At 35.8% G+C, this 72,089-nt stretch overlaps 3 protein-coding genes across 3 annotated transcripts; 2 read left to right on the plus strand and 1 right to left on the minus strand.

Annotated features, from left to right (window-relative positions):
- The first annotated feature begins 2,469 nt into the window (after positions 1 to 2,469).
- LOC136806649 (fibronectin type III domain-containing protein-like) lies at positions 2,470 to 22,106 on the plus strand. Its single transcript, XM_067063235.1, has 23 exons — positions 2,470 to 2,581; positions 2,880 to 3,167; positions 3,766 to 4,107; positions 4,837 to 4,954; positions 5,561 to 5,763; positions 6,691 to 6,835; positions 7,241 to 7,371; positions 7,724 to 7,981; positions 11,557 to 11,660; positions 12,657 to 12,873; positions 13,309 to 13,479; positions 14,222 to 14,386; positions 14,941 to 15,014; positions 15,678 to 15,897; positions 16,307 to 16,398; positions 16,929 to 17,139; positions 17,719 to 17,814; positions 18,277 to 18,390; positions 18,806 to 18,883; positions 19,246 to 19,377; positions 19,962 to 20,276; positions 21,118 to 21,211; positions 21,819 to 22,106. Exons 1-23 carry the CDS (start codon positions 2,509 to 2,511, stop codon positions 22,021 to 22,023), a joined length of 3,846 nt encoding a protein of 1,281 aa, XP_066919336.1. The 5' UTR covers positions 2,470 to 2,508; the 3' UTR covers positions 22,024 to 22,106.
- Positions 22,107 to 29,874: 7,768 nt separating this feature from the next.
- Positions 29,875 to 45,025, plus strand: LOC136806651 (uncharacterized). Its single transcript, XM_067063238.1, has 17 exons — positions 29,875 to 29,964; positions 31,347 to 31,660; positions 31,999 to 32,149; positions 33,562 to 33,849; positions 34,643 to 34,930; positions 35,286 to 35,447; positions 35,659 to 35,739; positions 37,981 to 38,136; positions 38,498 to 38,608; positions 39,165 to 39,746; positions 40,254 to 40,307; positions 40,872 to 41,002; positions 41,543 to 41,604; positions 42,033 to 42,202; positions 42,854 to 43,030; positions 43,482 to 43,584; positions 44,329 to 45,025. The coding sequence occupies exons 2-17, from the start codon at positions 31,349 to 31,351 to the stop codon at positions 44,483 to 44,485; spliced, it is 2,985 nt and encodes a 994-aa protein (XP_066919339.1). The 5' UTR covers positions 29,875 to 29,964; positions 31,347 to 31,348; the 3' UTR covers positions 44,486 to 45,025.
- Positions 45,026 to 54,802: 9,777 nt separating this feature from the next.
- Positions 54,803 to 68,584, minus strand: LOC136806652 (uncharacterized). The gene is made up of 14 exons (XM_067063239.1): positions 68,233 to 68,584; positions 66,734 to 66,893; positions 65,211 to 65,468; positions 64,485 to 64,769; positions 61,453 to 61,617; positions 61,102 to 61,278; positions 59,977 to 60,606; positions 59,393 to 59,449; positions 57,688 to 57,818; positions 57,145 to 57,206; positions 56,740 to 56,909; positions 55,838 to 56,005; positions 55,357 to 55,447; positions 54,803 to 55,073 (listed from the first exon to the last, which is right to left on the minus strand). Exons 1-14 carry the CDS (start codon positions 68,545 to 68,547, stop codon positions 54,878 to 54,880), a joined length of 2,865 nt encoding a protein of 954 aa, XP_066919340.1. The 5' UTR covers positions 68,548 to 68,584; the 3' UTR covers positions 54,803 to 54,877.
- Between the last annotated feature and the right edge of the window lie 3,505 nt (positions 68,585 to 72,089).

Genomic DNA, 72,089 nt, shown 5'->3' on the forward strand with positions numbered 1-72,089 from the left:
TTATGATTGTTTCTTTACTAAAGGTTGTCATATAAATGAAGGTATCAATCATTAACTAAATATTTATCTTTTTAAAAAAGAGATATAGGACAATGATACTTGTCTATCACATTATGTCGGGATCTTGATATCTGACACCGTTGTTGCTTGCTTATAGCATTTGTAACGGATTTACATGATTTTGTTTTTGTTGCTAATGGCAAGATATTATTTGTTTCCTGTTTAAATCTCTTTTTGATCATTTTGTTTAAAGCACGTTCCAAACTTCATTCATTCTTCTTTCTTTTATTGTCATTAACGTCATTTCATTAATTAGGGTCGGGTTGGCACTTTTACTACATCCATATTATAATGGTATTTTGTGATTAATAAAAATTGTTTTTGTTGTAGTGGTAGTTTTTCATTTTTGAATTGACATTGAAGTTCATGCATAATGGATGAGAGGAAACTTTGATTTGGAATCTTTTATTAACAGTATATGGTATTTTTAATGTGATTTATATGTCTAAATTTTATTTTTATAGATACTGATCATGTTACCAGATCTGAAAATGACAGTGCAGACATTAAAATTGATTCTGGTTGACTGTATTTTTATTATTATCATCGTTTCCCACTGTCAATTTGTCAGACATGTTTTCCATTGTTTCATGATTCATTCCACCTCTACAACTCTATTCTACAACTTTAGACTGATCTGTGCTCTCCAATTTTCTATTTTCTATTTTCTATTTTTTGTCATTGTTTAGTAAAACAAATAAAGATTGTCAACATTTTACAATTTTTTTTATCAGAACAAAGTATTGAGAACATCAGATCGAAAAAAAATCAAGAACACATTAAAAGATAATTTCAAGGCTTTGAAAACTCGAAAATATGCAATTTCTTTAGAAATTACACTAAAATACACTCAAAAATTTTAGGCTTAAAAGATCCAAACAGCTTAAGATTAGATTTCACAAAACATTGGGTATACTGAAAATTATTCCAGCACGAATCACAGTGACATGTAACTTAATATTTAATTATGTTTAATAATGTTAAGAAGTGACCGCTAACTCAAAAAATTCAGAACTTTGGACATTTGACAACCTCCTGAAACCAAGTTTTAGTTAGGCTAATATTACTAGATAGATGATGGCTTAACTTAAATTTTGAGGTTTAACTTTCTCAAGTTCCTGTAGAATTATTAATTTTTAAAGTCACTTTTTTGGGTCATGAGTCACATGTGGTTAATGAGATCGAAAAAATCTGCATCGTGATTGTATGAATTTAGGAACTTACATGAAGGTTTGAATCAATAATATAACTGTAAAGAGCTTTAAAATGTTTGTTTTCAGATCAAAATTAACTTGAGTTTGTGTGGATTAGCATGTCTAATGACTGAATCTGATGCTTTCTCCAACTTTTTCAACAAAAATCCACTTGATAATAAGCATATCTAGTCTTTTGTGTTGTAATGAGTAAAGAACAAGACCAATTTTATTTGTCTGTTTTACACCTGTATGAAAGTATTAAGTAATGTACATGTTTCTTTTATAAGAACATCCAAAATTTTTGAAGCCTTCAGATTTTCTGTTTCTGGTTTCAAGCCTAAAAATTTTCTTAACATGTTCTTATTTTCAGAATTTTAGTATTTTTGTCCATTAAAACAGGTGTTTTAGAGCCCACGAAGCCTTAAAATGTTCTTAACTTGTTCTTAAGATTTTGGTAACCGAAGCCTTATGTTCTTATATAGTTCGTTCTTATAAAGAAAACGTGTACAATTTATGTTTGTGCGTGTTATTTCGACAAGGCAGACAAAATGTTGGTCTTACAATATATTCTACTTTGAAAATTTATCAAAACTATAAAAAATATGTGCCTCTTTTTATTATAATAGTAGATCTGTGATTTTCTAACATCAGAGATCTTACACCTTGCTGTATGTTATGTTAACATGTCAGGATGGCATTTTAAAGGTACAAATATTGACATATGGTGAGGCTTAAAAGCTTTTAATATACTATGATGTTGTCGGAAAAACCTTTTAGTGAAAGCTTGTTTTTTTAAATCGAAAGTGACGGTTGCCATAATTAATCATGTCCATCCTTTTTGTTGAATTCAATTAGCGATAAAAAGACGAGACGAGTTTATTGGCCAATTAATAGATGTTAATTACCGCACTTATGGTAAACAAAGCATTTCCATAGGGATTGATTTTTTATTAAATCTCATTGCTATGTTGTCAAATTAAGACAGGGTATGGCTTGAGTTAAAGTGATAGATATTTCGTTTTTGTTGTTTTTTATACACGTATTTTTTTTGTATGTGGTTCACCCATACTTTGAGAGTATATTTTCCTTGAATGTTAACCATTGGTATTGATCAAAAAAGTTTCATCAGCTTCGGAAACTGATTACAAGTGATATCTGTTATGTAAATTTATGGTTTTTATTAATGGCTACTCTTTCTTTGTTATTCAGTAGATAGAAAAAAAAAACAAATAATTCAAATTGATAAAATATTATGATTTACAAAATGCTGATTTTAAAATTATTACTTATTGTGTCATGTTGGATTGACCATGCTGCACTATTAGGTAAGAGATTTTTAATTTTCTTTTTTTTTACCTTTACTTATTTTGAACCTTACTTTCTGCTCAGGTACAGTCGGTAAATATACTTTTGCTTGGATAGGGCCAGGGGCTGATTAACAACAACATTATTACCTAAAACTAGACTTAAATCAGAGCTTCGAATGTTAATTTCATGTTAACATATTTGACTGAATTTCTAAACAAAATCATTTTTATGAACCTGATGATTGTATAAACACCGAATAATTATTTTCATAAATTTTTTAAGTTTTGGTTTAATCCAATGTTAATTCTGTTTCAGGTATTCCAAAAATTACTGAAATGTCTATAGTAAAGCCGCCAGCAATTGTTGGAAATTCAGTCTTGACCTTGCTGTGTAAGGCAACCGGGGAAGGCCCTATAAAAGTACGATGGATGTTCAAAGGAAAAACGGCCACCGAAAATAATTTCTTTGAATCAGCTAAAGATGCTGAGGGAACGAGCACTCTTCGAGTATTTGATGTTTCTTTGGAACATTCTGGTATTTATACCTGCACTGCAGAAAATCGATTTGGAAAAGTTTTCAATGAAAAAGAAGTGGTAGTATATAGTAAGAATTTATTTTAAATTTTTTATGACGAGAATTTCTCAAAACATGTTTTGTTGTTTTTCATCACCATAGCTATAGAATCAATAAGCAGATTAACTAATATCGTTTTACACGAGTACTTATAATGTACGTGGCATGAATATCTGTATAGCTCAGCTCCTCGTTGTAACTACTGTTTTTTAGCGGAAAGTCATTTCTAGATATAAATATGTTTCCTCAACATACCCTTCACCAAGTCTTCCTATTGTATTTCATCATTCGTTGTCTTATTAAATTAATTTCACAAACATTTTTGTACTGAGTTGATCGTAATAGTACCAAGTTTTTGCATTCGAGATAAATCGAAGGAGACGGTATAAAGCAACATTGAAATGTAGCCAAAATCGCCATCCACTTTGCTCGACGAAGGTAAAAACACGAAAATACCGTCGTCTGTTTGGGTGAGCAAAGGCGATATAGAGCCGTACATCAACTATAGACTTTGTTTTGCGTCAGCTTAACTTACCGTCGCCCTCAATATCCTCCGATACATAAACTCGCTAGTATCCGGATAGACTCAGTAAGTTCACTGATATCACTGCGTTATTTCTTTCTACAGAAAAGGGCAAATTTTCGCCACCACATAGCAGAGAAGATCCTGTCAAAACTATCCAAGCAACAGTTGGAGTACCTTTGACAATCGAATGTCCACCTCACGAAGAAGGTATTGGTTACAAGATTGTGTGGGGTAGTCTACCACTTGGTGGAAACCCACTCCTATGGCTCACGGGTGTCACTCCCTTGAAGAATGCTTACTTTGGCAACCATGGTGAATTTCATGTCCAAGCATTAACGGCTGATCTCATCAAGCTGATACAGGATCTTGGTGGTGTTAGTTGTATCCTGTATTTGGACAATGCTGTTGTCAGTAATCAGATCAATATAGACATTGGCTCTCAAGGTAATTTTGTCTGTCCTAGTGTGATTCATTGCTCCTGGAGTTACAGATTGTGGCGTGTAGTTCTACTGAATATAATGATTGTGTAGAAAACATTTAATTCTAGTATTATTAAAAAAACTTTTTTCAGAAGGATTATGTGCTCAAAGCTTCTCACGCTCCTTCCGGAGATGGAATGTTGCTTGATTACTCCATCCAATCCTTGATCTCCAAAAATATTGGTTCTTCTTACAAGAAGTGTTATATAATGTATATGCTGTGTGTATAAAATATATAATTAACTATAACAACTCGAACAGATACGGGAAGAAGGACTCATCAGAAGGAATAAGGAAAACTAAATGACGCTTGGAATCAGAATACTGAGATATGGCGTTTGGAAGTTTTGTTCGATTAGTAATAATTAGACTGGATAACGTTTGTTTGCAAGATAGTCGTCCTAGATAAATTATGGCAGACAGTAAGAAATGAATAAACTATTCTTAGATAAAAAGCATCTCATAAATATATTAGGATTTTATATAGGCTGAGGACTAGGCATAATAGAAACAAGATTGTAAGAAGAAAATTCTTGGGATATTTAGCTAATATTCAGCCTCTAAAAACTAAAGCCACTAAAAACTAAAGCCACTTAAAACTATCTTTCCAACGTGGTCTTACTCTTTTAAAACGGTCAAAAAAATTCTACTTTTTCATTATTTTCAATTCCGTTTTGTTTTTGTTTTTTCCAAGATATCAACAAAGCACCAGTGGACAATCCTCCAAAGATGGGGCGTAAATTACCCGCCAACACCAATGCAACAGTCGGTAAAGATCGACAAGTTGACTTGACTTGTGGTGCTGATGGATAGTAAGTTTTCGTGATATTCATGTTAATAGTTTTTGCAACTAAAGGCGACTAAGAGGCTCTCTTTTTGACAATTTTGGGTATTTTAACTTTTTTTCAGAATTTAAAACTCGGACGAGGATTGGGTTTTCAGTACTTTCATTTTGCTTCATTGGATTTTTCGATCTGAGAGGAGTTAGTGGCTTCCAGGCTGTATTTTCAGCTTTATTGGAACATTTTAAAGCTTTAATTCCTGAGATCCTGAGGGGTCTTAAGTCTCATGTTAAAACTCTACTTTCCATATGTACTTTAAGACACTTAAAATCACTTGCCGTTTCAAACTTTCTAGTTAATTCCTCTTTTGTGTCAAAAATGACGGCGAGGACTGTAGATTCTAAAATAGGAGAATACGCAACTTGTGGTTGAAGCAAGTTGAAGCACGATAAGAAATTTTAGAAGATTCATCTCGTTATGATCGAACAGGAATTGTAAATTTTTCGAAACCAATCATTTGCTCTTTGGTCTGGCTTTGTTCTTTAAACAAAAAAAACCCCCTTTTAGGCTTCGGTCCGGAGTCTGGTATGCTTGTACTATGACATGAACTCTACTTCTATATTTATCTTTTAATAGTCCTTACCCAAAGATTACATGGTATAAAGATGGTGTTAGCATTGAAGTTTTGAACGAGAAGAAAGATTCCAATTTCACTGTGACAGGAAACGGTATGATTCTACGTATCAATCCAGTCACATCCAGAGCTGCCGGCAAGTACAAATGTGTTGCTGAGAATTTCCTTGGTAAAGAAGAAAACGAAGGAACCCTGACAGTCAATTGTGAGTGAATTATTTTTCCGTGTTTTTAATTTCTATCTCACTTTTCACAAGCAAAATGAGCCTCACCTTAGATCATTTGCCACCGCTTCCATCTTCTACCTTTTCCACCAAATTCATTTACCCCCCCCCCGTTTTAGCGGTGGCATTATGCTTTGTACCAAAGGAACAGGACTACTGCTGATATAATACTTGTAGATTTTGGAATGTATCAAACGAAAAAAACTTATAGTGCTTTTGCTGTAGAGTAGACTAATAACGAATAGGTGTGTTATCGGAAATATTGATGTCTTGTTTTTAATACCGCGACAAGTCTTAAATCTCCTATAAGCGATTTTCAAATGAGTTTGGTTTTGCTTTTAATAGGGAATTAGTGGTCTTTAATACCTGAAGGTTTTTAGAGTATCAACCACATCCGAAAAGTGGAAGATTGTTTTCTAATCGTCTATATCCTATGTAAATCCTTTGTAAATCCTTTGTCGCGACTTGGAATTTTTATTCGTGTTTTTAAGTTATTACATAACTCGAAGTATGGACTGAAGATCATTATAGCACGATAATTTAAACATTCCAGTTTTTATAGCGAGCACCTTGCCTCGCCAAAAACCGGGATTTTTCATTTCGTAGAAGACGTCTAGTATAGGCTGAAGTTTTGACGGCTGGCATGAAATCTTTTGCACATTTCTCATATGGCCTTTGGCTGCCGTCTGAGAATAGCTCGAAATTTTAGGCGTATTTCATCAAAAATAATATCGTTCTTTTTCAAGATAGTTAAATTAGCTGATCATTGTTAACGGTTACACTGTCAAGCTTTTAAGGTCATACATGTTTACTTATGGGTCAATATTGATTTAAGATATTAAAGTTCCGTAAAATATTCATTTTTTCTATCGATTCAAGTTTCAAAGGGTTTTTCTTTTTCTTTTCCAGCCGTCCCAAAGTTTGTCAAAGGTCAAGAATTACAAATCCGTTATGACGTCATTCACGATCAGAAATTGGTTTTGTCATGTCGTGGCGAGGGAACGCCATCAGTCAGTTACCAATGGTATCATAATGGATCGATCGTCACTAATAAGTAAGGCTCTTTAAGAATCTCATTATTCTCCATCCTCATTATTTTCCATCCGTGTCAACATTACCGAGTTTATGTATGTGTGTTCTTCCGTGAGGGAGACGGGAAGGTTCTAATTTGACTAGATCCTGAACAACTGAGGACGACGGTAAATTACATAGCACTTTTACCTTCCTCGATTTTGCGGGTCAGAACTACGGGTTATTCCAAAACGCTTCAGTCACTCTATCGTCCTCAAAAGAGTAAATAGATGAACCTGCTAATTACCAACAGTCACGCTTTTCATGTAAAGCTTCGGCGCTATTGAGCCAATTGAAGGGTCGAACGGAAGTTAAAATACACTTAGATGCTGGTTTCAGTTTTTCAGAATATTGACCAGAAAACCTTCTCTCTTTCTTTAAATTACAGCGAACGATACAAATTAGACGGTGGAGATTTGATTATCAAGTCAGCTGGCTTCGACCACATTGGTTTATACATGTGTTTAATACGAAATTTCGTTGGATTAGATGTGCAACCTACCTATGTTATTGTTGAAGGTATGTTATTGATTTTCGTTGAAGAAGTATGCATGTAACGAGACATGTAAAATACAGACTGGAATGGACAACTTTACATTAGTTTGTGACGACGAAATCTTTCGACAATTTTCATAGCTCTTACCGCTTCGGCTAACATTCAAGCTCGTACACAAGCTTGCTCATATAGACTGTTTTTATTTTAGAGCTCGGTAATGTATGTGTAGAGTGCGACGTTCACACTATTTTAATGTCAGAAATCTTTGCGGCCAGATATTAAAGCGACTTTACCTTTTATTTTCAATAAGGTTGCGATAACCGGAGCAAAATCTGGTCTCAGTTCTCCGGAAATACAACACTTTTTATTCAATAGCTACACCACCGACCCTTATCAAAGGAATGGATGATCCGAAGTATATTTTCAAAGGAGAAGATCAAGAACTGAAATGTTCGTTCCGCAGCGCACCCGCACCCTCAGTGACTTGGCAAAAAGACGGACGCGACATCAGTTCCGCTAACACTGGTAGCCTCATTTTGAAGTCGGTTTCTGATGAATCGAGTGGTCGTTATAATTGTACGGCGACGAACGTTGAAGGAAGTGCTGCTAGTATTGCCCAAGTTATCGCTGTTGGTATGTGTGATTTTTTATATTAGCTTAGCGAGGTTAAGCACTCGACGTCATATTTACCAAGCGAGAGATTTCAATTTAATAGCCTACCCTGTTCAAACTTAATCCCCGTGGCCTAAATGCTCTGTAACGTGGACCCGTCAATTTGACATCATAGATCTGCATAGATACCTATAAGGTATACAGCTCACTGACCTTTATATATCTCTGAACCAAGCTATATCCGCCATCTTTGATCGAAGTCTTTTTTGAATTGGTACCCGTCGTAAAGAAGCCATTGCAGTGCTAAAATCTTGCCTAACGACCAACGGTGCTACATCCTACAACTGTACAAAGTGGATCTAGCGCTCTTGATGCGGGTACCACTTTCAAAAAAAACTCCGATCAAATTTATTTTGCTTGGCCGGCCGGGATCGAGAAACTTTGTCCAGTGATATACAAAGGTCAGTGATACAGCTTCATGCTTAACCTCTCTATTTTCTAGAGAGTCATTCCTTTACTCAGTACGACTTTGGGTACTCAGCTGGCTTTTTAGTGCAGATTTCTTCTTTTGTGCTTCAGGCATGGTTGCGATGAATTTCAAAATAGAGCGGGGTCTCCATAACTCGAACACGCACGGAGAAAAAATTTTTCGAGCTAAGGAAATTTCAAGTTATGGAGCAAGGTTTATTATTATTATTATTATTATTATAATGTAACAAAGTTCTAGGCGCACGAGGGCCTCTGGAACTGATCGTGAATATACAACGTATTTTACAATTGTCTTGTGTTGAATCTTTTCGGGTGTTTACTCCATGCAGTGTTGAGTCTTTCTTTGAAGACTTTGACTGTCTTTGCTTCAGCGACATCTTTTGGCAATTTATTCCAGGTTGGTATAGTTCGATAAAAGAAGGAATTCGTTTGTACACCACGGAGCCCATCGCTTCCAAAGTTTGGAATCATCTCAAAGTTGTGCCTTCTGTTTGGTCGCGTTCGACGGGCTATCTTGTTTGGGATGGTATCTTTTTCGTAATAGTTGATGTGCTTGTAAAGTTGGACCATGTCACAAAAGTGTCTTCTAAACTCGAGCGTAGGAAGATCTAATTCACGCAATCGTTCTTCATAAGACATATTACGACATTTTTGAACAAGTTTTGTTGCCCGTCTTTGTACTCCTTCAATCAGATTTACGTGTTTACGTAGAAACGGAGACCATACTGACTGAGCGTACTCCAGATGCGGGCGAACAAACGTACAATACAATGTTTTAAATGTACTTGTACTCATGTTTACAAATCCTCGATTGATTATGCCAAGTATCGCGTTTGCTTTTTTGACTTGCTTTGCAATGTGTTCTTCAAATGTAAGTTCTGAGTCAATGAGGATTCCAAGATCTTTTTCTTCAAAGACGTGTTCCAATTGGCGTCCATCTAGGGAATATGGATGAGCATGTTTGATGTTTCCAAACTTTCCTAGCGTCAGAACGTGACACTTTTCAGGATGGAATTGTAATAGCCAGTCTTTCGACCATTCTACAAGTGTGTCTATATCATTCTGAAGGGAAACAGAGTCTTCGATGCAGTTGACTTCTTTGAAGATTTTGGTATCATCAGCAAACAGTAGGATCAATGAGATGACCTTTTCAGGAAGATCATTGATGTATAGCACGAACAGTATTGGTCCCAGTACACTACCCTGTGGAATACCACTCACTACAGGGTCTGTAGTCGAGAAGGACTGGTTCACTTTTACTGATTGTGTTCGACCTGTTAGAAATGACGTTATCCATTTTAAGATTGAACCGTTGATGCCATATGCTGATAGTTTCTTGCATAGTCGACGGTGGGGTACAGTGTCGAAAGACTTAGCAAAATCGAAGTAGATACTATCAACAACGTTTCCTTTCGAGATGCTCTCATAACATTTATCCAGATAGTACAAAAGCTGTGTCACGGTTGAACGGTTGTTAATGAAGCCATATTGTTTGTTCGATAAAAGATTATGATCGGAAAGGTGCTTCATGATGTGTTTTCTCAGTATTGATTCCATTAATTTGCACACTACCGATGTCAAACTAACAGGTCGATAATTGACTGCCAAATTCTGAGGTCCCTTGTTTTTGTAGATAGGTGTGACATGTGCCACCTTCCAATCTCGTGGTAATGAGCCTTCAACTAAAGATTTGTTCATGATTACAGCTAAGGGTAGAGACAGATAGTCAGATAATTCCGCTAGTATCCTAGGGTGTATTTCGTCTGGACCGAATGACTTATTATGGTTGAGCTCTTTCAATTGATTCTGTACCATCTCCTCAGAGATATGAATATCTCCGATGGATGAATCAGTTCTCTTTTCAAATGCAGGAAGCTCACCTACTGCTTCTTTTGTGAATACACTGCAGAACTGTCGTTGAAGTATATTGGCTTTTTCGTGATCTTCATGCTTTAACGATGTTTTGACATTTGGTGATTCAAGTAGTGATGAAACTGTACTAGAAGATTTCATCTTGTTACGCACATGTGACCAGAAGATCTTCGGTTTGGTCTTTGCGTTATCACAAATTCTTTGTTCGTAGTTCCTGTGAGCTTGTCTCATCAATTTGTTCACTCTGTTTCTTACAGGGGTGTATTTTGCTCGATTGTATTCTTTTTCTTCGGGCGGTGATTTCATCCATTTCCGATGGAGGCGTCTCTTCTCTGCTATTTCTTTCCGAAGTTGAACTCCAATAGGTATTTTACCTTTCTTCTTCCAGTTTTGACCACCGATGATCTTTATGGGTACAAAACGGTTTCGTATATCCAAAATCTTCTTTCGGAAAAGCTGCCAAAGCTCCTCGGTTGACTTAGAATTAGCCATCTCGGGAAATTGCTTGTACCAATCATCAGAGTTGAGATCTTGTTTCATTGCTTCAAAGTCTGCGTCCTCGTACTTGTATCTTTCTGATTTAGGTTTCAATACAGCATCACATTTGATACTTAAGGTCAAGCAACTATGATCGCTTAAACACAAAGGACTGAGATACTCTAGACATAGAGCTTGGTTAGCTTCACCTGTTAAAATGAGATCGACTAAAGATGGGTCGTCAGTCCCACGGCATCTGGTTGGTTCGTCTACACTTTGGTGGAGAAAGGAGTCGCGAAGGGCTTCAAGAAATTTTTCTTCTTTGCTTTCCTCGAGATGTGGCGTCGTCCAATTTTTCCAATTGATTGTTGGGAAGTTAAAGTCCCCGACAAAGCATTTATGAGAGTATTTGTTGTTTGATGCGATATCTTTGATTAGATGATTCAACTTGTTGTTATTTTCAGCTGACGTGTCATTGTTCGTAGGGGAGCGATAGATACAGGAGAAGACCAGGAGATCGTTTCCGGATAGACGAATTTCGATTGTGGATGCTTCATTGAAATTGACTTGGTTCATTGATTGGTTGACATCGGTGACCAAATGTTTGATCGATTTATAAGGCATTGTTGACTGTAGGGACCATAAAACTTGTTAGAGTTAAGGAGACGTTCGAGTTATAGGGGTTCGAGTTATGAAAACTCACCTGTAGTATGAATATCATTCTATCATTTGAACTACCATTTTTATTATTTTTTCAGTCAAAACGAAGATCACTAATGCACCAGCAACATTAAAGACCAAAGTGGGAACAAAAATGTTGGAACTATACTGTAATGCTGTGTATGAAACCCAACTATTAGATGTATGTATTCTTGTAGGCTTTCAAAGTCTTAAGATGAAGCATTTATCTAGACAGTGTTGTTCGCCTAGGTTTTGTTGGATCGAGGACCCTCGACTCAAAGTTCTTTGATTGGAGAACCTCCCTCCAAAGAAATGTAATAAGGGTCGGTTTACATGGCTATCGAATACTCGTTCCTTATATAAATCAAATGAGATTTTGGAAATCACTTTTCCTTATCTAGATAAACCATTTAACTATTAAGTGGTATTTATTAACTAAAATAGATTGTATAACAGTTTTGTTGCTGGGTTTGACTTCTCTTGCTATTAGTTTTTTTTCGTGAAATTAGAATCTTTAAAGAAATTAAATGTTCTCAGAAAAGCCTTTGTACCTTTATTTGCATGAAATTTCGCGGAATCTTATAAGTTCTCATTTATTTATACAGCCCGTATTGCTGTTATGATTCATTGCTATGGTTTCAAAAAAGATCCGTTATGTTATAATAATACCCGGCGCCTGAAACAAAACACTGAAAAATTATTTGATTTTTCTTTTTTTTTCTTTCGCTTGCTAGGTCAAATCTCTATTTTGTGAGAGCTAGAGTGAATCCCTGATATTTAGGGATATAGGGATTCACTCTAGCTCTCACAAAATAGAGATTTGACCTAGCAAGCGAAAGAAAAAAAAAGCAAAATCAATGCATGACGTAATTTTTTAGTCAAGCTCGTAAATTATCTTTTTCAATACTTGAAAACGTGCAAGACTTAAAGGTTTTGTTTTTAAATAAGAGTGATAACGTTTGCTTATTCATCAATTTTAATTTAGCATTTTAACATTGAGTTGACACGAATGTGGAGCAAGATTGGTCAGAAAGAGGAAAAGAAAAACATTATTTTGCTTATATCAGCACAATATAACAATAGGCAGACACTTTATGAAAATATATGTCTGATTTGAAACGGGAACACTTATGTAAAAACGAAACCTTTAAATCAACTTCAATCTGTTTTTGTTTAGGTCAAATTCCAATGGCTACGCAAAGGAAAACCGTTCGAATCAAACGACCGCGTCTACCTCGAACGCCGATTGGAGGGTCCAAAGCGAGTGTTATTTTTGACCGACATTGAAATGTCGGATGCAGGTGAATATAAATGTCGTGTTTTCACTCACGTCAAAGGAGATGAAGGGAATATCATTTCAGAGGATGTGAAAACGGGAAGTGTTGCTGTCATCGGTAAGTTTCACTGGATTTTTTTTTGTTTTTTGTTTTTTTGTGCGCAATCTTTTACAATTAGACAGAGGAAGGTTTTTTTTATAACTGTTTTTTTTTTTAATAATTTTGGCCCGAGACCCGAAAAAAACACTCTTCGCCGCGGTCTGAATATTAAATTCGTTGGCCCAATAGCCTATCTGTGGTATTAGATTCGCTCAGTACACTCGTATATTAAAATGCGTCATATATCATTAGGCTTTGTCTCTAGTCCAGTCTGTACCACCCAGGAAATACACGGGTGATTTTTCCTTTCCTTTTCTTTTCCTTGAATCTGTACATCGTGGTCTTGATCGTGAAGAAGAGTTTGATACAGGCTACTTCTAGTTTTTCCTTTGAATTCGCTTGCTTTAGATTTGGCAATGGATCTAAAGATCATTTTCATTTCATTGTTTTCAGGAAAACCACCAAGCCCATCAAATCTGGCTTTCTCTGGCAATTGCTCCGATACTGATTCAGATATTGAAATCACTTGGGAACAAAGGAACAATTTCGGTCAATCTATTAGCACTTACATTATTGAATATGGTGATCGAAACGCTGATGAAAATGAATGGTTTAAATACAAAGGTGTGTTTACATTTATTTCCCTCGTCATAATCACTGACCTTTATATATCCCTGGACCAAGCTATATCCGCCATCTTTGATCGGTGTTTTTTTGGATATGGTACCCGAGAAGAAGTCATTGCAATGTTAAATATTAACGTCTGACGGCGCTACATCATCAAAAGTATTCGAGGAAAAATAGATCTAGCGCTCTCGATGCATTTTCAAGGTTATTGAGTAGTGCCGGCATTAGGGTACCAATTTCAAAAAAACTCCGATAAAAGATTTTTGGTTTACCGGGATTGAGTAACTGGTCCAGGGATATATGAAGGTCACTGATGCTAACCGATTGAGTTCTAGGTATCCCTATTTACCAGTGAGTCTACATTTCGTTTTCCCGTCAGAGTTCTGTCGCCAACGGTCAGTTAACTTTTGTTTCACATAGGTGTCCATAGATGACCAGGCCGGCTGGCCTTGACTGGACCTCGTGAATGGGCTTTTCCAGAAAAAATTGAATATGGGGGTGGAGGATATAACACTTTTTAGAAATTTAACCCCGGACAAGCAATAGTTGACCCACCCGGGCACTATATCCTCCACCCCCCCCCCCCTATGTACGAACACTTTCTGGAAGAGCCCATGACCAGACCGGCTGGCCTTGCGTGGACCTCGTGAATACAATCGAAAGCTTGTTTGAATATCTTAGATAACTAGACTATTCATGTAATTTGTTAACTTGATCTTTATAATATCTTTGACCTTAGGTAACATGGTGATTTCAGAGGATAAACTTTCCATTCCCGTCAAAAACCTACCCGGATCGACAGATTTGAAATTTCGTCTAACAGCCGTCACATATTACGAATCAGAGACGTTTAAAAGTGATTCAGTTGTCATCGTGCCAGACAGTTGCTCTACTCCCGCAGGAGGTATGTATAGTGTAAAATATGTTTAGTTTAGTCTCCTCAAGGTATTTGTGACCTAGTTGAAGGCTCTTGTTAAGAATGTTTTTACTCAAAGAACCGTCTGTGAATGTTGCTTACTGAATACCTTATTTAGATTAATTTTCGCGTAGATTAAAGTACAATTCAGCATTGCGGACGAAGTAAAACTCAGAATAAAAACATACTGGTTTAAAATATTTCGCTCTCTCTTAGAGCATCTTCAGTTTTTTTGAATAACAAAGACGTTTAACAATTATATTTAAAGACGCTAGAACGGCATTACAATGACTTCTTCAGTTTTCCGAAATATTTTAAACCAGTATGTTTTTATTCTGTATATTAAAGTACGCGAAACAGGATCTTTTTCGCCTAATTTCTTCGTTTTTCTATTATGGGTTTCGGCGAAAATTTGAATTCTAGTATTTTTACGAGGGCTGAATTTTGCAAAATGGGTCAAAATTCGCAAATTGATCCCCGCGAAATTTAATCCACTAAAGGGTAGAGAAAGCTTAAAGTCTAAATCGTTTTTTCTTCAATAGCGCCAGCAGCATGGGTGGCGACCGGCTTACGTACGAATAACAAGAAAGCTGGACAGTTGGCCGTCGAGTGGGATGTAAGAAGAATATTTTCTTTTGAAGAGTATTTTCAACCTCGTATCAGTGTATCCGAGGCTTTATTCAACGTTACTTATGGACGCCAGAGAATATCTGACTCTATCAGTAAGCATCAAAAGGCTGGTAATACACATGGACCGAGGTTGGAGTATTTCAAAAGGTTTCGGCTCGAGAATAGAAGATTATCATTGAAGCTAATGCAACACCAAAGCTAAGGCTCTTTCATGCGATTGGTAGCAATGTAATTGTTGCATTACATCAGCAGCGTTTAAATTTTCGAGTGTAGCCACACAATTAAACTAACAAACATAACTTTCAATCGTGAACAAATTACAAGAAAAATTACAAACGCTTGTAAACAAATCAGAATGAACCAACTTTGTTGCAATATTTATATTGCGTTGTAGAGAGATCGCAAAAAAGTTGAAGTGCTACATTTTGCGATTTCTCACGGGCTCGGCCGCCTGTAAAATCTTATTGGTGTAGCCCTAGTGTAAAAGTTTTTTTAAGCAGCAATTGTAAATTGTAATTGTAAAATTGCTTAGAATTACTTGAAACTTCACAAATTTTCAAAAGAAACCTCATTAACGATCTGTCTTTAAAACTTTGTCATGATTGAATCAATCAATTTTGAGTAAACAATGCCAACACCCTTATTATAGGAACCAGCTGACATCTACAAAAAAGGACCAAATTTCTGTGTCGAAGTCACCTACCAAAAGTTGCCGGACGGTGAAATCAAGACGGTTTGCATTAAAGATGGCAACAATTTCGTGTTGGAGGACGCTGGTGAAGGAGAGAAGTACGCTATTTCTGTCCGTGGCAAAAATGACGAGGGATCTGGACCCGAAACTAAAGAAGTGCTTACTTCTGGTGCTCCAGGTATGAGATCCAATTATTGTAGTGCTTCCAAATGAGATTGAGTTTTTTAAGATACTCTAATAATTGGTCGATTGAAGTGATAAAAATGACGCGTTGTTTAGAAAAAGTAACAAAATTGTTTTATCACTGGTTAACGACCAACCAATCAAATTAGAGCTTGTAAAAACTCCATCTCGTCCCAGTGCTTATTCCTACTATCATCATCGTTTGAAAATATTCATATTTTCAGGGAAAATCAGGCTCCTTGCGACATACAAGCAAACGGGTTAGATACTCCCCAAGAGAGGCTATATAGGTTTTTCCTGTTTCTTATAGGTTACGTAACTTTTACTATAAGTTTCCTGCCTTAAATCTCTTTTTACAAAGCTAATCGACATTTAGCATATACATTTTTATCTATCATTTTTAGCGATCACTGGCAAACCTGAGAACTTACAAGTCAAATACGATGCCAACATAACATTCAGTTGGGACAAAGTCCAGCATGCCACCAAATACAACGTAAGTTATTTTTCGTTTGTTCCACCTTTTGCCACTTATCAGGAGAGTCTCTGTGAACTTTTTAATCCGCTTAGTGAAAAGCAAACTAGCAAAGACACCCCTGTCTCACAGCCTCGGTGGAACTTTTTCCCACAGTGGGGATAAGAATTTATATCGAAATCTCGATGGGGGTAGAAGTTGTATTGTTCCCGAGCTTAAAATATACAGTGGGGATGGTTTTGGACAGCAAATTTTTGTATTGAATTTCGAATGGGGATGAAATCAAAGTCAATTTCATAGTGGGGCTGAAATTATAGAGTATTTTGTCTACCGGGACGAAATTTTAGCCACATTTTTCAGCGGGGCTGGGGTCCCAGTAGGTCTATGACACAGGGGTGTGCAAATAAAAGCCATGTTTTTTTTTCCCACGGGATCAAACAAAGTAATGAAGCAAAGTAAAGAGTGGCCTTGGTTCGTCACAGGCAGAGGGAAAATCTAACTAACTTTAAGAAAACCAATGCGAGAGTTTTTTCTTTTTTTTTCCCCAATAGTTTTATTATCAACAAGATGCGTCAAGTAGGCGACGTCGACGTCGACGTGACACATCATCGGAGACCAAAGTTACCGTCACTAACAACCAGACAGTATTGATACCAAAAGATTTAGCATCGCAAACGTCTTATTCTTTTTACGTCAAAGCGGCAAATGATTGGATGGAAGGAGATGCTAGTGAAACACAAACTTTCCAAACCAAACCTTCTGGTGAGTACAGATTCCTATTAATAACGAGTTTATGTATTCGAGATGAATCGAAGGAGACGATATAATGCAAATTTGACATGTTGCCAGAAACGCCGTCCACTTTGCTCGACGACGGTAAAAACCCCAAAATACCGTCGTCTGTTTAGGTCACAAAAGGCGATATCGACTATCGACTTTGTTTTGTATCGATTTCGCTTACCGTCGCCCTCGATATCCTCCGATACATAAACTTGGTAATGACTCTTCCGAACGGCATCTTTTGTGATGTAATTCTTGGCGGGTATTTAATTCGGCAGATATGAAATTTGGCGGAAATATGATTTTATAGTGGATAGGAAAGCTTCGGGCACTATTAAACCCAAACATTACTCACAAGTCTAATTTGGTCGATCTAACTTTGGCTTAGATGGCGACTGATGCCTATAATTATGTCTGCTTATCTGTCTGTTGACTTTACCATATAATGAAAGCATGTTCTTAATAAAATTTCAATGATTCTACCAAAAGATGAAGCAATCTACCATCCAAAAAATCATCACACCAACTTTTATTGACTCTTTTGTCTCTTCTCAATTCTAGCTCCCAATACACCTTCAAATGCAGATGTTGATATAATTGGTCACGCTGTCCAAGTCAAGTGGGATCCACCGAAACGCTCAAAACCTGAAGTGACTGGTGAGATACCATTTTTCATGTCGGTCAATTGGCTGATTTCTCATTTCTCGTGCCTTTTTAGATATACCAGATATAACGATAAAAAAATGTTACCAAAATTAATAAATTGACGTAGCTGACGAAAAATACTTTGAATTCCCAGATCTGTTCTATGATAGAATAGTTCTTGATTCTATTGGGTTTATGACAAATGTTGTCAGTGGAGTGAAAAGTTGATGAAATATCATCTTTCGATGAAAACTAGTACTAAATTTGGGATAATGCGAGATTTGGTCAGAATTGTTATCCGTTCTTTCGAGCATGGTTCTCCTAACAAACCATGATAATCTCTTTCGACCGTGAAATGGCTTAAGCCATCAGATAAGCGTAGCGAGCAAGATAAAAAACGCCCTCACCCACCTCTAACCGCCCACGTTATCTCTTAAAAAAATCACTGATCATTTCACTAATCCTATTTATCAGGTTACGTCATCAGATACAAAAAGAAGGGGTCTGGCACCTACTTTGTTAAAGAATGCGATGCTGATTGCAGAGATATGTTTTTGACCGACTTGGAGCCATTCGCTTATTACACAGGTAAAAGAATTTTTCTTCCACAGCTTTTTTACCAAACGTCTTTTAAAGTTTTAATGCGTTTTGTTCCCTCCTGAACTTTGAAGTTTAACTTTTTCTACTGAAATAACTTCCTACTTATAAAATCAAAAGTTCTGTTTACCTTTTCTGAAAGGCTCGATGATACACACCTATCAAAACAGATCATAACGGTTTCGCTCCACTTTTTTCATCGGAACGGAACTGCTCCGTTTTTTTGCTCCGAAACGTTCCGAAACCAATATGAACCGCACACTTGATTCGTAACGAAAATCATACCGGAGCGAAACGGAACAGTAACGTGTAAACCTGGTCTAATCCTCTTCAAAACGGCTGTGGTCCAAGGTTTGGTAATTGATTCTTAGTTATAACACAAGATTTACCTCTTCTTTCTTTTCAGTTGAATTGCAAGCCAAAAGCAGTGCTGGTCTTGGAGATCCAATTGTTTTCAATGGATTAGTCGTCAGTAGCCCAGATAGTAAGCATTAATGTCTTATCGCTCACGGCTCAAACTTTTAGACGTCGAATTGACGTCGTTTTGACATTTTGTCAACCGCAGCACCAATGTTGCCAAGGGAGCAAGAAAGCGTCCCAAATGACACCCCTTAGAAATTTCGCCGGCGCTCGGCAAGAAGTTAGCCCAGTGGTCTAAGCGTTAGGTTCGCGCACTAGTTAATTTTAGAAAGGTTTGTTTCAGCGAGAAAAAAATTCCGGTCTCTAATTTTTCCATTAAGGAGAGTTTATCCTCCGGTCTCTAATTTCTCCATTTAGGAGAGTTTATCCTCCAGCAGAAATAGTAAAAAACTCTAATAATAAATAAGGCCCATTTTTTTTCTCCAGAACCGGGTAAACCAGCACCACCACCATACGTCAATGAAAACGCCACCATTATCAATGTTAATTTCATGTTACCTGAAGAAGGTTACGTCGGTGGATTACCTGATAACTTCACCATCTTCTATTATCCTAAAGGTAACGTCGCGCGTTCTAGCGCCTACTTCAAATCATCGCTCTATTGTTTACACCAATAAGCTCGGGTTAGCGCAAAGTTTCAAAGTTAATGAAACTAAAGGATAGTTTCTGTTCCTCTTTGTTTTTATGATTTTGGTCTACCAATAAACATTTTACAGCATTGGCTCACAACAATCAAGATTTTCATTGAGTAGTTTGCATTGTAATAGATCTTTGTCAAGATTGCTCGAATAAATATTGAGCGACTACTTGTGCAACAGAGCAGTCAGTCCCTTCCTATATTTTGTGAATCTTACAATTGAGAAAGAATATCTTCTCAGATTTGAGTAGAATATTGCGAAAACAGTTTTGAAGAAAAAAACATTCGTCGATACCAACCCAGCTGGCACACAACGTTGTTTCAACGTTTATCTAGTTCATATAACGTTAGGCGAACGTCGAAATAATGTTGTGTGCCAGCTGGGGAGTACAACAAAATATCATATTCTCCTCAGTCAAAAGCTCGATTATTTTAATGAGGTTCACTATGAAGGTCAAGTTTTATATCTTTAAATATATACACCTTTCTTTTTCAAACCACACAGACGACCAATCAGATGTCAAGTCCATATCTGCTGACTTCCCAAACAAAGAAAATCTGACCATCGAAGGTATCACATCTGGTGTCTACATTCTATACGCCGTCGGTGAGAATGCTCTTGGTCGTAGTGCACCGTCTGGTAAAACGGAACGAACGTACGTCGCGCCGACCATGGTTCCAGTACCGGCACATACCGATGAAGACAAGGCTTTCTATGAAGAATTATGGTTTTTGATTTTGATCATCATCATCTTGCTTATTTTGTTGATCGCCATTATTATTTGTTGTTGCTTGAATCGACGAGGTGGAAAATATCCAGGTATGAACTTTCTTTATGCATCTGGCACAGAACGTCGTTATAACGTCTTTCTTTCGTATTTCGTCTCTAACGTTCATATAACGTCTATCTGACGTTTCTAACGTTCATATAACGTCCATCTGACGCCTCTAACGTTCATATAACGTCCATCTGACGCCTCTAACATTCATATAACGTTAAATGAACGTCGTTAGAAACAACGTTTTGGCCAACTGAGTTCTTGTTTCTTTCTTTTCATTGGGACTTTCTGACTGAGCCTTGCTTTTTGATGGTTTTTGATCATCCTCAGTCCACTAGAGAATAACTTTAGGCGTAAAAAATTTCACGATTTATACTATTTTTAATGACCTTGGTGGTCTGGCTGGTGTGAGGCGAGTATATGCTCAATCTTTTATCGCAAGGGTGATCCTATAGTTTTTTGGATCTGTTTAGAATAAACATTTTGCGAGTGTTATAGCGTACTGTATGTTTCTTATAAGAAAAGTGTTTATAATACCAGGGTAAAAATTGACCAAATTGTAAGAATACCTTTCTAAGAATGCATTTCCCATAAGGTAGCCGTCGGGGTTTTGAAATCAATGGTCAAAAATTGTCTATCATGTTCGCATTTGAATTTTTTCTGTTTTTCTTCAAACTTATGATCCTTTATCTTCTTGCAATTGACGAGAAGGACTTTGCTTTCTGGTGGTTTTTGATCACCCGCAATTCAGAGGGAAAAGAGAATAACTTGAGGCGTATAAACCTTAACGATTTTTACGACTTTTTAATGACCTTGGTGGTCTTGGTGAGGCTAATAGTCTATGGTGATCAAACTTTTGATTGATTCTTTATTTTGTTACAGTTGACGCAAAGGAGAAAGAACGAGGTGGTTGGGATGACAACGTCCCATTGAAAGATTACGCAAGTGAACCACCAAGCGATAATGGACCTGTCTCGTAAGTAGCTGGTTTCTTTTCAATTCATGATATGTCTTCCACAGATAATTTCACTAGAATCTCCTCTTGACGGGAATTGAACAATGAGTTCGAATTATAGAAAGATTGGAATAATAGAAGTTTGAATTACCATGACTATGGTTATATTATGCTGATATAAGAAAAAAAATGTTTTTATTTTTCCTCTTTCTGACCAAATTGGGCTTTTCCAGAAAAAAAAAAACGTGCAGCCCCTGTTGAGGAGGTCCAACCTTTTTAGACCTACCCCCTTGGAATTCCAGGCAATTTTAGGATCATACCCCTCTGGAATTCCGGATTTTTACAAATTTTCAATTATTACCCCCTTGAAATTCCACTTATTTTGGACGGATTTTCGTCTACGCTTATGGAATTCCACTGCATTTCAAACCTTACCCCCTTGGAACGGAAATGGACCTCCTCAACAGGGGGTGCACGATTTTTTTCTGGAAAAGCCCAATCTTGCTCCACATCCATGTCAATTCAATGTGAAAAAGCGTGTGAATTAAAATTGATGAGTAAGCAAACGATATCACTGTTATTTGAAAACAAAACCTTTAACCTTATCTTCTTTTTTACTTATCTACAGAAACGGTAAACCCCCTGTACGCAGTGCCAGTCAAAACTCTCTGAAGAAACCTTTAACAGATGACATGGATGATGATGATGATAAAGATTCTCTTGATGATTACGGTGAAGATAGTAAATTCAATGAAGACGGATCATTCATTGGACAATATGGGGACGAGGAGAAAATAAAATCCAAAGATAAAAATGGTACCACAAAAGTCTGAGGATGTTTCTAATGATTTATAATGGAACTCGATATTGTGCCTTATTCACCGATTGCCGGCGGCGGCGGGAATACGTTGTCATATTGCCATAACAGCACTGATGAAGTCAATGTTCCTCTCAGAGAGGAATGCGATATAAATATGTACATTAGAGAACGAGTATTTTTTTGATATGAAACTGGAGTGCATCCACTTGCTTTAGTTATGCACTACCAACATTTGATTCACTTGGCAATGCACCGATAAAAACAGACATTTTGCGGCTATTGTGTAATGATGGCATGATGGTGAGATTCCTAGGTGTATTATTGTCATTCTCGAGTGTTTGAGGCGAAAACTGTTCAGAAAACTACATATGAAAAGTGGCGATTAAAATACAAAGTTCAAGATAATGTTTTTAATTTTTTTTATTGTTGTTTTTTTAAACTGTACAATCTCGGAACAACCCATGAGTGTTATACATAATTTTTTTGTTCCCTGACCTTGTATTATTTTTTAATTTTAATTGTTTGTTGTTTTACACCATCGTCCAATTAAAGCACCTTTTCTTTTTTCTTTCAATTAATTTATTATTTAACGACTTAAGAGGGTTTTTCTTTAGCTTCTACATTTTAAAGTGCTCGATCTCCGCTCTACGATTGCAGCGCTCGCATCTTTTTATTTGACCTTTCTTGCTATTTGAAAGCGTCTATGCATAAAAAGGTAAAGGACAATTCTTTCTAGGATTTGAAGTGATAATTAAATTGAATCTCTTCAGTTTTGACTAATAGTCAGTGTTAAAAGTTCTTCCGTCTCAGACGGATTTCCGTCTCAGAGAAGTATATAGAGAGGCTTCCCCGTCTCAAAATCCTGCATAATTCACCAAAATTTCAAGAATATGTGCTAATTTGCTGTGTAAAATCCATTTTCCGTCTCAGACAAAAATCTTGCTTTGACCACTGAATAGTGCAAAGGCATCTTTCCATAAGTGAGGGCGCTGTAGTCACATGCCGAAACAAAAGACGATACCGGCTTAACGTGAAAACTCAGATTTGACCTCCGAAAATTGCGCGGAATAAAAGTTCATGGTGATTTTTTTCCGCACAAAGCATTGTGAGGAATTCTCGGGGGTCAAATCTGAGTTTTCATGTGAAGCCGATACCATCTTTTCTTTACGGGTCAGGTGGATTTAACTGTATTTAGACCTGTTTATGCCGTGCCGAAGATTTTTTAAAAGAGATAATGTACAATCTAGCCCCGCCTTCCAAGCAACAGGGTGACATCACTTTAGAATCAGTTCTAATTCGTTAGAGTTGAATTCATATATAAAAGGTTGTAGAAAAGTTATTTATGTTCATTTACTTTGAACTTACCCTTGTCTTTACCCTTCATAGGAAAATCTTTTCATTTTTAAGAACTGTAGAAATTTAACAGGTAAACTACTGCTATTTTAATGAAAATGAAAATTTTAAGAATTTTTAGCACATTTAGATATTTAAAGATAACCAACAACATTCTAGGGATTAGTTAGTATATATGCATAATATTATTAGTGTCATTAGTTCTTTTATTACAAATATGACTTTTCCCTTTTTATTTGACACCCTGACTTGATGGAGGAGAACACGGTCCAGGCTTTTCTAAAATCCATATTTTAAATATTCGTGACATATGCACCATTGCAATGTCTTCCATGGACCCAACAGCTGATTGGTTGCAGCAAGTGACGTATTGAAGGATTTTACGTAACTTGCAACCAATCGGCTGTTGTGTCTATGTCGAACGTCAGAAGACATTGCTAAGATGAACATCATGGATTAACCTCTACCTTATTGGAACTAATTTTCGCGGGAACTAATTTTCGCGGTCGAAAAAAAATATCCGAAAAATTGCATTTCGCGGGTTTTAATTTTCGCGGTTTTTTCCGTTCTGGAATTTTCGCGGGTTTTAATTTTCGCGGTTTTGCCTTTTTTTGGACAAATTACTTTCATTTTCCTAGGGATTTTTCAAATTTTTCGATAAAATTGGAAAAAATTGTATTTAGCGGGAATTAATTTTCGCGGTTTTCGACTCTCAAAATTTTTCGCGGGATCAAATTTTCGCGATTTTGACGAAAAACCGCGAAAAACGCTAAAATTAAAACCCGCGAAAATTAGTTCCAATAAGGTACCCAAAACTAAGACTCATAAAATATCTTCTAAATGGGAAAATATTGTACTTGCCTGTAAACAGAGCCTAAGTTCAAATTCATTGTCGTACTATGCTACGTAAACCTTCATTTTTTTCTGTTGTTTCTTTTCGGTGATTTTCACTATGCAGTGCATTTTTAGTTTAGGTTTTATCTGATTTTATTTTTTTATGTTCTTTTTCCTGGTATATTCCTTGTTTTTTTAAGTAGCAAATTCTATGTAAAAAGAACTTTTTAGTTTATTTATACGTAAACTATTATTGTGAATAAATCTAATAAATATTACCTTTTTTTTTGCCAATTTTTTTGTTATTGTATTATAATAGTGGAAAGAATTTGAAAAAAAAAGATTTCATCAGAAATTTTCAATTTGAATTTTGCATTGTAATGTAATGTAATCGTCAGTCGTGCAAAATTACTCGAATCTGATTGGTTTAGAGGAGTGCGATTAATCGTTAATTGCACTATTACCACTTTTTGCACTCTTCGGCGGGGGGGGACACTTTTGTCCCCTTATTCTTTTCCCTCCCAAGTTCTGTGTCAGATACTTTTTTTGGACCTACCTTGGAGGTCCTATAAATTAACCAATGTCCGTCCGTCCGTCCGTCCGTTCGTTCGTCCGTCCGTCTGTTACCAGCTTTTCTCGAGATTGGCTCATTAGTTTTTTCTGATTTTTGGCACAATGATGCAAAATGGTAATGCCCAAAATGTGACGGAGCCCGATTTTCGAAAAAAAATCATTTCCGGCCGAAAATGCCGGAAATATGCCGGAAAAACCGGTTTTTTGGCATTTTCTCGAGATTTCATCATTAGTTTTTTCAGATTTTTTGCACAGAGATGCGTTTTAGCAATGCCCAAAACATGGCAGAGTCCGATTTTTGAGAAAAATCTTTCCGGCCGACAATGCCGGAAATATGCCGGAAATCGCCGTTTTTGCAGATTTTCATCGGACTTTTTCCTTATAATTTGGTGTTTTTTCACTCAAAAACATTGTTAATAGCAATGTCCACGATCAAGCATGGTTCAATTGTCAATAAAACTGATTTTTGAAGCCGGAACTTTCTAAAAATCGCCGGAATAGCCGATTTTCGCCGGAAAAACGGTATTTCTTGAATTTCTCAAGCTGTACTTTATATTTTTTTATGAAATTTTGCACACTGATGTAAAATGACAATACCTAAAAAGTGACGGAGCCCGATTTTCGAAAAACATTTTTTTCCGGCCGAAAATGCCGGAAATATACCGGAAAAACCGGTTTTTTGGCATTTTCTCAAAATTTCATCATTAGTTTTTTCTGATTTTTTGCTCAAAGATGCGTATTAATATTGTTCAAAACATGGCCGAGTTTGATTTTTGAGGAAATTTTTTTTCCGGCCGAAAATGCCGTAAATATGCCGGAAATCGCCGTTTTTCTGGATTTTCATTGGACATTTTCCTTACAATTGGTTGTTTTTTCATTCAAAAACATTATTAATAACAATTCCCTACATCAAGCATGTTTCGATTTTCAATAAAATTGATTTTTGAAGCCGCGCCGGAGCTATTTAAAAATCGCCGGAACAACCTATTTTTGCTAGCCTGTACCAGACGACCACGGCTTTTTCCTCGACACCGTTAAAAAATCGCGTGTTGGGATAGAGATAGGCTAATTTTTGCCGGCAAGACAGTATTTCTTGAATTTCTCGAGCTGTACTTTATATTTTTTTAATGAAATTTTACACACTGTCCACGATCCAAGCATGGTTCAATTGTCAATAAAACTGATTATTGAAGCCGGAACTTTCTAAAAATCGCCGGAATAGCCGATTTTCGCCGGAAAAACGATATTTCTTGAATTTCTCGAGCTGTACTTTATATTTTTTTATGAAATTTTGCACACTGATGCAATATGACAATACCTAAAATGTGACGGAGCCCGATTTTAGAAAAAGATTTTTTTTCCGGCCGAAAATGCCGGAAAAACTGTTTTTTTTTTTACATTTTCTCGAATTTTCATCAAAAAAAGTTTTTTCTGATTTTTTGCAGAAAGATGCGTATTCGCAATTTTTTTTTCGGTTGAAAATGCCGGAAATCGCCCTTTTTGCAGATTTTCATTAGATTTTTTCCTTGTATTTCTATGTTTTTCACACAAAAACATTATTGATAACAATGCTCACCATCAAGCATGATTCAATTGTCAATAAAACTGGTTTGCCACCAGAACTTTCTATTTATTTTTCCCCTACAACCCTTCCCTCTCCCCCCATCGACAATCAATGATGAATTTATTGCGTTATGCATTTTCGCTAAACGCTATATTTTTTGACTGATTTTTTTTCTCCTCGCATTGCTATCCAACTTTCATCATCAGGTAGGTCCATTCAGCATCTAGCTTGTTTACTATATAATAAAAAACAAAGACATTTTTTTTCTTCAATATAAAAAAGAACAAAGAAATTTTACGTTACAATAGCTTCTTTTAATCGCACGATGGGTTATTTTTTCTTATTTGGCACGCCCTCAAAGAGAGCAATTAATCGTTAATTGCATCCTGTAGAGAGCAATTAATCGTTAATCACACTCTCCAATGCCGCGCCAATGTTTACAAAATTGTTTTTAATGTTTTTTCTTACATTTTTTTTACATCGAACGTTTTAATTGCATTCGAAATTTATTTTGTGAGAAAGAAAATCAATAAACAACAAAAAAAGAAAGACATAAAGAGAAGAGAAAAATATAAAACTCTCAGTGTAATTTCTGTAATTTACTTTCCTAACTGGGAAAAAGTAGTGAAAGCCATTGTGCGGTTAGCTCGTAATCACATAATAACTCGTACAATTCGAAAATTGCACTCGTGATTTTTTTGTTTCGAATTTTCCTCGTCCTTTCGGACTCGGAAAATTAATAACAAAAAAATCACTCGTGCAATTATATTCGAATTGCACTCGTTATCATGTGATTACATATACTAATTGAAAACAAAGAAAAATTACACTGCAATGTTTTCTTTTTAAACAACAGAAAAAAAGGAGGTTTTTGACGATTACCTCGGAATCGTATGTTTTGTCGTGCAATTAACGATTAATCACTCGTAACAAAGGAGAAAATAGTAATTTGCACGAGTCCTACTCGTGATTAATCGTTAATTGCACTCCAAACCATACGATTACTAGTACTAATGACCATCGGTAATTTTGGGGCCCTAATTTAACGTTAGCATATTAAAAGTTTTATCTTTACATAAAAAAACTCCAAGTCTCCAAGCTAAGTCTTTGCTCCAAGTTAATACAGTCTTAGAAAAGCAGGGCCCACGCTTTGAAAAATGGCCAAATATAGTGACCTTGGAGGCGAACCCTGGTTTGCACCGACACCAAAGCAGGAAATCTAACTAGGGCTAACGAACCAGATTGAAAGCTTTATGAACGATCATAACAGGAAAACGTACTGGAGCCAGTGTAGCAGATTGGGAACTCGTATAATCATAACAGGAACTAAAACTGGAGTTAGTACTAAAAAACTAACTCCCTAAATGCAGATACGAAATAACCAAAAACAACAACAACGAACCCTAAAGCTCGAGCTCTAAAATCAATAGTGGTTGGTTAATTGATTGGTCGGTTAGTTACTCGGCGTTAGTACGCTGTAGGAAAGAGTTGTCCTCGCTATCGAGAATTTTTAAATTAAATTGAATATCGGTTAACATTAAACAATACTTCGAAGGAACATTGTAAAAGCAAACTCTGGTTATTGTGTAAAGGTTTAGTAGATCCTTAGTAAGCAAGACATCTTATTGTAGTAATTGAGATTGACTGTTTCGGTTATTTACCCGTCCCAAAATACATGTACTAAAATCTTTTAAAACAGGGCTATATAACAATTTATACCTTAAAAATTTAAAAGATTTAGGACGTATATTTATCAAATTTTCTTGTGTTCTAGACAATAAATTGCTTTCACCGTTCACGCTAAAAATCTGGATTCCCAAATTCACGCAGGTAAAATTTTATTTCACGTTCACGCTGGTATCTCAATTCACGTATTCACGCGATGAAAACATCCAATTCACGTATTCACGGCAGAAAAAAGACTAATTCACGTTAGCCCCTGGGGGAGCCCGTATATTGGCACTTTTGGGTATATAAAAATCACTTGCGGTTTTCAAATTTGAGGGAATTCCCCTTTTGTGCCAAATAATACGGTGGGGATTGTAGTGGTCTAGTGATGGATTTGTTGCAAACTCCTGGGGGGGGCACTTAAGCAAAAATGGGTGCTGGGTATGTGGTGATGGTAAGGGTCGTTTCTTTTACCTTTCAAAGTCTCTCGAAGGGTCGCAAAAATCTGAAAAATATAAAGGGTAATAATATAAGGGTCAGAAAATTCACGATTTCTAGGAAACTTTTTTGATTTAGAGTGAAAAAAACTGTCAAAAAGTCTCTCTAAGGTAGGGGATTTTTCAAAAATGCGAAGAAAATTTTTTTGAAAAGTTTCTCTAACGATCACCTTTTCAGCAAAATCAGTCTCAGTCTAAGGGTCGGTTTTTGGAGATCCCATCCGTACATACCCCTCATTTGCCAACCCTAGTGCCCCCCCCCCTCCGCGTATCAGTGCCATCCACTCTATCAAAAAGCAGTAAGTGGTCCCCGGGCTAAGTACTCTATGGTCCCGATCAGGAGGGTTTCAAAATATAATTAACAGAGGGGACCGACCTAATTGCTGGTAGGCAAAAATTTTACCACTTTAAAAGCTCCAAAATAAAGCAACCATATACTAAAACCAGGCTATTTAGAGAAATTCAGCTTTTGTCAGCTAAAAATAATTTCAAAAATAAATAAACATGGATAGTAGTGGTCTTAATTGGTCGAACGAGAGAGGGGTCTGAAAAGCTTTCGAAAATTTATACAACGGAGTGGGGGTTAGAGTATTATTCATAGGTGTAGCGAGCTGCAAAATTTATGGATGAGGTCACTTTTTACGACACTGTAATTATTGTCTTTGTTCTATCAAAAGATGATGAATATGTCATAAAAGTCTGCACTCCCTCAAAAAGTTTGCAGGGTATCTCGCTTCGCCTATGAAATTCCACATACTTTTGAGATTTTTCAGGAAACGAGATCTAAGCCAAAGATTTATCACGTGCAATACTTCAAAGCATGTTATCGAAATTGGTTGGAAGAAAAAATCCACAATTAAAAGAAACTGCAATCTAAATTGAAGCATCATCATGCGGTAGCAAAAATAGCTCCATGCTTTTTGATTTTAATGATAAAACTTTCTATGTTTCGATCCTTCTAGTCATCATTGCGTAAATAAAAATTCAAATAACCAATCAAATTACTCTCCTAACTCAACATCCAATCAAGGCATTTTAAGGATGTTATATCGACCAATAAGATCACCCCAATGAACCTTCGTTGGACCAATCAGAGCATTCATTGAACGCCAAATGAATGAATCAAATTAATGCACACTAATGATTCGACATAATTGCCCACGCTTTTATCATTAAGATCCAATCAAAGTACTAATTACTATATCATTTATTGCAAAAATTCGATTAATGACTTGTTTACATACAAGACCCCCGGTTTTACATCGCCACTACAGTTATATCAGGGGGTGAATGAATAATGATGTTATCGTAATTAACGAGCATGTTTTAAGTATTTGTAAGGTCATTATTACTGCGAATAAAAAGTTTTTTCTTCATGTTTATTGCGATAATAACAAATTCTTTGGGTACAAGACGCACACATTTTATAGCTTTGTAAACGAGAGAATTTGATACTGTGAGACAGGTAAGATATATATTTTTTGAGACTTTAAGTTGCTAATCAAATATAATTACACCCCTGTATTAGTACCATTTCAATCATCATTGCGGATGTCTTCCGACATTATTTAGACATTAGACCGGATTTTCGGGCTCTAAACATTCGATATTTTGACGTCACTTTTTCGAAGAAAATAACGGTTTTTATTGAGGTGCTCACTAATTCGATACTATCGTTATTATTGAACATTTTTGTTGTTGTTGAAAGCCAAGGTCAACAAGAACTCTCATAAATGACGTAATACAATTTTGATACCCTCCCTTATTCGATGAAAGTCGAATTAGTAAGCGTCAACTATACAGCAGCCAAAAACTGTATCCCCAACATGTTTAATTTCCTTATACACGTTCTTTTATAAGAACTAACTATTAAGAAAATAGGCTTCGACACGGCCAAAATTTTAAGAACAAGTTTAGAACTTTTAAGGCTTTGTGGGCTTTAAAACACCCAATTTCTTAGGAAATAGAGAAAAATACTTAAAAAATAGCCAAAATGGGAACATGTTAAGAACATTTTTAGGTTTAAAACTCATAAAAAGATAAGAACATCAGAAGGCTTAAACAATTTTGGATGTTCTTATTTTGGCTATTTTTTGAGTTTCTTTGACCATTTTCCTAAGAAATCGGGTGTTTTAAGAGTTCACGAAGCCTTGGAATGTTCTTAACTTTGTTCTTAACATTTTGGCTATTGAAGCCTATTGTTCTTATATAGTTTATTCTTATTTAAAAAAACGTGTTTCATTATTAACCTTTCTCCGTTGTATTCAAGTGATTTTTTCCAGATTGTGTCAAATATATTAAGTCCAAGGATTTCGTTTTCTGAGATTTAAAGCTTGGGGACACGAGAAGATTTTTTCGAGTTGGGGCAATGCAAGCCTTTATGGTTTATTCTTTTAATTTTTCTAGCATGTTATTCGGAGTTCTGTGATTCAGACTAAAGCGACCTGAATTTGGTAGGTCCCCCGGGTAGTGGTGCTAGGGTTGGCGAATGAGGAGTATGTGTGGACGGGACCTACGAAAACCGACCCTTAGAGAGACTGATTTTTGCTGAAAAAGTCATACCCTTAAAGAGACTTTACTACAATTTTTCTCTGGAAATCAAAAAATTTCCCTAAAAATCCTGAATTTTCCGACCCTTAGAGAGACTAATTTAAAACTTTCTGATTTTTCCGACCCTTAGAGAGACTTTGAAAGGTGAAAAAAACCGACTCTTACCGTCTGCACATACCCATCATCCATTTTTGCCTCAGTACCCCCCCCCCCCGGGGTAGGTCGGCTTGTTCATTAATATCTAATATTTTAAAGTGTATCACAATTAAATTTCAGTGTATCTTCTTTTGTTTTAAGCCATGTTTTCATTGTTACTTCTAACGCTGGGTATTGCAATCAACCAAATTCAATCAATTCCAGAAGAATGTACCATCAGAGGCTTCGAGAATTTAGTTGGTAGCTCACAAGAACATCGTATTCTTCATTTCAAGCCACAAGAAAGTGATATTGAAGTGTTGAGGCTGAGAAACGTGCATGATAGAACAGACGATAGTCAAACTTTTTTCGAGAAAAATTGGTTTCGATTTCGGATAAAAAATGGAAGCAGAATGCTTGAAAAGAAAGATTTGGAACCGTTCTTTTTCGCACGAAACGAAACTGAACGGGCCAGTGTAAGAACAATTTTATTCTTCATCTAAGAAAGAAACCTTCCTGTCTTTGATGATGCAACATGAGCAGTTTTTTTCTCGTGAGCGTGCAGTATAAGTAATTTAAAAAAACCCTATTCTCGCTATAAAAGATACTTTCCTCCCTGATTGCTAAGTAAAAAAAGTAGTTTCCATCAGCGATTTCGACCTTCATATTATTCCTATCTCTAAAGAAGGGTGTCGAAATTAGAAGAGGGATGTCAACATTAGACCAACTTACTGTATGATGCAACACAAAAGAACAGATAACATATGATACAACAGACGACTTAACAGTAAAGTTCGTTTTTTTTGTTTTTCAGCCTGAAATATTTCCATGTGGAACCAGTTTTTATACGGAAACGATCTTTCGAGATAATCCAGACAACATTTATAAACCAGGAAGGGAAGCCAAGCTGGGAAAGACGTCCGATTTTTACGTTTTGAACGATGAACACCCAACACAAAAATACGGTAACACCTAGACTATGTTATATCTACGACAAAGCACTATCTAAGAAATAAGTCCTAAGAAAAATCGCAAACTGGCTTTTTGCCGAAAAGAAATTACAGCCGGTAGAGTTTGGTGTTTCTTGTCGAAACTCTACCGCTGATTTTTTCCCGTATACTGAGGGAATTCTAGCGAGCACCTCACCAAAAAACGAGATTTTTCATTCCGTTTCTTAGTGAGTTCCACTTTGACGAGTTCTGAAAAATAGAAGCCTTTCAAGTGCTTTGACGCAAATTCGATTTTTTTCGCTACTGCAGGAGCTTCGAAAGCTAAAAGCGACGTCAAAAAATCGAATGTTTGGAGGCCGAAAACCAAACATTCGAAAAAGTCGCAAAGTGAAATAGACGTTAATTGCGTAAAAAAACGCGGGTGACGTCTAGTATAGGCTAAGGGAATTCCTGTATTACGGCTGTAAACCACGCGCATATTTACTTTTCCCCGTCTTTACTATCCCTGTTGGCGATAACATCGTCTTGGCAAGACTAAGCTCTAGTTTAGACGGCCCACTTTTCGTCCTACCTATTCTAGTTGTGAATTAAGGTCATCATAAAGTGGGCTGTCTAAAGTCAATGCATTGCCCTCTTTTGACGTCAATACAATGTCTTCTTTCAACCTTTTTGAAGCAAAGAATTAAACTGCCCGCTTTGTGTCTCTTACAATTAGAATAGGCAGGTCGAAATGTGAGCCGTCTAAACTAGAGCCAAGCACTGAGCATCTTCGAAATAGTTTTGGTTGTAAGGGATGGAAATTGGCCTTAGAGACCTTGATTAGTATAATGAACATTGATGTGCTTTTAAGAGCTTTTATGAGTATCATCATGAAGGTTTTACCGTCATGGTATCACTGTGAATGGTTATTGAATCTCAGAGAAAGTTAAACTGTGTTGTTTACGGTTTTTAATATATTAAACATTGTCCCTTTTTAAAATCTTTTGACTTAAATCAAGTATTGGTGTCATTACAGTGCCACCTTTTTAAAACTTTTATTAATTGAGAAACTGCCTCCCCCTGGCTTCAGTTATTAAATCGGGTATTAAATCCCTACATTGAAAAGGGTGATTGAAACAAAAATTAAGACTTACGGAAATTTATTTTGGCAAAAGAGCAATTTTTATTCAATAGACCTTATCGGAGTTTTTAATTTATTTAAAACAGCAATGCATTGTGGGATTGTTTCGGGGGGTATTACAAAAGAATTCCCTCGAGGATTACCTAAGAGATTTCTATTGTAATACCCACAAAACAATCCAACAATGCATCGCTTTTTTAGAAAAATTAAAAACTCCGATAAGATCTATTTTAGCAAATTTTGAATTTTTTCGCTCAAATTTGGTCACTCAAGATATACCGTTTTACTTAAGTTATTTTTTTTTCAGGGTTACGCCTAACAAGCTCTATCGGCTGTAGATATTTGCGAGTAAAAAATGATAGAAAATACGATTGTAAAGAAAATGGATATGTATTACCCGATCCATTATGGCCAGGATTCGAGTGGCCCCTTTATGACTGTCATTTTACCTTGGAATGTAACCCAAGTTTGACCACAGAAATTGCTGTCCGAAATTGTGGAGACTTCTTTGTTTACAAAACACGACAACTTCCGGAAAGACCACGTGTCGGTAAAGCTGGTATTTATTGTGGAACGGACAAACCTGTACAGAAAGGTACGTAAAGGATCTTATCTTGTTTTACACTTCTTTTTTTTACAAGAACATCTAAAAATTTTTAAGTCTTCGGATGTTCTTAACTTTTTGAGTTTTAAGCCTTAAAATGTTCTTAACATGTTCTTAATTTCAACATTTTGTGAGTATTTTTTGGGGCATTTTCCTAAGAAATTGGATGTTTTCGAGTCCGCAAAGCCCTAAAATGTTCATACGAGTCCGCAAAGCCTTAAAATGTTCTTAACTTGTTCTTAAGATTTTGTCCATCGAAGCCTTTATGTTCTTATAAAAAAAGCGTGTACAAAGAATGTAGATGATAACGATGTAACTGCGTACTAGATTCTATTTGATAGTTGAGAAATCGTAACAAAAAAATATTTACATTTCAAATTGGATTTTAAAAGCAGGCTTAAAAGCCCATAAAGTCAAAAATGGAATACATAACGCTGAGGATAACCAGTGCTGCTCCACCCAGCACCATAGGCCCGGTAGCGTAGACAAGAGGGGCGCAAAGTTTGTGTAGGAGAGCAGATATTTATGACACTGTAATTTTCTATTCATAATATAAAAAGATAATTGTACTGTCTCATAAAAATCTGCTCTCCTACCCCTTGTCTACGCTACTGTAATATGCTGCTTGAACGTTTAACAAAAGTTATTGCATTTTATAAAATTTACTATGCTGTTTTGTGACAGCACTGGAGTCCTATCAAAGTTATTATCCTTTACCAAGTAGAGTCTTTATTCCTTCCAAATCTTTTCAAAACTTAAATTCTCTTACTTTTTTCTATGTCAGTATCAGAGCCTCAATGCCATAATTACACTGTTATCAAAGATGAAACTCGCCGTTGGAGCGCTATATCAGATCTAGAGTCTGTACTTAACACGACCACGTGCAAAGACGACTCAGCTTTCCCACAAAACACATGGATCAGATTCGATAAAGAGATTGGAAACGGGACCCTTCGAATTACAAATGATTGTCCGAGTGTGAGTACTAATCAAACTTGGTTGAGAACAAATTCATTATGTGGTGCTCTGTTTAGAGGTTGGATCAAAGGCGAACATCCTTCTGTTGACGAAGGTAAGTAGATACGTACACGTCACTTTAACGTCCATTTTTTAGAAAAAATCAACTCCATATCACTATATGATGACCCCCCCCTTTTATTACCTTTATGCTACGAAGTGCAGGTATACGAAGTAGGTATTTTTAGCAAAATCAGGTCAATAGGACTTGATTATAACCCACCATTTTTATGATTTTTATGATTTTTATCTGTAGTACCCACCCCCCTGCTTATTCCACCCCCTACAATCAAGCACACACGAGTACTTTCAACGTTCATTTATTGTAGTTTTTGAATGAATATTATGAACGTTAGATTGACGTTATTATTGTGACATTATATTATATTTCCTTAAAATTCACATTTCAGGTCGTACGACGCGAACACTTTGTTTTTCGGAAGCTACAAGTTGTAAATGTGAATTATCGAGTCAATTGGAAATCACAAATTGTGGAGATTTTTACGTGTACCGAAGAAGAACACGTGATTTCCCACACTGCTTTGCGAGAGCTTGTACGGAAGACGAAAGAGGTAAAAAAATAAATTTACCCAAAGCATTTTCATACTTTAGAAAGAAATTTAATCTCAATAAAATTGCGTTTATCGACCCAGTAATACTCATATTCATTTGGCCAAACGTAAATCTCGTGATCCAAGCCATGATAAACTTTCAATATAAATTCAATCTCACCCGCAAAGTCATAGTGAACTTTTATCGATTTCTTCCTTTTTCCCTCTACAGTGGAACCCAGTCCTTCCCCTTCATCGTCAATGTCATCGTCGTCTTTGGGAATGGAAATGTCAATGTCGTCATCTATGACAAGTAAGTGTTTGTATACGTTAGATAAGCTCTAGTACACCCCTGTCTCACAGCCCCACTGGAACTTTTTTCATCAGTGGGGATAAAAATTCCTATTGAAATCCCGATGGGGATAAAATTTCTATTTTTCCATGGTTAAAAAATCCAGTGGGGATGGTTTTGGAGTACAATTTTTTAACATTGAATTTCGAATGGGGATGAAATCAAAGTCAATTTCCCAGTGGGGCTGAAATTCCAGGGTAATTTCCCACTGGGACGAAATTTTTGTCAAATTTTCCAGTGGGGCTGGGGTCCCAGTGGGTCTCTGACACAGGGGTGTTCTAGTTTAGACGGCCGACTTTCTGTCCTGCCTATTCTAATTGTTAGAGTAGGCAAAAAGTGGACACTAATTTGGCAGTTAAAATCTTTGCTTCAAAAAGGTTGAATAAAGACATTGCATTGACGTCAAAAGAGGGCAATGCATTGATTTTAGACAGCCAACTCTCTGCCAACTTCAATTCGCAATTGGAATGGGCAGGGCGAAAAGTGGGCCGTCTAAACTAGAGCTAACTTGCAATACCATATTAAGTTCTAGCTCTGCCTATTCTAATTGTGAATTAAAGTTGACATAAAGTGGGCTGTCTAAAGTTAATGCATTGCCATCTTTTAACGTCAATGTAATGACTTCTTTTAATCTTTTCCAAGCAAATGTTTTAACTGCCAACTTTGTGCCCACTTTCTGCCTACCCAATTGGAATAGGCTGGGCAGAAAGTCGGCCGTCTAAACTAGAGCTAACACTAATTATTGATGTTATCAACTACCTTTTTTCTAAGTTTTTTTTAAAGAAAATCGCTAGTTCAAACTTTAAAGGCTTATATCTCCAGATCTAGAAGGAGTTAGAAGCTCTTTTATAGTCCGTTGGGTAGCTTAGAGTCTCCTCTTTCTTTTTTTTTAAGGAATTTTTAGGAATCGGGCGGCGGCTAAAAGGGGGTAGGTAAGGGAAAATAAAGCCGCAGTCAGGCCCGCTGCGTGGACCTGACTGATAGAAAGGTGCCGAGTGGTAAAACTTCAAACTAATTCACTGGAGGACAGATTCAAGTTAATCAGGGCCAATTTGGAGGTTCTTGGGTCACTCATTGACCAAAAAATGGTCAAAAACGGTCAAAATCTTAAAAAAGTGGATTTTTGTCAAATTTTTGCATTTTTTTGACTTTTTAGCTTATAATCTTGCTAAAAAGACTCATTTCTTTTGCTTGGCCGTGAAGCCCAATCTGATTCCTACGAGTTAGACCAAAAATGACGATTTCTAACTCAAACTGGGCATTACAGGAGGGCTTCGCCCTCCTACATAGCTCATGCCTGATATATACGACATTGGCACTTAAAAGGTTAACGTCCGTAAAACGTTTTGTGGAAAATATGGACGCTGAAAGAATCCTTTGCGTTAGTACTGACCCAGTTGACACACAACGTTATTTCAACGTTCATTTAACGTTAAATGGACGTTGTGGACATTAGAAAAACGTTGGAAGAACGTTGTGTGCCTGTTGGGGAAGCCTTTACATTACCTTTCCTGTCTCATTCTCTAGTCGTCAAGAAATTTAAAAAACGGAAGCGAACTTGATGGGCTGTAATTACACGCCCGGCAACATAAGACCTTTCTAATGTCAGTCACGTAGTAAAGCACTATGTCTTAATTTGTTTTTTGTCGTTTAATTTTTTTCCTCTTCTCTTTGAGGCGGCCGCTCGGGCACGGGACGCCAAACCGGGTTCTAGGCCGACTTTTCAACCTTTCCTTTTCTGCTGTACTTAAAGGTTTTATTTTTACATAAGTGTTTCCGTTTCATATCAGAACAGTAGTGAAGTTAAGTTAATCGGTAAAATCACGACGACGAACGAAAAATTGGCAGGCTAGTGAGTTTCAACCAATCAAATTTCGTATCTTGACTAGCCTATTACATTTTTCGTCCGTCGTCGTGATTATCCTGGTATGCTTAACCTCAGTAGTGTCTGCCTATTGTTATATTTTGCTGATATATACAAAAAAATATTTTTCTTTTCCTCTTTCTGACCAATCTTGCTACACATCCGTGTCAATCCAATGTGAAAAAGCTTGTGAATTAAAATTGATGAGTAAGCAAACGATATCACTCTTATTTAAAAACAAAACCTTTAACTGTATGGTCAGACTTTGTGACTATGTTTTAATTTCGTTCTTCTTGTTAAACTGACGTTATTCGTTTTTGCTCTTTTCTTCTCTGCAGGTCAAATGGAACTATCAATAATGACGTCAGTCTCATCATCAATGTTGGATGGAGGAATGAACAAGTCATCTTCAATAGAAATGGCGTCATCATCCATGGTTCCCCAAGGGAATATCACGTCTTCCTCATCTTCTCACGTGGTCAAGAATGAAGAAGGTAAAAATTCTAAATATCTTTTAAATTGAAAATCTCTGAGTGGACTCATAAAAATTATGACAATGAGAGAGAGGCATGCTTTTGAAAATGAGGTTTTGACCGGACCGGTGCGTCGGTATCGTATAAAAAACCCTCGGAAGCCCATCGATGTTGCCTAGACAAGCTTTTGATACTCGGATGTCCGTCTGAGCTAGAGGGTTGCAAAAATGTGACTTTGAATTCAGGCAACCAAAGAATCAGAAAAATGAAACATCTCTACTTTTTGCTTTTGAAAGGGTCTAAACTTGATCAAAGGATCAAAGGATCAAAGGATCTAAACTTGATCAAAATAAAGCAAAAGCTGTTTTGTATTATTGTTCAGGATCTAGCACTATGATGGTGAACAACTCCATGTCAACTTCACAAGTTATGATGCAACCATCATCGTCCGAATCAGCTACTCCAATGCTTATGATGACATCGATATCTTCAAGTATGAAATATATCACAATTGTGTAGTGTTGTCTTATTTGTTGTGTTATATCCATATAAAATTGGCTTTTTAGTATCTATTTCGAAATCTGCTACTTTCTCTAAATCTGACATAAAAACCTAAAGACATGAGAAAACATGGAAACTTTGTACTTTTCTGGTTCTCCAGCTTTAGATGAACTAAACTTAACAAAACGCAACGAATTCCCAAGCAGAATTTCTTTTAAGAGCAGAAACTTTCGCGGGCAGAAACTTTCGCGATTTTTGCGATTTTTGCCCTTTTTCGTGAAAGTTTCTGCCAAGTAAGAAATTACACGAAATATTTGCAATTTTTTTCTCCACGAAAAGTGCACTTTTTTTGGCTGCAAAATTAAGTAACATTCTAAGATTCATGAAAGTTATATCCGCTGAATTCGTTCCAAAAGCAAAATTCGCGAAATTTCGCGATTTTGAAGCCTCGCTAAAGTTTCTGCTGTTAAAGTTTATTACTGTATGTAGAGATCTCGCTTGGCAAGTGTTTCCCGCGTAACAAGCACTCCTTCCCATTCCTTTTTTAGGTGTGAACACTGTAGTCCAGATGAACATTTCATCCTCTTTACAAGCCTCGTCAACAAGATCGCTATCAATGAATTTACCAGAAACCTCATCAATAACGCCGACCATGACCACGACATCTAGGCCAGAAAAACCATTACTCAATTTATGTTCTAATTACGAAACAGTAACAGACGATACTCGCTTAAGCTCACTACTACCAAGATGTGATCTAAAATACAGACCAGCTATTCGGTTTAAAGATTCAAACGGACAGAATTTACAGATTCGTGAGAATTGTACGTTTAAAGATCAATTTGATAAAAAATGTACAGCTTCTTCATCCTATGTTTGGCTTTCAAGAAAACATCCAACGGGAACCGATCTACAACTCATCGATATCTGTGTTAAACCAGCATCTGGTCCGCAAGCCTTGCAAGTCAATTTCTGTGATTGTAAACGTAAAGAGTTTATGTATGTTCAAAAATGCACTGATGAGGAAGAACCATATTTTGTGTACCGCTTATTCCCGCTCTTCAATTCGGACGGGAATGCTCTTGACGCGAAGAAATGCAGTTTGCGATACTGTGCTGATGTGCAACCAGGTAAGAACTCGTATCCAGGCCCTTAGCTCGCTTTTTGATAATTCTGATAGCACTTACGAAAGGTACACTCTTACAATTGTATCACGTCCATCAGTAAAATCAAAAAATGGTGAAAGTGGCCCTGGGTACGAGAATGGAGCATATCTAAATACAGATTCCATGTAAAGAACGTCTTTTTCATCCATCCCAGCAGACACACAACGTTCACAACGTCCATACAACGTTACATGAACGTTGAAACAACGTCGTGTGCCCACTGGGAGGATTGGCCATTTTTCGACAATTACAAAACTTTATAACCAAGAGGACATGGGATTTTTCTTTTGGCAATTATAGTTATTACGGTAATCAATAGTAGCCAACTTGGATTATCAACGAGATCTGAAGTTCACGGTGGAAATTCTTTACATCTACAAAAATTAGTTTTTCTGCCATGAGCGGGTATAATAATTCGAATCTATCTATCTGTCAATAATGTAAGTTTTCTCATTTCATTATTTATCTTAGCTAAAGGTCCGGTGATTATAACAACACCCTTACCAACGATCGCACCGGAAAAAGGTAATAATATTACTTCATAATCTAAGAAAGTCTGCAACCGCAGTCGGAAGCGACCCGAAGGCTCCTCTTTCGATAGCTATCTACCCGAAGGTAGGAGAGGGCGCCACTCTTTCTCCCTGGGTTGCTCCACATACCCTTGATCCTTCTCTTAATTGCTGAGCAACATGCAGAGAAGCATCAAGTACCATTTAAAAAAATGTTTTTCTTTTTCTCTTTCTGAGCAATCTTGCTCCATATCTGTGTCAATCCAATGTGAAAAAGCTTATGAATTAAGATTGCTGAGTAAGCAAATGGTATCACTCATATTTAAAAACGAAACCTTTATTAAGAGAATAGTAACAGCAGAAAGCTTCATTCAAACATTCCTTGCTAAATCTGCTGGATTAGTATATCCAGATTTGTATTTCCGAATATTTTAGATAATCTTTTTTTTCTCATTTGACAGATTTGAAAACACTTGATTTTGCGGCTTAAGGGCCAAGTAAAATATACAAATTTCTAATTGCAAAAACAATTTCCCTAGACTTTCCCCTCTCAATAATAAATCTGATAAATTTATTTTAGCCGTTTTTGGAGTATCTGGTCAATTTACAATCAAGAAGCCATTTGTCAATGATGCGCCGTTATCACAAAAAGACCTTGATGATAAAACGTCTGACACTTACAAGTTCCTGGTTCAAACTATGCAAGATAAGGTATGAAAGAACATTTAATACAGAAGTTTAATTTTCATAGAAATGAATCTACAAGTGAAGCCTTTTGTCTCAAAGATCACCACAGAAGTTACTCCAAATTTATGATGGAGATCGTAATTCATTTAATACATGCCTGTGTCACCGACCCGCTGGGACCCCAGACCCACTGCAAAATTAAGCAAAAGTTTCGTCCCCGCTGAAAAAATACTCTTGAATTTTAGCCCCACTGGGAAATTCTATGTTTAAAAATTGCACTCTAAAACCATCCCTACTGGGTTTTTTAATCTTGGAACAATAGAATTTCTATCCTCATTGGGATTTCGATAGGAAGTTTTATCCCCACTGAGGAAAAAAGTTCCACCGGGGCTGTGAGACAGGGGTGTTTTAATGGGAATCTTCGAGAACCTTCTTAATTGTCGTTGCCCTTTTTATGATATAGTTTGCTGGGCATGGCTGGAGTCTCTAATTTCCAATCAATAAGAAATATTACCTTTCTCCCATTGTCTTTTCAAGAGCTAAATAAAATTCTTTCTCGTTTAGATTCGAGACGCATTAAAATCACTCTCCAAATATGTTGCACGGATTGATATCACCGGTTTTAGGTAAACTGATTTTCCGTAACTACTGAGCTAACAGGAGTACCCCTGAAACACGTATTTTTTTACGTGAGTTTTTATATGAGCCAGCTAAGAGCTGTTACAATAGGCATTTTCATATATTACTTTACGAACATCACTTGCTTCGTTTTGAAGTTATTGCCATGGTGATTAACTCCCAACGGATTTCATCAAAACAACTTTCAATTCATCAAAAAATCATTTAATGACATAATCACCATGGTAATTGTTTGAAAACGAGGCAAGTGATGTTCGTTACGTAATTTATGAAAAGGCCTATGAAGCTGACGAATTGACTGTTCACTTTTCACATGAAATTTAATTTAATTAACGGTAAGATATTCAAAGCTAATTCCATATCTTCTCTTCAAATTAAAGACAAATACACCTTTTTTGATATCTTCCCATCACAGTATTGGAAGTCTTGTGGTGGATTACAAAATTTACGGTACCGATACATTGAATATTGAAACTTTGAATGAAGGAATTAATAAATCATTTTCTGACGACCCGAATCTTCAGACATCAACGGATACCCATTCTTTCTCTGGCACTATCAATCCTCAAAGCCAACAGCTAAACGGTAAGAAGTGTTCAAAATTGAAAAAAATGAATGATCCTAAAAGATTTTATAAATGATCAAACTCCATACACTTTAAGCATGCACTCTTTTTGTTCCTCATGTGGAAGCCGCTCTCAAGAGAATTTATTAAATCACGATGACATGGTTTCCCCATTCTTCGCCACGGCATGACGTCAGAACTGGGGTACAACAGAACACTTACTAAAGATTAATTAAGTGTTTTCAGTAGACATAATCTTTTAATGAGTTAAACCATAGTGTTTGTTTTACCCTCGAAATTATTAAATCTTATTGGTTGAAAAAGATGTCACCTGACTCTCCGTGGCAAAAAATGGAAGCAAAAAAAGTGCACACTTAAGTGAATATAATTTAAGCCTTATTAGAGTAAAAAGCTAGACTTTTAACCAAATGCCTTCCAACAACTGTCTTCATCACTGATCGATGGTTATCCTACTCAACTACTACTACTAAATGCATTTTTGACCCTACTTCCAAAATGTAGGTTCCAAGGTATTTATTCTTGTTTCATTCACAAACAAGAGAGATTTTCATTTATGAAAATAGACTTCTGTTCAATTAAAATAACATTTTATTCATCGGCTACTAAGGTTTAACCATTTTACTTTTAACGAATCATGAATTCGATTTTAGGGCTTGATTTATGTGAGTTCGAACCGTGTCATGATATGGCTAATTGTACAAACATTCCACAAACGAACACATTTTCTTGTACGTGTAAAGAGGGTCTTATTGGAGATGGGTTTACATGTTTACCACCGACAACAACTACAACCACCAAAGCTCCTCAGAAAGAAGTAGACCACCAGTGTAAGTTTCTCTTTTATCAGACGTCAAAAAGACGTTAAAACAACGTCCATCTTGTTAATAGCGGGTTTAGGTATATGTGTTTTTTTTCAGCCACGGAGACGGTTAGCTTCTAAATTTTCTAGATCCTGATCAAATGAGGACGACGCTGAATCAGCACTTTTACCGTCCTCTATCTTGTAGTTTATTCCAAATCGATTCAGTCACTCCGCCGTCATCAAAAGTGAAAATCCATAAACTTGCTAATGTCTTTGACAACAGCATTGGTACAATAGTGCTAGTCTGAGTCACAGACTTATAGATATATTTCCTATATTCTATAAAAAACTATTTTCACTAGAAGATGAGCAGAAGTCTTTAATAGTGAGTGATATAAAATTTATTAAAAAGCCAACTAAGGGGCTGGGTTCGAGAAAGACCCCTCAATTCAATTCTTTCTTCTTTTTTATTATAGGGAGTGATGGGGCGATCGCAGCAGTGAGCGTAATGTTCATCTTATGTTTTATTGTGATCGTTGTCCTTATGTGTTGTTTGTGTTGGCGATCAAAGAAAGAATCGTAAGTGAGATTGGTTTTCAAACGGTCGACTTTCTGTGCCCGGCTTTTTCCAATTACTAAAGTAGGTAAAAGCGGGAAGAAAGTGGGCAGTTATAAAATCTTTGCTTGGAAAAGAATGAAAGAGGTTGCAACTTGAACATGTTATTTCAAAACATGATATAGGCTACGTTTTATGTCTTTGCTATCTTTCATAGCTTAAAATTACTTTTCTTTGCGGGATATGCGTTTTGTTCTTTATTATTCGAATATAGGAAATCTCTTAAGTGGAGAGTAGCATTTAGGAAATAAAATGCTATACTATATCCTGTAACTCGAACACGCACTGGGAACACAGATTTGTTCGAATTACCTTATTTTTAGGCTCGTGGCGTAATAAGGGCCGGCGTTAAAAGGGCCAAGATTTTGCAATTTTAACCTAAAAGCGGCGTTAATTTTTTATGTATTTCTCAATTTAAAGGATTTTAGGTATGATTCGAAGACGAAAATTATCCATTGTTTTACTCAATATTTTAAACTTCCAGTAAAATATTCAATATATTTAAAAATAAGTGATTATCGATCGGCGTTAAATTAGGGCCGGCGTTAAAAGGGCCGATAAGGTGGAAATTTGGATGATTGATAAAGGTTTATAAGGCATTGTCAACTAAAGAGACTAAGAAACTGGAGTTAAGGAGACATTCGAGTTATTGAGGTTTGAGTTAAAAAAGGACTCCGCTGTATCTTAATTTTTCTCTTCTTCTACAGGCACGATACCGAATTTAATAAAGGTTCAAAAGGATATTCCGATTATCAAGAAACAGCCCTTCCCATGAAAAACAAAGCTGGTGACGATTATGACGTCATTCGGAACAACGCCACTATTGAAATGAACTCAAATAATGAAAGCCAGAAACAATTCTAAAAGCTCGTTTTGTTTTTATTTTGTAAATAATTCAATTCAAAAATGATTTATTTGCCTGCATATTTTAAACTAAAATTTACCATATGTGAAGAATTACAATATAATAAAGTTGGGGAGCAGGCCAGGCTCTGGCCATCCATATAGAGGTTACCCGACTAATCAATGGGATGACTACCTATAAAATACATATATATATAATACGTCATATATAATATAAGTCATTTTGTTGATTGAAAGCAAAGTCGGTTGGGAGTATAATGTTATTTCAATCGCCAATATCAGCGTTATTTAGCTGATTTTAAAATAAACTCCGACAATTTGAGAAGGGAGGCGGTAAAATTTTCGCAATCTTCTGCGCTCAATTTTCCCAGATAAAAAGTTTTCCCCGATTAAGTATAATTTATTTAAATTTTTTTGTAACAATTTTTTTCACTTGTTGCGCTTTATATATTTTTTGTCGATTGTAAATATTTTGAATCACTTTTTATGGTTTATTTTTAACTTTTTCAACTTGCTGTAAAAAGACATATCCTTGAATCTAAAAATTTACTGTCTTCTTCCCATTTCTGGAAATAAAAATAGTTGGCTTTGTGACATGACTTACTTTAGACCAAGAAACAAGAAAGAAATGAGGCCCGGAATTCCCGAGTTATTTTTTCCGAGTTAAAAAAACCGAGTTAAGAAAAAACCGAGTTATCCCGAGTTATGACGTCATTTTTGGAATTTAGTGACGTTATTTTACATTTCATAACTCGGTTTATTTTGCTTCCTTTAACTTTCCGAGTTATTTTCCATTTTTTAACTCGGGAATTTTTGCTTCCTTTAACTTTCCGAGTTATTTTCCATTTTTTAACTCGGGAATTTTTGCTTCCTTAAACTTTCCGAGTTATTTTTCATTTTTTAACTCGGGAATTTTTTCTTCCTTTAGCTTTCCGAGTTATTTTTGAATTTTTAACTCGAGAATTTTTGCTTCGTTTAGCTTTCCGAGTTATTTTTCTTCATAAAAAAACACCAGCTTTAATCTATTGATCCCATACCAACCTAAATCAAAGACATAACCATCCATTACCAACTAAAAAACCTTAACCTACACTGTCTGCACCCCAAAATGTAGGTGAACCCCAAAATGTAGGTTTTTAGTTTGACGTCCACGTAAACTTATTCAGTATGTGTACTGCCCAAAAACTTTTGTAATGGATAGCCTATAAGTGTGTGATTAATTCTAATGTTGATTATTCCCTTGATTTGTCCATTTTCCCCATCAACCGAGGGTATTTCCGAAAAAAAGAGATAAATTTTCTATCAAGTTTTGGGTTTCCGAGCGCCTAGTTCTTCACCATTAAGAGATAAGTCCTACAAACCAGAGTTCTTTTTGGAGAAACATGTATACTGAGATCTGTTCCAAAAGCATTTTTGTCTATTTTTAGTGTAAAATAAGATATCTTAGTAAATAACGACCGATATTTTGGGGTGCATTTTTCCAAAATTCTGACGTCTGGAATTTAGAAGAATTAACGTCAAAAGAAAGCTTCAAAATATTACTTCAAACGTGCGTCTTATTCATCTTCTATAATTTAAAAAGATCATAAGTGTTCAAAAAATATTAGATCAAATCTTTATTTCAAATCAAACTCAAAAAAATTCAATGTTCAATCAATTAATCAAAGGAAGGCAGTTCTCTAATGTGCTAAAATATCTCATAAAAGAAAACAAAATCTCCTACTCAGCTTACTGACTAAGATAATAGACCCACTCTTTATCAAAAGTGTAAAAAGTTTGATGGGACTAAGTACGAGTTATTATGAAACAACAAAAAAATGGGAAAAACTTTTTTGACATAAATAATTTGCGAAGATAACTGAGGCAGTTGAAAATATAAATCAGCAGAGCCTAGAAGAAAAATTCTACTATCTAAAATCTCAGCAAATATAAGATACGAAAACTGTTCACCAACAAACATGACCAATCCCACATTTAATAATTCGATGTTCAACAACAACTCAACAATTTTAATCAGCACCCATACCAGTAATACGGAATTATTTTGTCAGGTTCATTTACAAAGATTTCTGGCCATCAAACACGACCATCAAGTCTTCTTGGTGATCTATTTGACATTATTGGCAATATGTGGTTGTTTAGTCAACTCGTTAGTCGTTTATCTTTTGTTCATCACAAATCAATTGGCAAACCAATCTTTCAGGTATGATGTAAACAACACCCCTGTCTCATTGACCCTGTGAGAAATGATTAAACTTTGTCCCAAAAATCGCAAAAATCAAATCATTCCGGTTAGAAAAGTTCCCTAAACCAAACTCTGGTGAGACCTTCTTAGAAACCCGGGGGGGGGGGGGGGGGGGAATTCGATTCAAAAACGTTGAAACTCACGCGGCACAAAATTAGGTCTTGAAATTGGACTCACGTTGCATTTTCTTGAAAAAATTTGACCTTTTTAGGCCAAATTTTTCACCCTTAAAGAGCATTTTTTCATCTTGCTCATTATTTCGACCCTTACAGCAGTACACTTTGGGAAGCTTGAAAAAAGGACCCTTAAGGACAGTAGATAGTACGTACGGAAGGTCGTTTACGTTGAATTTTGGAATATCAGCTGTACAATATAGCTAGTCAGGGGGACAGTCCAGGGGGTTTGGCTGGGGTTTGACTGCAAGTTTTTAAATGTGTAGTGAAGGTTGAATTTCAAGGTAAATTTATGTTTCATTTTTAGGCTTATCTTTTACGCATCCATCAACGATATTTTGGTAAATCTTGTAACTCTCTATCGAGTCCCAGTACACATTATACCAAATTCAATGAAATGTCCTTACATGATTGCAGAGCGTTTTTTATCTCCCTTCACGCGATTCTCAGCGATAACCCTAATGTGTTTGATAGGAATCGATCGTTATCTTCGAGTTAAATTTTTACAAGATTACCAATCCAAATTCACAAAATTACGGTTTAACATTTTGTTGTTTATTTGCTTCCTGGTTGTTATTTACCAGAGTCTCGTTCAATTGATTATGATTCCATTCTTAAATGACCATAACACATCACAATATACAAATCCAATAAATCTACTTACCCTTATCATCTTTATTGCATCTTATCTCAATTCATTTAAAATCTTGAGAAGACATCAACGATCCACAAATGCCAACCTGCAAAGATCCAACAGAGACATCATGAGAATTACAAAATTCTACTTCTTATTGTATTTCATTTCATATGGTATCTTATTCATCCAATATGCAGCATTAAGGATCTTTCCGGAATCAATGCAAAGGTTCATCAAGGAGAATTTCATAATTTATGTTGAAGTGAGTGCTTCATCTTACGTCATAAATGGAATAATTAATGGAATTGTAGTGTTAAGAATCAACCGAGCCATCAAAAGAAAGATTAAAGAGCTACAACGGAAACTTCGAGGTCGGTTATTTGAAAATCAAATAGTGGCTGTACAGGAAGGCCCAGCTGTCTCCCAAGGTAAATCCTCATCTAGCAGCGAATCCAATGGTCAATCTACAAACGAAAGTAAGGTGTGATTTGGAAATTATTGTAAGCAATGAAAAATCTCGTACCCAAAACCAATTGCACCATTTTTTGATTTTACTACTGATGCAATGGACTTAATACAAACGCGAGTCATGAAAAAGCGAACTAACCCAGCTGGCACACAACGTTGTTTCAACGTTCATCTAACGTTATATGGACGTTGTGAACGTTAAATAAACGTTGCAAAAGCGAACTAAAGACTAGGAATGAGTTTAAACAATGGATAGTTAAAATGAGCAAACCCAATGTTAGTATACAAACACCCCCTTCTCACAGACCCACTGGGACCCTTTCCCACTGGAAAAATTGGTCAAAATATCATCCCGGTGGAATTTTTGTCCCCACTGAAAGTGATCAAATAAACCAATCCTCACTGCAAAAAGTTATGTTTTGTTTTTCCCACCCTCACTGACTTGAAAACAAAAAAAATTAAATCTCCGGTCATAAAAAGTATGGAAATACCAATCCCCATCGAGTTTCACTCCATTATTTTTATTCCTACGCACTGGCTAAAATAACTCTTCTGGGTCTTTGAGAAGAGGGTGAACTAACCCTTTTAATGTTAGACTTTCATTTTGGGGTGGTTTAGAATTAAAAAAAGGTGTTTTCTGTACCATAGTACCAACCAAGTTACTTTTCCTCACTGTTTTTTTATGTAAGGAATTGCTGAAAATTTCTGATTGCTTTATTTATCCTGAATATTTAACAAATTTTGATTAAAGCGATACATTCGACATAAGATTATTTGTTCTTAAAATGTGTCAATTTGATGACACCTTACTGTTAGAGGCCATGCTCAGGGTGTGTGAAGATTTTAAATGTGAAAAACGATAATATTTTGAAGATAAATAAAAGTTGGAAATTTACTGAAAATATGATGTCAAAATTGATAATAATATTAGTTTTGTCGGTTTAGCTCAAAGGTATCCTCTTGTACGAATAATGTTATATATCTTAATTTTTTTTTGATTACAGTAAAATAAAAATGAAATCACTTAAAAGTCGGCAAATTTACAGTTGGCGTAAAAACTTAACACTTTTAATTTTTATCCTTTTTTTCTTGTGAAAAAAGCACCGAAAAAATGAAAAATTATCAATCGAATTATGCATTACAAACAAGGAGAGGCTTCTGTTGTTATCACAGAGAATACATCATAACCAACGTTGTTGAAAACATCAAAAGTTTACACGTTTTTTTTTTATAAGAACAAACTATATAAGAACATAAGGCTTCGAGGTCCAAAAATTTAAGAACATTCTAAGAACATTCTAAGGCTTTGGAGACTTAAAAACATGCATTTTCTTAAGTAATTACATCAAAATGCTCAAAAAATGCTGAAAATAAGAACATTTTAAGAACATTTTTAGGCTTCAAATCCAAAAAACTAAGAACATCCGAAGACTTCGAAAATTTTTGACGTTCTTATAAAAAAAAACGTGTACTGATGTTATACTGATGTTTTTTTTATAAGAAACCTTAATTTGGCTCCGAGCCTGGAGTTCCTTATTTTTTGAGAGAGTTTCAGCCTCAAAGTTCCTTATCGAGTTCCTTATTTACATAGCTGTCAAGATTGGATTTGCTAAGTATGTGACTTATGTATAAATATAACAATAGACTGAAATCCAAAAAGAGACGTTTATTGAACGTTGTTTTGTCAACATTTTGTTATTTTTGTATTTAGGCTATGTAAATGTGTGCAAATTCTAGTTTAACTCTTTGTGACTTGACTTGTTTTGTTATTCTTAGCCTGAGCAGATTCCTTAACAATTCCTAGTTTTTCAGACCATTTTGAGCCTCAAGTTCCTTATAAACGTGTTCTTTATATAAAAAAACGTGTACCATCTTTTTCGGGTCAGATTCCACCGACTTCTACAGGATTGTACGGCTGTTTTCCCTGGAATAGATTATAACATAGATTATATTCTATTAAAATAAGTAATTTATGAAACAAATACTTCAAATAGTGCTAAACTAATTTTAACCCCATCCAACACGAAGCAAAGTCGATATTTCGCCATTCCACCGGCTCATTTTCAGAAATTTTCGTACATATACAGATTTTTTTACGCCACGTGCAGATCTAGAGAAAGGATGCTACACTCCCTGATAGCAGGTTTTTTACACGATGGTATCGTGGTTTCTATTCAGGGAAGGAAAATCATACTCAAAATGACGGTATACTGCCCACAGATCTATAAAGCCCGAAGAGCTAGATGCCTTGCTTTAACTGAAAAGTGTGCCGTGGTTCGATAGGAAATCCTACCTAAAGTCTGTTCACGATAAGTGTGCACTCCTTTTTCTTTTACCTATAACTATTATTTGAAATAAAAAGTTTTTAAAAAAATTCTAAAAATTAAGATGAAAATGAAGAAGAAAAAATTGAAGACCTCGTAGAAAAGTGCAATAACTATCATTTTTCTCTGAAGTGAATCCTTGATCATCGAGCGTCATCACTGTGAAAAAATTTCTCAAAAATAATCATTCAGTCAAAAGATATCAAATCAAGTTATAAGCTGATTGACGTCTAAAAACGCTGTTTTCTGCTGCTTTTTGGGGTCATATTATTAACTTTGTATCATAACTTTATATTGAATAAATATTTTAGTGAAATATTTTCACAGTGATGACCTCCTAAGATCAAAGAATTTCTCAAATGAAAATGAAAGTTATAGCACTTTTCTACAAGATCTTAATTTTTTCTTCTTTATTTTCATCTTCGTTTTTAGAATTTTTTTAAAGACTTTTTTATTTCAAATTGTTCCACTCACAAATATCTCTCCAACGATACCAAATTTATAAAGATTGAAGAATTCCTTCCAAAGTTATAGGTAAAAGAAAAAAAAGTGCACACTTATCGTGAATAGACTTTAGATCACGTGACGATTTAGTTCATCAGTGTCTGGAGATTACGAAATTCAAAAAATGAAAACCGCAAATGTTCATGATATACCAATACACCCCTGCCTCTGTGACCCAGTGGGATCCACCCCACTGGCCACCCCTGTGAAATTTTTTTCCAAAAATGGCTCATTTTTCAGCCCCACTGGACAAATCACTCAACCCACTGGAATGTTGTAGTAAAAAAACACCCCATTGAAAATGATAAAAGGTTTACACATACCCCACTCGAAATGCCCTTATTTTAACGTACCCCAGTAGAACTTTTCTTTCAAAAAATCACCCCCACTAGAATTTCTCCTTCCCCTTCTTTAAAGGTGAAATATCCGAAAAAGCCAAAAAAATCTGCTCGCTTCGCTCGCTCGCTATCAAATGTTCCGTTTCAATATATTGTATTTAGTTCGACTTCTATGTCATGGTCATTTTAAAACGTAGAAAATGTCAAACAAGAGGGGTTGAAAATCAAAATTTTCTCTGTCAGCGCAAAACCACAGTTGTACTTGTACCTTTCTTTCTTTAAAGCTAGGTTATAGCCTGAAAGATTTTCGAGAGGATTTCTCACTTGCGTAAATACTGAAAGAAAGACCTCTACTTAAATCATGTTGACTAAACATTACTAGGTTCCAGAGTTCATAAAATTTGATATAACGTACTGCTCCTCTATAGCCCCCTTCCCCCAGACCTCATTACATTTCCTGTTACAGTGTAAGAGTAGATTCACCTGATCAAGATGATATTTCTAGTTATATTTTACCCTGAGTATCAGAGGTTAAGTTTTCAAAGAAAATAGTAACCTCTGAAGACAAATAATAGAAATTTTATCGCGCATGTGTCAATCTAATCACTGTAGAAAAAATCTATCACTGACTCTTTTTACAAAGCATTGATGACTTTTTGTAAGTTGTGTTTTCAACGACGGGAATAAAAATATCGACTATGGCTGCGTTTAGACCAGCCTGGCATTTGTAATTGCTTGCAGTATTCTTTTGAATTCTATTGTTCCACGCAATTGTTCGGTTTGTCAAATGCCTAATGATGCCAGCGTGTTGGCATTTCGTTGGCATTTGAAATGCCATTTCGAGCAAAGGAATCCCCTTTTCTGGCATTTCAAAACAAACAAAGGAACCAAAACAAAGAGAAAAAATGACATTTTTGATTTTTTAAAGTATTTGCACGTTTTTTATTCAGTTCTTTCTATAGATTGTAAAATTTGCAAGATTTGCCATAGCCTAGCCCTACGGCAAAAAGTTTCAGTCTTAATGACTGCAGTTTTTGAGAAATTCCATGCTTTCCATTGTTTGAAAATAAATAACTCGGAAAGCTAAAGAACCAAAAATTCCCGAGTTAAAAAAATGGAAAATAACTCGGAAAGCTAAAGGAAGCAAAAATTCCCGAGTTAAAAATTCAAAAATAACTCGGAAAGCTAAAGGAAGCAAAAATTCCCGAGTTAAAAAATGAAAAATAACTCGGAAAGTTAAAGGAAGCAAATATTCCCGAGTTAAAAAATGGAAAATAACTCGGAAAGTTAAAGGAAGAAAAATTCCCGAGTTAAAAAATGGAAAATAACTCGGAAAGTTAAAGGAAGCAAAATAAACCAAGTTATAAAATGAAAAATGACGTCACTAAATTCCAAAAATGACGTCATAACTCGGGATAACTCGGTTTTTTCTTAACTCGGTTTTTTTAACTCGGAAAAAATAACTCGGGAATTCCGGGCCTCGAAAGAAATCAATACGGAGAGCTTGTCAAAGAACCGCAATCAATTTTTTTAGTCTGGCCAAACCAATGAAGTATAAGACCGAAGGGTTAGAAGTCAATCTTCTTTGGGACGATTTGAAGCCAACAAATCCTAACAAAATTGCGCGGCCTTTAGCGGCTCGCCTGGTTTTTACACAAATGACAGATTGAAACTAAAATTTACCGCTAAATTTCGAAAAAAATATCAATCGTAAACAAAGGAATTGCTAGATTCAATCTGTCGTCAAAAATGCGGCGCATTTTTTAAGGCTTCACTTTTTCTTGCCTGAGAAAGGTTAGAGATTGAACTCTAGCCCTTCGGGCTTTAAACTCAATGGGCCAAACGGCACTATGGCGTAGTTCTAAACGCCCCTCTATCACAGACAACCGCCACACTGGAATATTGACTTTGTTTTCATCCTCATATGAAGTTCAAGGGAAAAATTGTACTCCAGAACCACCCCCACTGGATTTTCTCAGCTGGGAACAAGAGAGTTTCTCTTACTCCATTCGGATTTTGAGAGGAAATTACATCCTAACTATTGAAAAGTTCCACCGGAGTACTGAGTTGAGCAAGATTTTGCAGCAGAACAAAAACCCTGGCCAAAATATTGAGTTTACACATCCCCTCGACATCGAGTTATATACTGTTATTAAGTAGATCCCAAAGGTTAAATCGAACCGTGGTTTGTGTGGAAGAAAAGCTGCGACTACATAGGCGTTTAATACCATGGTGATCCAATCCACCGGAGCAATGAGGCGGGCATCTTTTTAACCTCTATCTTACAGCAAAGCTGCCTCACTTTATAAGCTACTGATATCCTCTAACACACCCCTGTCTCATAGCCCCGGTGGAACTTATTCCCGCAGCGTGGACAAACATTTCTTTCGAAATCCCAATGGGGATAAAAATCTATTTTTCCCAAACTTGAAAAACAGTGTGGATGGTTTTGGGTGCAAATTTTTCACTCAGATTTCGAATGGGGATAAAATCAAAGTCAATTGTCAATTATTTTTCCCTTTGGGGACGAAATTTGAGAAAGTTTTCCAGTAAAGTCACAGCAGTGAAACAGGGGTGTTCTGATGGATTCGTGTTCTTTATACCCAGCTGGCACACAACGTTATTTTAACGTTCAAATAACGTTATTTGGATGTTATGAATGTCAAATAGACGTTGTTTTGACGTTGTGTGCCGGCTGGGTAACTACCTAGGGTTTTGTAGATTCAGACTACCCCATTCGAGCAACCCTGGCTAAAATATTGAGTTTACACGTCCCCTCGACATCGAGTTACCGAACCATGGAATACTGTTATTATTAAGTAGATCCCAAAAATAAACTCAAACCTAGTCCCTTAGTTCACTTTCTTATAATTTTGATATTCTTGAAATGCGTAAGTCATTTTTCTAGCGGAAACACCCAAAATAATACGGAATTTGACCCCTCTCTGTTACTAAAAATAGAGACACGGAGGTCAAAATCCGGCTTTTTTCGAGTGCTTCCATTAAAAACTATGACTATCTTAACTCACGCATATCAAGAATAGCGCAGTACAACAAAAATCATTAGTTTTATATTGGTTTTTGTGTGGAAGAAAAGCTGCGAACTTAAAGCGACTTAAGCTCTGTTTGCAACCGCGGTAATAAATAGGTAAAAGAATTATAATGATGCAACGGTTCACTTTCGTCTTTTATATTTACAGGCTAAATTCTTTAGTATAAAAAAAATAATATCTAAAAAAAAACTTTTTTCGAAAATAATAAATAAAAAAATTCAAAATAAAAATCCATTTTAAAATATTTCAACAAAAAGATATCAAATTTATTCATAATATTTACAAATTTATTCTACAATTATTCATGGGGCGCCTCGATGGATCCTGTTATCGGTATAAGTCTGCTAGTCCACTTGTAGGTTATAATTTTTCATATTTATTTATTTTATTTTTTTTATCACATTCATATAAAACGTAGTAAAATCGCAATAGACCTTATCGGAGTTTTTGATTTTTCTAAAAAGGAATGCATTGTGGGGTTGTTTCGGGAGTATTCCAATAGAAATATATTAGGAATTCCTCGAGGGAATTCTGTTACTCCCGAAACAATCCCACAATGCATCGTTTTTTTAGAAAAATAAAAAACTCCGATAAGATCTATTGGACTAGCGTTGTTCAATCTAATCAGTGAAATCTTAAATCTTCCCACATTATACCATGTTTTGGCGAATGTTTTGATATTTTGGATTGTTAGGATCGGTTACCGTAGAATTATTCCCATTGACATCATCATTGATGTAAACATTGTTCATGAGTTCGGTTTCCGGCACTTTTTCTTTTGTGGGAACGTCAGTTGAATAGTAATTCGAAAATTCGTTCTTCTTTTGTGATTTGCTTTGACTTCGTCTAGAAAATAAAATAAAAAAGTTTTGTAAAAAAGGCGTTTATCTTACAAAGAGAAAATAATCGAACAATTTTAAAAGGATTTCGAGAAAAATTTTTTGACAAAGGTATAATAAGCAATCAATACTTTCACGAAAAAAATTGAAAATTAGGTACTCCAAAATTCGAAAACTTTCAGAAATTTAGACATTCGTTAAGTAATTTAGCAATGAATCTTCAACCTTTGGGCGACACAAAAGCAATTTACTATCGAAAAACACAAAGAAAGTTGGCATAATGCACTTACTTGGAACAACAAAGACAGAAAGCCAAGATAACAATCACAACAAAACAAAGGGAGAACAACACTGCTACGATGATGATCGAATCGTCTGACCCTGAAAATATGAAAGGTTTGAAGGTAATAATTATTTCAAAGTTGATCCGTAACTCAGTGTACTCACTTAGCTGGCAAACAACGTTGTTTCAACGTTGTTTTAACGTTCAATTAATGTTATTCATGAAATGCACCACTATTGCAATGTCTTCGGACTTCACATCATAGTCAATTTTTATTTTCGTTGTCAATTTTTTAGTTTCGTCGTTAAAAAATTAAAGGAGAATCTGAATGGCACTAATTCCGTATCTTCATGTTTTGCAGAATTTTGTTGAATTTGGAGACGGAAAAGTCTCTTTTTGCACCTCACTGAGACGAAAATCCGTCGGAGACGGAAAAACTTTGTACACTGGTTTCAAGAGGAGAGTAGAATTTCACTAATCATACTTACAGTCATCTTTCAATTTAACGTTGTGTACAACTCGTTCAATGATTCTTGAGCACGTGAAACCATCACCTTCAAATCCTTGGTCACACTCACAAGAGAAAGTATTCTTTTCAACGTTGTTTGTACATGTAGCATTTGTATGACAAGGCTCAGACGCGCAATTATCAATGGCTGAAAATATTAACAAAATTTGGTTGTAGAGATGCAGTCTTTTAGTAAAATCTAAAGAACAAAAATGAAAAATGGAAAATTGAAAACCCCTGTGGTTGGGTTATGGTGGTGCTTGGAGGCGGTACAACCACCCTTATCGTCTGTAGAGATTGTACTGGGTGATTTCTCGAAAAATGGACCCTGTGAAGACATCCTCATACTCATTTGGCATCCCGGCTGGCACACGAGGTTGTCTCAACGTTCATCTAACGTTATATGGACGTTGTGAACGTTAAAACGACGTTGTGTGCCAGCTGGCATAACCTTGGTTGATAAAATTATATGATGAACGGGTATTTTTTCATGAGGCGTAGGCGTAGTGGTGTAGTGGTTATCGTGCTTGACTTCTGTCCAGGAGGCTCGAGTTCAATACCCACCGTAGCACTACGATTCACTTGGCAAGTGAATGCTCCTTCGCCCGGGTCAACCCATGCCATGTGAGGGGAATTGGGTACCATAACTCTGAAACAAGAGTATGGGTAGATATTCCAGACATTGTGGTGTGCCGAGACACTTAGGAGGTTCTACACCTGCGAGGACATCCGTTCTCCCGTGTAGTTCGAGTGTCGTGGTATACACCATGGCTCGGCAGCTCGCATCTGCAGGGTTACAATGTCTGCTTGCGCTGTGATTCCTACTCCACCGTGGGTAGGACCCATTCCGATGCATCGGAGGGCATATCTATCTAACCTTACCGTTTAACTGTTGGCTTTGAGGATCGATAGTACCAGAGAAAGAGTGAGTATCAGTTGATGTTTGAAGATTCGAATCGTCAGAAAATGATTTCTTAATTCCTTCATTCAAAGTTTCATTATTCAATGTATCGGTACCGTAAATTTCGTAATCCACCACAAGGCTTCCAATACTGTAGGAAGAAAGAAATTTGAAAGATATTTCCATCAAGTCTATACACATCAAATTTTCCATAAGTCGAAAATTTATCAATTTCCCGTTTCCAGCTCACAAAAGCAAGTAGGGTAGTAGTGATGCTTCTAGAGATTATTTTTAGTAAATCGTTGCGAATTGGAAGGGGCTCCACTTAGTCCGACAGGTCGCAGACCCTAGCAGGGGACTGTAAGGTGGAAATTAACTCGACTTACGTCAGTTTTGTAATCTCGATTCTTGAAATCTTCTTTTCTTCGTTTTTCAAGGACGTCATGATCTAAGAGAAACATATCAATCAATAAATTATTCAATAACAAACTATCATGAGCGTTTTTTTATGAGAACAAGTAAGTAATGGCTGAGGCTTAGACTATTTAGGTTGTTCAAGTCTTACTGCAAAGGAAACGCAGTTCCGAATATCTTTGCTACAAAAGAATGTCAGAACATCCAATAGAAGAACACATAACAGTATTTTCTTTAAAATCTCCAAATCTTATTTAAGGCATGGCTCAAAAATTTAACGTGTCGCTAACTATTGTATTATTACCCTAGAAAAATGACGAATCGAAGAGTGTTTTGTAACCTGATACTAGTAGGACGTTGGAAATCAACTTATCGAATATAGCCTGTATCAGACTATCAATCGGTTTTTATTGAACAGAAAATGATAAGTATTTGGCGGTGGAGGTGGGTGGCTTTATCAAATCAGACATTCCTGAAACTCCTGTGCATTTTTGAAGTATGTATTTTATACATACCTTGTTTTTCAAAGTTTGAACCATGAACTTGTAAGTGTCAGACGTTTTATCATCAAGGTCTTTTTGTGATAACGGCGCATCATTGACAAATGGCTTTTTGATTGTAAATTGACCAGACACTCCGAAAGTCTCTGAAAAGCAAAGACCAAAATGCATCATTGTCAATGTCTTGCTATATATAATAGACATACAAGTCTTTCCCCAAATAAAAATATAATTAGAAACTCGGCCCAAGGTGGAGAAAGTGTCATCCTCCAATCAGCTTTCAGTTACTATTCAATTCAAATTATCCTTTTAAACTTAATTTATAATACAAGTCGACTCTCTCTCTTATTCGATGGAATGGAACATGTAGTAACCATCGAAAATATGCTGTGTCAAAACATGAATATATTTATTTTATTTATCTTATTTATTTATTTTTTTTTTTTCCGATTTATTTAACGTTGGTGTTACATAGTTATAATTAAATACTAATTTATACCAACTATTGACAAAAATGATTATATGAAAAGATAATTTCTATAAAACTATATAATAAAGTGAAACTATAAATTTTTAGGTACATATTTTACAAAGGCAAATATTTGTTAGGTTTATTTCATTAAGTGAGGATTTAAATGAATCGATGGAAGGCTTAAGCTTAGTATTTTCGGGAATTTGATTCCAAAGTAAGCTTCCACGAAATAAAAAGGATTGCGTTCCGAAACGATGGGAGGTAGCCTTGGGTATTGACATCAAGACTTTGTTTCGCAAATCAAACTTAATTGTTTTTGATTTATAGACCTGCTGCATGAATTCAGGATTTAATTTTTTCTCAGATTTGAAAACCTCACAAAGTAAGAAGCGAAGGTGAATTTCATGGACCGTTTTACACTTGGCGCTCTGTAACAGAGATTCATAGTCTTCTTGGAAATCACAAAGTAATATTCTCAGAGCCCGCTTGTGGACTTTAGTGATTTCCTCATATGTAGTCTTGTTACAGAACATCCAAATGATCGGCGCGTAATTAAATATAGACATAACATAAGCATTAAAAATTAATCTCCGTTGGTCAAATGTAAGAAGGTTTCGAATTCTGTTTAAGCTCCAAATTCTCTTTTTAGTCTTAGAGCTAAGAGAATTGATATGAGTGCTAAATAATAGATTATTGTCGATGGTGATGCCTAAGAGCTCAACAGAATCCGTTGATGATATTTTTACATGTCCAACCGAAAGTTCTACAATAATATTTTTATTATTTCCTAATACCAACATTTGAAATTTTCCAGGGTTTGCTTCAAGGTAGTTTTTTGAGAACCAATCTAGAATAATTTCTAAGTCAAACTCAAGATTTAAGATGACCTCTGCAAGAGTTTCAGCACAAGAATGCAATGTATTATCATCTGCAGAATTGCAAATGCTGGTTTTGACTATGAAAAAGAATAAGTCATTCAAAAAAATGTTAAATAAAAGGGGTCCGAGTATAGAGCCCTGTGGAACACCAAGATGTATTTCCAACCATTCACTATATTCAGAGCCGATTTTTGTTCTCTGATAGCGATTACTCAGATAGCATTTGAGAAGTCCAAGACTTTTAGCATCGAGTCCATAAGCTTAGTTTAGCTAATAAAAGTTTGTGGTCTATGCAATCGAAAGCTTTAGATAAGTCCATTAAAACTGCTCCAACTTTACCAGACGTATCCATACGTATATATAGGCTTACCTTCACTCTTCTTTGTTTCTGGTATCGGTATCCCTTCTGGAAGGGTTGGTTTGGATACTAAAATGAGGATTAAGCACGTGTGAAATAAGAAGTTAGACCCAAAATGGAAATTAACCTAATCCATAAGGTACACACTTTTTAATAGAGGATAAGATATTTTTAAATAAAGTAATAAAACCACTGTATCATCGAACCAGTCAAATATCTTTAAAAGAGGTGACGCCAAAGAAAGGAACTTTATTTTGCTTGAACACCCCAGAAAATACTTCCCACCGGCAACTTTGCACTTAAGACTCAACATTGCCTAGAGTGATGGAAGAAGTTGACAGATGTGTTCTGCATGGCTACCCCAGACCACTATACATCTTTTCGACCGTAGCCGCCAATTGCCGCGCAGGCATTGTTTTGTCCCTTTTACCACCCTAAAAACGTCCCAGTCTTTTTTTTTTCACACCTAAAGACAATAGAAAAAAGTGTAAACAAAGATTGGATCGAGTTTAGGGTGGTAAAACGGACATAAAAATGCCGGCGCGGCAATTGGCGGCTACGGTCGAAAAGATGTATTAAGCCTCAGTATTAGTTACCTTGGTCAATCTCCTCCATACAATATCTCATCTTGCATTGCTTATCTCTCAAGCTACTCGGATCTGTGTTCCTCAACAATGGTTGTAATTGATAGACAAAAAAGTGATTCTCCTCGTCATCCACACATCTCTGGACTAATATGAACTCCTGTTGATTGCATTTACAATAGTTAAGATCAAAGATAGAGATACCATCATTAGATTCACGTTTTAAACAGATTGTATAGACTCCAACGGCTGAGTTCCCCTTTACTGGGTGAGGTCTTGATAACCATACATTAGCATTTGAGAATGTACATCTTTTAAAGAATTGATCAGCTCTGGCGCATGTTTCTTTGAGTTGAAGATTCTGACCAGTGGTTGACATGAAGCGAACAGCTGTGTAATATTTCAAATCACAACCATGGTTTTGTTTGGTCAACTGAAAGTAATTGGTAACTTTACGACTATCGTCTACAATGGTTTCATATTTTTGGCAGAGATTCAGTTCTTTCTTTTTCGGTGGTTTCAATGTCGTTGTTGGTGGTGATGGTGGTTGTTGGATAGCTGAGGATTGGAGAATGTCTTGGATACTTGTAGATGGTCTAATTGATGTATATTCGCCGCCATAAATTGAAGATGATGGGTTGACTAAAAAAATGAATGAAATGGATATGATATAAAATGGATAAAGTGCACCTTTAGATAAATTGCATCACAAGCACCGCTTACCTCGTTTTCAAAATATTGCTATGGTAACTGATTCCCAGAGAAGTTTACTCTATTTAAAACTTGTATCCTGATCAAGGGATTTAGTAACCTTGGTAAAAACGAGACAGTCGTTGCATTTAAAATAATTTAAGAAAATGTCTATTAACACAGCTACCTAAGTTCAGAATTAGGTCTTCAAACGATAGGTTTTTCAACAATAATAGAACCAAGAGAAGTATATTTGTTCGCTTTATGGACCTTAGTAGTATTTTGAGAATCTTTGGTATGACCCAGCTTGGGGTTGAACCCGCAACCTTGCGAACCGTAGCCGGGTTCTCTACCACTGCACTACTTTAGGGACCTGGAGAGGGTCAATTTCAAGGGAATGTGCCATATTAATTGGCATCAATTGCTGTAACTTAGCTCGTAACTTACCAGTTTCCAAAGAAGCAGATATCGATGACATCATAGATGACATCATTAGATCGTCCATCGAAGAGGATGAAACTCCAACAGTGTCCAACACTGATGATGATGAGTTGTATGTGTTGTTTGAGGAAGTTGTCGGTTGAATTGTCGTCGTTGTCGTTGTCGTTGCTCGCTTGATTGGACCTAAAACACGAATAAATTTGATTCAAAGCTTGTATCTTTGTTTATCAAAATGTAAGGTGTATTGTTGCTAAGTTAGAAATATTATCAAAATACTTTGATGATTTTAATAATAGTTAGGATCCAGTCAATGATTGAACGCCGTTGATTGGTTGGATACTCGTTAACTGTACTTACTGCGTTGATCTAGTGTTGTACAAGCTCTCGCAAAGCAGTGTGGGAAATCACGTGTTTTTCTTCGGTACACGTAAAAATCTCCACAATTTTTAATTTCCAATTGACTCGATAATTCACATTTACAACTTGTAGCTTCCGAAAAACAAAGTGTTCGCATTGTGCGTCCTGAAGTTATAAAAATACGGCAGAGTTTAGTTCAATCTTATCAATCTTAAAGGAAAAAATTTTGGGACAAGCTGGAGTTTTTACAAGATAGAGAAATGCTGAATTTTGCAGAACAGCATCAATTCATCCTTTGTTTCTACAATGTTTAAAATTACAAAGTTACATTCATTGAAATACTGAATATATCGAATTCTATCAAAAAAATATTACACCATACTCAAGTCCCGAAGTCCCGAAGTCCCGAAGTCCCCAATAGCAAAATATCGAAAATCTATTTTTTTTAAATCACACCATACCTAAGTCCCGAAGTCCCGAATTCCCGAATTGCAATTATATATCGAAAATCTATTAAGAAAATTCACACCATACCTAAAGTCCCGAAGTCCCGAAATGAAATACATCAACTTTTTGAAAAAAAAAATACACCAACCCAAAGTCCCGAGGTCCCGAAATCCCGAATTGCAAAATATCGAAAATCTATTAAAAAAAAATTACACCATACTCAAGTCCCGAGGTCCCGAAGTCCCGAATTTCAATAAATCAAATTTCTGAGAAAAAATATTACGCCAACCAAAAGTCCCGAGGTCCCGAAGTCCCGAATTGAAGTATGTCAAAATTTTATCAATAAAAAATTTACACCAACCAAAAGTCCCGAGGTCCCGAAGACCCGAATTTCAATAAATCAAATTTCTGAGAGAAAAAAATTACACCAACCAAAAGTCCCGAGGTCCCGAAGTCCCGAATTGCAATATATCGAAAATCTATTAAAAAAATCACACCATAGCTAGGTCCCGAAGTCCCGAAGTCCCGAAATGAACTACATCAACTTTCTGAAAAAAATATTACACCAACCCAAAGTCCCGAGGTCCCGAAGTCCCGAATTGCTAAATATCGAAAATCTATTTTAAAAAAATCACACCATACCTAAGTCCCGAGGTCCCGAAGTCCCGAATTGAAATACATCAACTTTCTGAAAAAAAATATTACACTAATCAAAAGTCCCGAGGTCCCGAAGTCCCGAATTGAAATATATCAAATTTCTGAGAAAAAAAATTACACCAAGCAAAAGTCCCGAAGTCCCGAATTGAAGTATGTCAAAATTCTATCAAAAAAGAATTTAAACCAACCTAAAGTCCCGAGGTCCCGAAGTCCCGAATTTCAATAAATCAAATTTCTGAGAAAAAAAAATTACACCAACCAAAAGTCCCGAGGTCCCGAAGTCCCGAATTGAAGTATGTCAAAATTCTATCAAAAAAAAATTACACCAACCAAAAGTCCCGAGGTCCCAAAGTCCCGAATTGAAATACATCAAATTTCTGAGAGAAAAAGTTTCCACCTACGTCTCGTCTTAATTGATTTTTACCCCTACTCTTTTCATACTATTACTGCCACCTCCCTTTAAATCCATCTCACCCCTTTCTCACCCTCCCTTTGCATCTACAGTATCTCACCCCTGTCTTCATGTACATCTCTGGACCTCTCTTTACGGGTCATCTCACCCTTTATCTTGTGTTTCATCGATCATTTATCCAAGCCCCTCTTTTTGCTTGAGTTTCATCCCACCCTTGCCTAATTCAACAATCCGATCCCCCGTCTCACCATGTCTAATCTATCATTCTTTTTCTCCGGTCCTTTTTCAACTTTAGTTCCACCCCACCCGTTTTCCTTCCTTATGTGAAAATTTTATCCATGTCCATTTCATTAATCTCACCCCTGTCTCGCTGTATTCAATTTATCATTCATTGTCTCCGCCCCTCTTTCACCCCCACCTCTTTTGATAGATTTCCAATCTTTCTTTATGTGAAATTCACTAAACTCTCCCCTCTTTCCACTCGAGTTTCCCCCAACTTTGTGTGGAAATTACACCCTTGTCTATTTCATCAATCTCACCCCTGCCCAATCAAATTTAATCTATCAGTCATTTCCCCCGGTCCTCTTTCTACTTGAGTTTTCATATTTCCATCGGGACTTCGAGACCTTGGGACTTTTGATTGGGGTAACTTTTTTTCAGACTATACTTTGGTAAATTTCCATTCGGGACTTCGAGGCTTTAGGTTGGTGTAAATTAGTTTTTCTGGTAGATTTTGATATATTATAATACGGGACTTTTGGTTGGTGTAATTTTTTTTCATAAGTTTGACATTTCGGGACTTCGGGACCTCGGGACTTTAGGTTGGTGTAAAAGTTTTTTTCTAGTAAAATTTTGATATATTTCAATTCGGGACTTCGGGACCTCGGGACTTTAGGTTGGTGTAAAAATTTTTTTCTAGTAGAATTTTGATATATTTCAATTCGGGACTTTCGGGACCTAGAGACTTTAGGTTTGGTGTAATTTCTTTTTCATAAGTTTGACATTTCGGGACTTCGGGACCTCGGGACTTTAGGAGGGTGTAAATTTTTTTTTCTGATAGAAATTTGATATATTTCAATTCGGTTGGTGAATTTTCTTTTCAGATAGAATATATCTCAACTTATTCTGTTTTTGCGTTCGGTGAAATACACATCAAAAATCATGGCCGACGTTGTAAAAACTCCAGCTCATCCGAAAATTTTGGCATGAACTTAATTTGGCGGATGGCTGAAAAAGGTTTTTTCAGAGGGAATTTAATTTGACGGATGAAGGACATTTCTGTCCAAAAAAAGCCATTAAAAGGAAAAACCTGTTTTAAAGCCTGAAATAGCACACATTTGGGGGAATAAATGGATCAATTTAAATTTGGCGGATGACGAATAAAATTAAATTTCCGCCAAAATTTCTTCCGTTGTCACAAATCCATTCCAACAAATTCTGACGATATGAGAGTTAAGAATTACATAATTGAGAATAAGAAGTTAGAAAGAGAAAAATAATTTAAAATTACACTAACCTTCTTCAACTGAAGGGTGGTCACCCTTGATCCACCCTCTATATAACGCCCCACAGTAAGAATTTGTCAACAATGATTCAGCATTTTCGACTGTATTTGGACAATTTTCTGCAATCTGCATGGTTTCACTAATATTAGAATTAAATCGAATCCATAATGGCGCACCAAGGAACGTCTCGTCATCTTTGCATACGTTTGTGCTGATTTTATCACTTACAGCGCCCCATTCACGCCCATCTTCTTGCAGAGTTCTGTAGTTTTTACATTCTGACTTTTCTTCCGTTACTGGAAAGAACACAAAAAAGACAGTTAAAAAATGGATGACCGGGGATAATGCAGTTTTCGTGATTTGTGAGCTCTGAGACCGCCTTCTGATCATTTATTTTTGCTTTTACTTATGTCTAGATAATGGTTTTTAAATAAGCCGAAATATCGAAGATCATGTGCTACTAATGAGGTTGAGTAAAGTAAAAATCACATGACGGCGGACGAAAATTGTAGTAGGCTAGTGAGTTTTAACCAATCAAATTTCGTATTTTGACTAGCCTGTTATAATTTTCGTCCGTTGTTATGATTATCCTGGTATACAAGATGCACTTTGGCCATTGCTTAAAACATATTAGCATCTTCTTATTATATTCTGAAATTTGAGGATTGGAATGCTCTCAATTCAATTTTAAGATTTGGTCAAATTGAGCCTGAGGTTTATTGTGTCAAAAAACTTACCCGTTGTTAGATTTGCAGTTGTTCCACAATAGATGCCGGACTTTTCATAATCTTTTTTTATTTCTGGAATCGGTAATGATCTATAAACATAGAAATCACCACAGTTTCGCACAGCAATGGTAACAGCGCTTTTGATTGAGCATTTTCTTGTCCAATCACAAACCTCTTTACCGGTCACGTAGTTAGTTTTGCATTTAGATAGCAAAGGACCAGTTACCGTATTATATGAGCATCCAATAGCAGTTGTTAAAATTGAACCTGGAAAAAAATAATTGACATTGGGCTATTCCAGAAAAGAATTGTACCCCCTATGTTGAGGAGGTCTTTTTTTGGAAAGGTGACCCCCCTGGATTTTTTCTTTCATTTTTAGTACAACCTGGTATTTTTACACTTTATTTCCCAGATCACCCTGGACGACACACCTCCTCAAGGAGTTAGGTGATGTCTTCTTCTTACTCCTGCGAATCTTTTTTAGTTTAGGAAAGATTTTTACTTTATCCTCAATATTAGCAAAATTACGTTGCACGATTTTTAGATATTTTTATCATTACAAATACTATCCTACAAAAAACAAAACAAAAAAAACATTGGTGGTACTGGCCATTTCTGGAATAGCCCATTTGAGAAGATGCGTTATGATTCAGGAAAGTGTCTTTAAGAATATCGTGCAGACCTTTTGGATGTACTTTCCCTGGAAATTATTATTATTAGTTCTTCATCGTTGATTGTCGAAAAAAGTCTGGCTTAATGAAACAGAAACAATAGATTATGGTTATTAACGATAGGGAACCTCCCAAAAATCATTTCTTTTTCGCCTTGAATGACTAATACCGTGAAAAGCACAGGCCGATATCATATCATATCATATCATATATTGACGCTGTGCCGACCAATCCAGATTCTATTCAGCGCGCAATCAACGCAGAGAAAAGTAACCATGACGACCATCCAAGATCTTTTTATTCCCGTCGTTGAAAACACAACTTAAAAATGTCATCAATGCTTTAAAAAAAAGTCAGTGATAGTGAATTATAACATAAAGTCTGTTTATTATTTCGATTCAATTAAAGTGACATTTCCATAATTAAAAGTTTAGTAATTACCGTTATACATTTGGGGATCATGTAAAAGATTTCTTTTGAAAGAAACTCATTACAATTACACTTTGAGGTTTCTGAGGAATTCGTAAATAGCAAACTGCATACTGATACAGTCGAGCTAGACATTAATATGGTAATATTTGCTCTTCACTTTTGATTTTTCTACAGTGATTAGATTAACACATGCGCAATAGAATTTCTATTATTGGTCTTCAGAGGTTAATATATTCTTCTGAAAACTTAACCTCTAATACTCAGGGTAAATGACTAAGAGTGACAGAAAAATCAAATAAAATAGGTCATATTTGAGTGTATGTCTAATTCTTGTCAGATTTTTTCGACAATTTTTGTCAGAACTTTCCAAAAGGAAAATAACGTAATTTTAAGGCGTATTTAAGAATATGCTTAGAAAAAAAGACTCACTGTATTTATCTTTAGGGTGTGATTCAGTCAACACATAAATATTTGAAGTTTCTTGTGTGTAAGTACGTAACCAGAGCCAAGGCTTGTCTTTTTCTTCTTCCTTCAACCAAGTCCAAAAATAACCCGATTTTCTGATGGTGCCACACGGTGAAAATGTGTTCTGAATATAATCAAAAGGAAGGTTGTTGTACAATGACTTTCATCTCTGAATCTTGATTTCAAAAAGTAGACAGGAAGTGATCGCAATATTCCATAAAAGAGAAAGCTCAGAACCAATAAAGTGTAAGCCCGAAAGGTTAGAATCGAAACTGCTTGGTAGGATTTGAAGCCTACCAAAGTTGCGCGGCCTAGCGCGGTCCGCCTGGATCTTACACAAATGACAGATTGAAACTAAAATTTACACCTAAATTTCGAAAAAAATATTACTCAAAAACAAAGAAATCGCTAGATTCAATTTCTCATCAAAAATAAGGCGCATATTTTGTAAGGCTTCACTTTTTCTTGCCTGAGAAAGGTTAAAGATTCGATTCTAGCCCTTTCGGACTTATACTTAATTGCTTAGAACAGTAGATTTTTTACGACAAAGTAATTAGGCGAGACCAATTTAATTTGTTGTTCTACGGGCCCGACCGACCCTATTTTTGCTAAAATCAAAAAAATAATAATATTGAATTTCCACCATTTCCACTACAATATATTTTACACACTAGTTATTTGTAAGAATCAAATTTAATAAAGCTGAAAATTAATTCAAGAAATTGAAAAATTTAGAAAATCAAGCATTCCATACACTAAGATTTTATTATGATCTTCATCGAAGATAAAAAAAGTGAATTTTTGATCCAGATATTTTTTGGAAAACATTTTCTCGGTACTTTACCAACCCTGATACACGTTTTTTTTTATAAGAACGTTAAAAATATTCGAAGCCTTCGGATGTTCTTAATTTTTTGGATTTGAAGCCTAAAAATGTTCTTAAAATGTTCTTATTTTCAGCATTTTTTGAGCATTTTGATGTGATTTCTTAAGAAAATGTCTCCAAAGCCTTAGAATGTTCTTAGAATGTTCTTAAATGTTTGGGCCTCGAAGCCTTATGTTGTTATATAGTTTGTTCTTATGAAAAAAAACGTGTAAATGAAAAATTTATTCTTATTTTACCGACCGACCGACCCATATTTTGCTAACGATTTGCCCGTAGAACAACAAATTAATTTGGTCTCGCCTTACCTATTCGTGGTATAAAAGCATAATTACTTTGTAGCTTAAATCTGCCCTCCTAAGCAAATAATCCTTCACCCCTGTCTACACTACTGTTTTATATATATAGTCCGCCTAGTTTCATCTACAAAATAGAAATGAAGTGCTGTTAAAATGAACAATTTCTATAATATGAGACTGGACGGACGATAAATGCTCCCATGAAAAAGTGATGATGCAACTCTGTATTAAAACTGAGAAGCTACCAAATCAGAACATTATTAGAATAAATGTGTTCTTACCAAATCTGAGTCATTGTAAACATTTACTTTCAAATCAACCAATTCCATCATACGGTCAGCGTCTGATAAACGAAAGCGAAACCAGTTGTCAAAACCGACCGAAAAGTTTTTAGCATGTTCGTGAACGCCATCTAAATAATCGCTTTGGTCGGAAACATCCCGATAACTAAAAGCTCGGTGTTCGTGATGGTCTCCTTCAAGATTCTTGTAATTCCCTATCATACATTCTGTCGGAATAATGCTGTCATCTGTACTGACCAATGAAATGGCTAGAAAGGTTACCATTATGGTGTATAACATTTTGATCGGTAACATTTTATATTTTTTCAATATCAAAAATATTATTTATCTTGCAATAAAAAACGCGAATAGAAGGTTGATAAAAATTATATTATAATGAATTTATGTTGATTCTAGTCAAAACCTTTCCACAAAAATTTCGCACCGTTTCCAGCCTTTTCACGGAAATTTGCTTCCATTAAATTTGACCGACACTGAGATCCCAAAATAAGAATGGTCCTACTTATAATGAAAGACACGCGAAACAATCCCACCTAAATGACAAATCAAAATTTACAGCATGCTTAACTAACACTTCCCTTTCGTCTGTCTGCATAATGATAGAAATAAAAAAAAATACGTAATAAAAACAGCGTAAATTTAAATGGATAAACAAGATAATCTCCTTGGGGACGACTTGAGTGATCAATGTTCCACTCAAACATATATTGCCAAGTGTTTGGCCAACGATAAGTGTCTTTATTATATTTACTTTCGGGACTTAACGTACGAAAATTTTCACTCCATAATAATTTTTGTTCAAAAAAATACAGGAAGAATATTTTTCATTATTCTGTATCAACTTTTGGTGGTTGGAAAATATTCAGCCAAATTTTCACGGACTAAAACTATAGTAAAACTGCCTGAAATAAAAAAAATATACAAGGCGAAAATAAAAAAATGTAGTGTTTCCGGAATGCGGGTGAAGGAAAAAAGCTCTCATGCAGCCGGCCGGAAAAAAATCTTTTTTTTGCTATTTTTGATAACTTAAGATCATTGAAATAGAACTTAAAGGTGACTTTTATGTAAAAACAGTATACAGTAAGCCCTGGATACTAATGTATCAACTACTAACGAACAAACCTTGATTTACAAGCGGGAATATCTAACCAAAGACGTTTGATAGCTTGAACGGTCAACTTGATTTTCTTTATGACGAACCCTATAGATGAACCCATACTCTGCGGCCGGTTCAGAAAAAATATTTTTTTCACCCAGCCGGTTTCCGATAACACTAAATTTTTTTATTTTCGCCTAAATAAACAATTTTTTCACCACAAGCACCAGAAAGTTTGCCCTGGCTCTGATTTGCAGCACATCTCTCCCGAAAATAATGCCCACCTGCCAACTTCCAGTGGCATTTTATAGCCCCCGATAAAAACGGTAATTACAATTGGAGAGCAATTAACTCATTAAGCAGTTAAGTATTTTGATCTTGATAAGTTTCGTTTCAATATTAATGTCAACCCCCGTTTTTTGGTATGATTGCAGCGGAAAAACGGGGGTTGATAACCATGTTTATAGCTTTAGATATCAAGTTAATTAAAACCTCGTGGAAAAATTATTTCTTGACCTTTATGAATTTATGACCATTTATGAAAAGTTTTTTGTAAGCATATCACATTGACTAAGCTAGATTGCTATGAAAAACAAAATATACAATATACAGTAAGTTGTCGAGATTTGTAGCAATACTTTAGTGGTTTGTTTGACTTAGATTAAGCTCACGTTTTGAAAAACAAGGTGAAATATATCCTGGAAATACATATTCATCCCAAAACTTGAAAGTAATTGGTCATGGAAATACAAGTAGCCGTTCTTTCATTCTTGCGTTTGAAATACTAAATATAAGTCAAATAGCTGACTCTCTCTCTCTAATTCAATCTTCTTCGAATTAAAGAATAATTCGGATCACGGAGAGCATTTTTAATGTTTTAGTTCGGATTGGTAGAAAGATTCGAATAGTAGAGGTTCATATTACCTTATCGGGGAAAACTTTGTCGCGGAAAAGTGACGAATATTTTTCCCCGACGAAAATTTTCTCCGACGAAGTTTTCCCCGATAAGGTATCCAAAGAATTGATTTCAAAGCCCCACACGGGGTAGATCTAGATGTTTTCGAATTAAACGAGCTTTCTTGTGAACTTGGCAATTTTCACTTGAGAGTGCATCTATATTATAATACGCTTAAATCGGAACTCTCCCATTCTCGCATGAGGCTTTTTCGCTAGCGATTTTTAAATACACGGCAATTTTTTTCGCGCCTTTTTGATTGTATATTCAATCCTATTCGCCAAGTGCACTTCCATTCAAGAGAGCACATTTCTCCTTGATGGAGAAACACAACTGACTGTGCAATAGAACTATCAGCATAATTTATAGTTTTTAAAAAAAAAGTTTATGTCGGTTATGAAATAACTTTGATTCACATGGGAATACGTCGAAGATAAAATTTGAGTTTTCAAAAAGACATCATATTTATGATTACCCTTGAGATTAATAAAGCTCCGATGACATTTCCCTTCTATTTGATACTCTGATAAAAACATTTCAACTTAATGGACTTGACAATATGAGAAAAGTTGATGACTTATTCCCAATTCAATTATGAAATTTTTTAATCAATGTTTGCTATTTTTTGTTCTATTGAGATAGCAAAATGAAAACGCTTTTACTTACGCATTGAGTTTAATTGTTAAATAATTGTTGACTCTGTTAAGAGGTATTGAAAAAAGGCACTCTTTATATTCCACCGTAAAGCACTGTGGTCTTTGGAGTGATCGGTGTTGCCAAGTACCTCTAATGATTATCTTCATCCTTGCGTGAGGAAAATAATAGTCTTTCCTCTCCCAAAAACCCAAAAAAAAGCACGTTTAAAGTATGACCGATTTCTCGCGAGAAATTTTTAACTCAATTTTCACCAATATTTGCATGAGCATTATTTTTAGCGAGTCAAGAACATTATTGTTTGAAGGTTTTCAACAAAAGAAATTATGACAAATTTATACAATTTAATAAGGAGAAGAAAAATCAAAATTCAACTAAAAATACTTTCACCATATTTTTTAATGTGCATTAATTTTAGTGTCCCCTTAAAAATTTTAAACATCAATTTTTACGAAAAAGGCCTAAATTTAAGAACATTTCTTCTCGCAAAATAAGTACATTTGTATACAAATCCCTACAAGTTTCTGAAAAATAGAAAAGCGAGCGAAGCGAGCGTATTAAAAGGAGTAAGAAGTCGTCTCGGACGACGCCGGGACGGCTAGTAATAGATAAACGTGTTCTTATCAAAAGAAAAACAGAGATATTACTAGTTGAAACCATGGATAGTAATTTTTATGACCTGACTACCGGATTAAAGAAAAAGATAGACTGGCAAAAATTGCGGCTTTCATTTTACGCCAAGAATTTTAAGCGATTTTAGATGACTTTTCTTGTCTTGTGACTTAATATATTAAGTTATTTTCTTCTCGCTCGCACTTTATCTAGCAATGCTTCCACGCTATTGGTCAAGAGAAAAATGAAGCAATTCCATTGGCGCGATCTGACGTAATGGTTGAAAAAAGTTGAAATGTATCCAATTTATTTTTCAAGCGCGCACTACATTTTTATGACGCAATCTTTTTTCCAAGCAAAAAGGATTGAAGCCAAACTTTATTTAGGAAACCGAGGGTATGAGAGAATGTATGGGATTAATTTCTTGACTGACCAAACGGCTTTTAAACAATCTTATCGCGTCTACACAAGGTCACAGAAAAAGGAAGCGCAGTAAACAGTGATGACAGTTCTCCAAAC

The sequence above is a fragment of the Clytia hemisphaerica genome, unplaced genomic scaffold (genome assembly GCF_902728285.1).
Source record: "Clytia hemisphaerica strain Z4C2 unplaced genomic scaffold, Clytia hemisphaerica genome assembly, whole genome shotgun sequence".
Taxonomy (NCBI): Eukaryota; Metazoa; Cnidaria; class Hydrozoa; order Leptothecata; family Clytiidae; genus Clytia; species Clytia hemisphaerica.

Coding starts and splice junctions, on each gene's coding strand:
- LOC136806649 (XM_067063235.1), top strand. CDS start 2,509: ATGATTTACAAAATGCTGATTTTAAAATTATTACTTATTGTGTCATGT. Junction 15,015..15,677: donor AGTTGGCCGTCGAGTGGGAT/GTAAGAAGAATA, acceptor CCCTTATTATAG/GAACCAGCTGACATCTACAA. Junction 17,140..17,718: donor TTTCCAAACCAAACCTTCTG/GTGAGTACAGAT, acceptor TCTCAATTCTAG/CTCCCAATACACCTTCAAAT.
- LOC136806651 (XM_067063238.1), top strand. CDS start 31,349: ATGTTTTCATTGTTACTTCTAACGCTGGGTATTGCAATCAACCAAATT. Junction 38,609..39,164: donor GATGACATCGATATCTTCAA/GTATGAAATATA, acceptor TTCCTTTTTTAG/GTGTGAACACTGTAGTCCAG. Junction 40,308..40,871: donor AACGATCGCACCGGAAAAAG/GTAATAATATTA, acceptor AATTTATTTTAG/CCGTTTTTGGAGTATCTGGT.
- LOC136806652 (XM_067063239.1), bottom strand. CDS start 68,547: ATGTTACCGATCAAAATGTTATACACCATAATGGTAACCTTTCTAGCC. Junction 57,819..59,392: donor AGAAACAAAGAAGAGTGAAG/GTAAGCCTATAT, acceptor TTTGCTTTTCAG/AGACTTTCGGAGTGTCTGGT. Junction 57,207..57,687: donor TTCAAACTTTGAAAAACAAG/GTATGTATAAAA, acceptor TGTTTCTCTTAG/ATCATGACGTCCTTGAAAAA.